This window comes from Arachis ipaensis, chromosome B9, assembly GCF_059453495.1.
Source record: "Arachis ipaensis isolate K30076 ecotype BB chromosome B9, ASM5945349v1, whole genome shotgun sequence".
Classification (NCBI taxonomy): domain Eukaryota; kingdom Viridiplantae; phylum Streptophyta; class Magnoliopsida; order Fabales; family Fabaceae; genus Arachis; species Arachis ipaensis.
In genome coordinates, this window is record NC_142444.1 from 108,108,735 (window position 1) to 108,180,823 (window position 72,089).

The following is a 72,089-nucleotide window of genomic DNA, read 5'->3' on the forward strand; positions in this document are numbered from 1 at the left end:
CTACTCTACCAAACCCTAAAATCCCCAAAACAAAACCCACACTCTCCTAACCCTAATTTTGACCTAACACACTCACATTCACTCCTCCTCACCCTAACCTAGCGACATCACTCACCTCACACACTCGCCCCCATAGTGGAAAGAAAAAGAAAAGAAAAGAGAGAAGGGGGAGCTCGGGGGGAGGAAAAAAGGAAGAAAAGGGGAAAAAGGGGAGACAGCGCCAGTGGGTGTCACTACCACCGTCGCCGCCATCGGGAGATCAAAACTACGAAGAGAGAAGGACGTGAGCCAGTGATGCGAAGGAGAAGAGGAGAAGCCGTTGCCACCGTTGGTTATGTTGTACACCTAACTATCTTTCTAAAATATTTGAGAAAATATTTTAGCTCTTAGCCAAACTCATGTGCATTTTGTTTTTAAAACTCTACATAATCTACTTCAACATGAAATTGTATTAAAGTAAAGCCACGTTTATGCTTTTGTTACTCTCTTGAAGAATGTTTATTGCTTAACTTTTCTTATTGCGAAGTGATTCTTCCGCGAGTTTTCGATCCTTTTATGAACAATGTATTCAGAAGTATTTTTAATCGTGCTCTTGAGCTCTGTGAGCTTTGTCTTGGGTTTGAGATTTTTTTTGTAAACCTCATACTTCTTCGACTCCGCTGGAATTTGTTTCAAACTAATACGTTGATTTTCTTCTTATTGATCCTATCGAATTTCTTTGATCCAAGGGTTATCTTTGAAGTTGTCAATTGATTTATTTCTAGCAAACTTCATTGCTTGAGCATCTTTGTATACCTGGAATGGCATACATTCTTTCAAATCTATGAGTATTATCTTTGACATTTGTCTCTCCTTTCTAATATTTTGTATCCTTCTTAGTAGACTCGAGAATTGTTTTGATGCCACGTACAACCTGTAGACGTAGTAATGCGATGTGTTAGTTCTTTAAGACGTGATATGTGTATATGGAAAGTGAAGCGGTAGGTGTGTAACGTTATGAGGAGTTGTGGTAGCTTCCTCTCCTTGTCGTCCTAGCTTTGTGTCTTCTCCACAAAAATCCTCAACGCCTCCCTTTGTTCTGGATAAGCTTGCTACTTTTTTACATTTTAGGATTTCAAGTGCAAATTATTTCTCTGCTCTTTGCTACTGTGATGAGTCTCTTCTTTTAGGTCATTTGCAAGGATTCATCGCTAGTGGATGAATGAAAAGTCAGTTCTACTATTTGCGCAGTAAGATCAACAGCAAGAACAAGAGTAAGAAGAGGTGTGGTTGAATTTAGTTTATGTATGTAATTGTGGTTTTAGATTGCAATTCATGTGTCTAATTATGATTGAGTTACTTTTATTGATGTGATTATGATCACGACATGATTATAAAAATTGTTATAGATTGTATAGTGATTTTTTATACTGTTAATTTTAATTAGGTTGAATTTTTGAGATGTGTGAAATTGATTGAAATTGGATACGGTGCTAAGGTATTTGTGATATGTAATTAGAGTCGAGTATTTTTTTTTTGTTCCATTTTATCACTGGATTTCACTTTTCTGTTGTAGACAATTTTTTTTAGACTGCACTTTCTTGGAATCACAACATATAATTGACTACATCTTAGAGCTCTGGAGAGAAATTAAAGGCCTTAGCAAAATATTCTAAATCTTTACAACAACAAGATAACTTTTTTTTGGAAAAGGTAATTATTAAATATACTTTCTAATGCCAGATATCTAAAAAGTGTTTTGTTGGTTTAATGGTATAGATTAATCAATAAAACTTAAAAACCAGCTTGTGTCAATAACTTAAAAAAGAACCTGAATTAAAAACCATCTTTTATTTTGTTTGAAAAATTTTAAAACCTGCCTTTCTAACTTACTTAGCTAATTTGTGTTTTTCCTTTTCTTATATATATATATATTAACTAAATATATGATTTGGTTTAGTTGCATCCATGCATATTGAGTTTATTGTGTGATTTTGTTGAAGCTAAATATATACAATAGCATAGGATCTTGATCTTCAAAAGAATAAACAAATAAATAAGAGTATAAATGTGAGAGTTCCTATGTATTATCAGAGAGGAAAAAAGGTGGTTTCAGTTAGCATTTGACCAAGGATGACGTGGGGACGTCGTCGGGACGTCGCTTGAGTCACCAATTCTTGACGAAGTTAATAATTTCACTATAGTGACAAATTCACTTTAGTTGGCTAAGCTAAGAATGCACCTTTAAATCTCAAAGAGTCTAAAAAAAATAAACACACAACTTATTTCATATTCAAATCAACTTCAACTTCATTTCATAAACAAATGATACATGAATTATTTATACTAGTGAAAAAAGTAAGCAATGTAGAACTAATAGATAACACAAAGTTCACTATCCTAAACAATATAAGACTTGTATTCCGTTATTACAAGTAACTAATATAATTAACCTACGAATTCTACTTACTCCCGCGTCATTCTCCTTGGGTTGGAAAGAACTCTTGCGTTAAAAGACTTGTGATGATTTCATTGGTGAATCCACACCAAAAAATCCTATTGGTAACTCCACACCAAAGACACGTGGCAGACGATTTCATTGACAAAATCACACCAAAAGATTCCATTAGCGTATCCACGTGAAAATCATGCACTCACAAATCAAATAAAATTCTATTAAAGCAAGATGAAGGCCGCGAGGACCTCTGATACCAAACTGACGTCAAGACGTCGCTTGAGTCACCAATCTTGGTAAGGTTAGCAATTCCACTATAGTGAAAATAGCGATGAACCCACCTTGGTTGGCCAAGCTAAGGATGTACCTCTTACTCTCAAAAAGCTTAGAGAAAAATAAGCAAACAACTTATTTTATATTGAAATCAACTTCAACAAAAAACGATAAATGAGTTATTTATATTAGTAAGAAAAGGAAAAATTTTCATGACTTAAAGTAATATGTGATTAATAAATAATACAAAGTTCACTATCCTAAATTATATGAAACTTGTATTCTCTTATTACAAGTAATTAATAAAATTAACCTACTAATTTTAGTTGCTCCTACATCAAAGAACCACTGCAAAATTCTGTTGGTTTAACTTAAACAAAATATTATGGTTCGAAGACCTTGTCTACTCTTTGACTTTTGCGTTGGTGTTTTTAAAATGGACTGATTTGCCTTTAATTTCTGATTATGAGTGTTGACGGAATAATATATCATGCACTATTTAAATACCTCCTGCTAGGTTCTAGCAAATCACAATTTTTAGCTGCTTCTATTTTAATATTCAGACTTTAATGAGTAAAGGACAAATAGGTTTCTAACCTTTTTTTTAGCGAATATTTTTGTCCTTGACCATTGAAAAATACTTTTAAGTCCTTGACGTTTTTAAAAGTTGGACGGATTAGTCCCTCCGTCCAAATGCCTCCGTCAGGCCCAACGGAAAAATCTGACATGGCTCCCGTAATGTTTGTCACGCGTGCCTGACAGATTTCTCACTCACACATACGCGTCGCCATGAATTCTCCACTTCACCGTGAATTCTCCACTTTGCATACTTTTTTTTTTCAAGTCATTTTTGCCTTCAAAACTTTAAATCACTCAAATAAATATATCAAGGCATCGAATAGGAGAAAAGTAAATTAAATTTAGCAATTTAGGGTGTGTTTGGCTTAGCGTTTAAAGCATCAAACGTCGGTTTTGTTTTTTTTTTAAGTTTCACTTTTTAGTTTGACTATTTTTTCTTCTTCTGAACGTAAACGTGATTCTGCTCTTCAACCCAAGTTTAGCCAAAGCTAAAAATGATAGTTTTTGCGTTTACATTTTCACATTAGATTGAAATTTATTTTCTATCTCCCAATTTTGTATTTCATTGTTCAAATGATTAATTTTGTTGCTTTTTTTTATAATACTTTTTCTCTAATACTCTCTCATGGATATTATTATTCTTTATAGAATTCTTATTTTTTTTGTTTATATATATTTTTTACCTATTATTTTTTGTATAGAATAATAATAGTAAAATTATAGCATACTAAAAAAGAGTACTAAGAATACTAAAAATATCTATATAAAAATATCATAAAAAACTTTTAGATTTATTTCCATCATTGTCAAGATAAATATTTAATTTTTATTATTTTTAGTACTCTCTTTTATAATTGTAATTCTCGTGTACTATATTTTAGTGTAATTTTTTTATAATATAAATTATGATCTCATTAAAAAGACAAATTAAATAAAAAATTAATCATAGGTAATAATGTAATCATAAACATTGGATTCAAAAATAATATTAATAATAAGAGTATTGGGAGTAGTGAAATAAGAGTACGATGTAAAAGAATACTAAATTAACATTTTGATGTACAACGCAAGGTTATGATGATGCAAAAAAAAATAAAAAGAAAAAAAAAAGCCGACGAAAAATGTTACTAACAGTAACTTTTAACTTTGAGAGTAATTTCATCATTGTAACTTTCTTTAATTATGTAGAGGTTGTATCATTTTTACTTTTCTCCCATTTGATGCCTTCATATGTTTATTTGAATGATTTAAAGTTTTGAAGGCAAGAATGGCTTGATAGAAATGGAAAAAAAGCATGCAAAGTGGAGAATTCAGAAAGGAATGGGGATTTGCTGAATTCATGGCGACGCGTACGCGTGAGTGGGAAATCTGTCAGGCGGTCACGCGTACGCATGAGTGGAAAATCTGTCAGCCGACGCGTACGCGTGACCCACGCGTGCGCGTAACAAGCATTACGGGAGCCATAATAACCAAATGACTATTAAAATTATGGCGGTTTTTCTTAATCGACATTCAAGATAATGATAGGGGTGTAAGTTACTAAACTGGTCCGAAAAATACCGCAAAACCAAACCAAAAATTACAATAACCGAATGAAAAACTGAAAAAACCGATTTTTTTTGTTTTTACCAAATTAAACCGATCAGTTCGGTTCAGTTTTCGGTTGGTTTGGCAGAAACCGAACCGAACTGAACTGAACTGAGGCAGATGTTCTCTAGTGGTTGTTTTTACTGGTTTACCCTTAGTTAACCTAGGTATAAAAGCCTAAATCTGAAACCCCTTCACTCTCTTTCTCTTTCAATCGCGCAGCCTCACTCACACAGACACCCACTTTCCCTTCCAACTTCCATTCTTCCTCCTCCATGCGGCCATGACTAAGAGAATGAGAACTTGAGAGAGCTAGAGAGCCAGAGAGCGTCATCCACCATCAAGGAAGCCCTCCACCGTCGCTCGAAGCCATCGCAAGTCATCCATTCATCTTCGTCGTAGACTCGTAGGTGTAGTAAAGGGCAGCGCCGTTGTGTAGCCAGAAGCCCAGAAGCATCATCCAGTTTACGCCCTCCACCGTCGCTCAAAGCCGCCGTCCAATCATAAGTCATGGCAACAAACCCTAAGTGGAGGAGCACTCTGGTCGCCGAGCAGCACTCCAGTCGCCGAGCCCTCTCCTGCAAAAAGCAACTGAACAATGTCTTCTTCGGAGGTTAGAATTTGTCCTTGGTTATAATTTTTTTTACATTAATTAATGTATATATTGTCAATGAACTCACCAATGAAATAATATAGTCTTTGGTTAGAATTTGTCCTTAGGATTTTTAGTGATATTTGTATTTGATTTAACCTGAATTATGCTGTCCTTTCATTTTGTACCTCCAATAATAATATAGCTTTTATGTCCAATCAGGCAATCACATTATAATGGAACTAGTTAATTGTTTGGGTATTATTATTATTATTATTTATACTCAGAACACATGATCATGGTTTAAGATGTCCCACCAATCTTCAATTTGAAAAAAAGTATCCAATTTCAATCAAAAGATCAGTTTTCCATAAGTCCTTTATTGTTCAGTATATATAATCATGTGAGTGTAGCTGTTTGAATCCAGAATATACATTTAAAGGTCTTGGCTTGCTACTTGTTAATCTTGTTGGATGAGTTTTGAATATTATGTAATTAATCTTGGTGTTTTTTTGCTCTTGTTTTGAATGAATGTGTGTATGTAATTGTAAATCTAAAAATATTGGGAAAAGTTACAACTCACATTGGAATTAAAGGTCATCATCATCATCATCATTGAGAAATTTTCAATTTATATATAGAACATACATGTCCCTCATTTCATTAATTTTATGTTGCTGTCTCTGATTGTTTATAGTCATTTAAATTCTGTTGATTGGCTTTAAAAATGAATTAATTATGATTCTATTTATGATCTGCTTATGAGCTGTTAATCAAATGAATTCTGCTTTGGATCTTCTTATCATTTACTTGCTTGCTCTCTCTGTGTATATATTGATAGATTAATAGATAGATAGATAGATAAATATATTGTAGATGAATAATGAATTGTAATTAACTAATAACTATGAACCTGAGGGAGTTGGATACCTTTTTCTGTCTAAGTATCTTCGTAATATAATTTTTGGTGTTCTTTTTTCTATAAGTTATGGATTTGGAATATTTTGGTTAGCCATAAATTTATCTTTTATGCTTTAACCACTGCATTATAATTAATAATTCTCTACTCTGCACATAATTCTCTCTCTCACACACACACTATTTTAATTTATAAATTTTAACTATTACTTTCAAAGCTACACATATATAAGCTTTGAATGTTGAATTTGTTGCTGGAAACAATACTTTTAGTGATGTTGATGAGTTTGAATGCTGATTTATATGTTGATGAGCTACACATTGTTTATGTTTATAATCTATATTGATTTTTTTTATTTTATTTTTGTAGAAATTGTACCAACTGGGGAAGATGATGATGAGTCTGGTGTGGATTCAGATTAAGCATGGTGGCTGTTTGGTTTTTATTTGTTTTAAAGTGACTGTTTCGGTTTAAAGTGTGTTTATTTTTGTTGTTTTGTTAGACATTTTTAATTGTCTTTGTTTTATGTTTAATTAAGTTGAATTTGTATTGAATTTGGATGTGATATACTCTTGTTATTCTAGTTTATTGACGGTTTTAAATTTTATTTTATGTTAATTTAAATTCTGATTATTACGTGTAAAGAAACTGAAAAAACCGACCGAACCAAATCGCTATTGGTTCGGTTCGGTTCGGTTGTTCAAACAGCAGCCAACCAAATGGTTGGTATCATTGTAGAACCGATCAAGTCGGTTCGGTTGGTTTTTAGACCAAAACCGAACCAAATCGAACCGATTACACTCCTAGATAATGATGACGGTTCAAATCGTCGTAATAATTCTTAAAAATTTTCATTTTAACCAAAATCTTTTGTAGTGTATCCATATTTAAGCTTTCGTTTATTTTATATAAGTGATACAGAAAATATTAAGTACGTAATTTAAACGCTTGAAGTTTGCTTATAAATCCACGAAAAATAAAAGTAAGTAATTGCCTTTATTTGCAAATTTACATTTCTACAATTTAAGTTTCTATCTATATTCAACAAAGTTTTTAATTTATCATTAATAAGTAATTCATCCCTTCTTGATTATATTTCTCTTATGTTTATTCACTAAAACAGTCAAAATTTTTAATGATTTAATTCACTTTACTCTAAATTTAAAAGAATAAAAGAAAAAGTTAAAAGTAAAAGTAAATAAATGATGTGAAAAAAAATTATTTACTCTAAACAAATAAGAAATAAGAATTTTTCTAGTTGAAATATCTACACATCACTATATGCTATAATATATATATTATTAGAGTTAAAGATTTGTATTCTTCCAATGTATTTAATATTTAAAAAATATATTGGATTTAAGTATTTTATTTAAACTACTTTTGTTTATATATTCTTAAAAATTAGGATCGTCAAAATGGATCAAATTTATTGGCTTAACCCAGTTACACATTTAAATAGGCAGATTTCAAGATAAACAGGCTGAGTCCAATTGACAAAAAAAAATGACGGGATAAACAGGCTAGTTCGCAGACTAAATAGGCTGCCCGTTTATTTTTTTTTTTTTGTTTGCTTTTTAAAAAAAAATACTTTTAGTCGATATTTCTCTTTATCCGATCCAAAAATCTGACCCATCAACTAAAAAAATTATATTTATTTAAGGTTTTTGACCAAAAAATAATTTTTTTGTCAAAATATTTTTTTAAAAATAAAATAAAAAAATTAACGAATCAGTCTGTTTAACCCATCGGGCTGACCATAAAACAGTCCAAACTAAAAAATTATGACCCACGAATGAAGTAGGCTTAAACGACCAACCCATTTAACTTACGGCTTAAACGAACTGAGTCTAAATGGGCCAGACCGACTCGTTTAATAGCACTATTAAAAACTACTTACTAACAAATTAAAAACTTTACATATACCGAAAAATAAATTATTATGAGTGCAAAAACAAATGTATCATTTGAAAATCAACCTGAACGCGATCCAGAAATAGGATATAAAACAAGTGTAATAGCCCGTGCCATGCACGTGATAAGATTGAAATTATAATTTTAAATTTTTTTGTTAAGATTAATTTGAATTACAATAATTTGATTAATAAAAATGTAACATATTATGTATTGTTTATTTTTTCTTAATCTAGTATTAAATGTATTAACTCTAAAATAGTTATTAATTAGTTTTAGTAATTTATTTTTTTCAATAAATCAAACATATATACTCAATGTGACTATAAATAATCTAGTAATACTTAGATCTACCAACAAATTCTTATATGTTATTTTACGGTCAAATAAGAACATATCAAAATCAGCTCAAAATAAATAATAAATTATTAGAGAATTCTAATGCACAAAATTCTCTAATAAACAATAAATAATTTAAACCCACTAAAAAATAACTCAACACTTTTCTTTGATACCTGCAAAACATATACCTGAAATAATATTATATCAATGTTAGTATACAGTTTTACAATCATCGACCGTATTTACTATACATGACTCCTTCTTAAAAATTATTCTACATACGTGTGCAGTCGAAAGATAAATTACTGGACTTTATTTTATTTTTCTAAATTACTGTAATTATGCATTAGTCATTAAATGCTACTTGTAATATAATTGTAATATTGTAATATAATTATAATAAAGATATTTTTTCTAAAATAAATTTAGAAGAGAGAATAGTGCTTTCATTTTGGAGGAAAAATGAATTCATGAGAAATTGACACTTCACTTTTATTAGTTGATAATGTATTAAATATTGATTTTATATAATTATAATAAAGATATTTTCCTAAATTAGTATAATCATGCATTATTCGCTAAATGTTAACTGTAATATAATTATAATAAAGATATTTTTCTAAAATAAATTTAGAAGAGAAAATAGTGATTTCATTTTAGAGGAAAAATGAATTCATGAGGAATTGACACCTCACTTTTATTAGTTGGAGGAAAAATCCAGTTTTAGTATATTTCTCGTTATTATATATTTTTCTCTAATCATATATCCATTGTTTTCTTTTCTTCGTTTCAGCATTTTGAACTTGGGTTTAACTTATCGTAATTCTCACTTCTCAGTCATTCTATTAGATGTAGTTGATAACTATTGAAATTCTTTGATTAACATAGATAAAAATATATTATTAGATGATAGAATTAATATGAGTATATTTTGTTATTAAATACACAAAGTTAATATAAAATAAAATTACACATTAAAAAAAGAAAAGAAAATAAAATTAAAATAGCAAAAATGATAAAAAAATATTTTTACAATTTTGTTTTGTTATTTTTATGTATAGAAGATTAGAAAATAATAAACTTTTGACTAAATTAAGTTTGTATTTGTTGTATTCAAATTAAATAAGTAATAAATTATATTATTTTAATTTATTCCTTAAATTTATATATCATAAAAATCAAATCATCAATATACATAATTTTAAATTGTGTGATACTTAAATATCTAATCAAATCAATCAGTTGATATAATTAATGCATCATAATGAATTGTATTTAATGAGTTAAACAAAATAAATTAAGAAATACTCTCAGAAACATGCTACGTTGACTCTATCATTAAATGTAAAAAATTGATTTTTATATAATAGAATCGATAATATAATAGACGGCGAGAAAGAGAAAGATAAACATTTTAGATCCTAGGTTGTTTCATTTGGATGTTGTAATGTGGGTATCACATTATTTTACTTATTCTACCCTATGAAACTTTTTACAACTTTATTTCAGTATCAATAGAATTTTATTACCTTTTAGTAATAAATTAAAATCCAAAATAAAATTGAAAAAAAAAGTAAAGAATATAAAATTATTGATTGAAATTTTATTTTATTTTTTGTTATTATAACAGCTATTTTTATTTAATATACCAACATCGTACAAAATTAATCGTAAAAAAAGTATAAAATATAAATAAATATACTAAATTAAGAGATTAAATTATATTTGTTATCTCATTTTTACTTTTAGCAGCACAATAGAATATCATGTACTCAACATAATTTAAGATGCAAATTATAATTAATTATACTTTTTATTTTAAAATATTTAAAATTAATCTCAATATAAATAAAAATAATTTAATATATTAAATAAATTAATAGAATAATATAAATTAACTATTTTTTTGATTAATTTTGTTTTTTTTTCTGACTACCATTAAAATTATGACTTTTTTTATTTGACCGTGAAATAAAATTAGAGTTGTTGGTCTACACCATTAAAAAAAAATAATACTATACAATTATATTTGTACATATAACATGTTCCTAAATTTTTATATGTAAAACTTAAGATTCTGTATTTCTTTGTTTATGCCATAAATAAGTATTATTTACAATGTTTTGTATTGATTTAAAAGCTTAAAAACTTTTGTACTTATTAATTTTATATTTAATATTAAAACATAAAAATTTACTATGTTATTTTACTATTAATGTATGTAGTATTACATTACAAAATATAAAAATTAAAATGATTATTATATAGCTTAGATGGATTGAACTAATATAAAAATATAAAACATAATTATATTATTAAATTTTATTAATTTTAATTAGTTAATAATATAAAATAAGATAGAAGTGACTATTTATAATTGAATAGTTTTGGTTGATTAGACTAAAAAAATCGAAAAATACTCTAAATAAAAAGTCAAATTAACTTTAATATTAAATTCATTAGTACGATTATAATTTTATATAATAGTTAGATAATAAATTAGTAAAAGCAAATGGAAGGATGGCTTTAATTAGTATTTGATAAAATATTCATTTAGAATAATTAAAAAAAAGTAAAAGTATGATATTATTAAAAATAATACATTTTTATGTTTAAAGTACATTTAAATAAAATATTTGTAAAATATAAAATTTAGAATAATATAGCTTCATGAATATTAATCATTAATCAATTATGAACTAACATAAAATTATAATACAATTTATTGACGAAAAATAATCAATAATTAATATTAATAAATATAAAAATCATCCAAACACTTTGATTAAAAGTATGAGTGGTTAATTATTATTTATTATTAATAATATTTTGTTCATAACTAAAACTAAACATATAATTATTTAGATTTAGATTTTAGAAGAATAAACGTATAAGTAATAAATAATCTATTTTATCATGCATATTATAAATTAATGAATTAAACTAACTGATATAATGAAATTATAATTAATCAATTGGTATAAATTATAATAAATTATATGATATTTAAAAAGAAAGAAAAATAAATAAGAAGAAAATAAAAAGAAATAGAAGAGATAAAAGACTACAATAAAATAAATTGAGTGTGAGAGTTTTATTTTTTTTTTTTACAAATTTTATATCACACCCGTTTCAATAATAATAAATAAAAATACATCAACTTGATATCTAAGAGAAAATGATGAGATAAAATCATAACACAGTTCTAAAACAAAAAGCTTAAATTAAACCATAATATCATTGCACAACACAAATTGAAAGTAATTTCACACTATAATATACCACACAAACAGATAAATGACTTAAGCTTAATTACGATTTTTTTTATTTATACATACATGATAACACCATGGTCTATACATGCTTCATGGATAACATATCATATATTGCTCTGAATGATGAGCACGGGAGTTGAAGAGTGTGTAACACCCTCACTATCAGAAGTCACGCTTCCGGCTGCGCTACTCTGATAGCAAGAAGTATTACGACTATTTTACATACTAAATACTAAAATACGAGCCTGTGACTCGACACTGTCTCGCTGATTTCTTTGAAACCAGAAATAAATACTTTATCTTAAGAAAAATGCAAGCAGACATAGATTCATATACAAGACTCTTTACATAATAACTCAATATAATATACATATAAAACATACAATTCCTAACCCTCTTACAAACTTCTAATAACAAAGACGAGGGAAGAAAATAAACTAATTAATACAACAACATATAAACCAAACGCAGTATAACTCTTTTTAATGCTTCTTCATCCGATTCCTGAAAAGGTAAAGCTGTAGGGGGGTGAGAACCTAACCACACGGTCTCACCACGGAGTTTCAAAGTTGTCATAAAAAGATATTCAATAAGAAAACTGTTTTCAAGCTCAGTGATTATCATTGCCTTGTGAATCTTTTAAAACCAATAGGAAATCGTTCAAAACTCTTTCAAAGAAACAATGTTTAATCTTTCAGAAGTCCAAAATCTTTCCTTTCTTATAAGAAAATCTCAATCAGAAACCAACCATGCAATCAAACAACACAGTCATTAATTCAGCACCAAAGTTCATTCTCAAATGTAGCACGCCAGGACAAACACAGGCAAGACAGACAAGGAAAGCACAAGTAGGTAGCAATTACAGCAAATAGTTCAAGTAGCAGTTAAGAACAGTTTAGCAATTAGGCAAACCAAAACAAGTTCAAAGCCAAGCAAAGTATACAAATGCATATGATGCATGCCTGTCCTATGGTTGATGAGGCTCATCTGTCGGTTATCCAGCCAACCCGACAAGTCTGAATTGTCCTTAGACCGTCCTCCGACGTGGATCCCCAAGAGTCTATGCATAGCTTTTTCTCAAATAATCAATATTGCTCAATGGGGTAACATTCCCGGAAATTTATATAGTGCCCGGTCACACTTACGTCGTAGGGTCAACAGAGTATCGAGTTTTCAACCCGGTACACGTGGTGGCAAGCCACGGCACTTAATCCAGGGAACCTCGTATCTCAGATATTTCAAATTCATAAGCCACATAAATAATTCATTCACATTCATCAATATCATCATCATTTGTCAATCCATATCACATTTCCAAATTCATTCAAAAATCATATTTCAAATCAATCCTCATCATCCTTCTTTCCGTTAATCAACAATCTCAATCCAAAACATAATTCTTTCTTTTCTAAATAAATCAATCTTAAACATATAACGTTTAAGAACTAAATCTTTTTAAATAATTACTTCAAACAAAACTTCCAATTTTATAAAATTTTGGCAGCATCTCCTCTAAAACTCGGATTCTGCCACCCTTTTCGGGTTCCATCCAAACATTTCTCAAACATTTTCTCAACTATTTCCAAATCTCAATCATCTTCCAAAATTCAACCAACTCCAATATCAATTTATTTTCAAAGCGAATCAATGCCAATAATAAATCTCTTTTTAAAATCAAACCAGCTCAAATACTAAATCATTTATAAAGTCAGACTAACTCAAAATTAGACCGTTTCTAAAATTAATTCATTTTCATATTTCAAATCATTTCCAAAGCCGATGCGTTTACATTCTCAAAACAGCTTCAAAACTAAGAAAGCCACTTTTCAATAATAATCAACTAAATAACCTTTCAAACTAATTTCTTTTCAGCAATCACAAACTACTGAAGTAAACAAGCAATCAGTCATTCAGTCTAGCAAACAACCACATTTATAACACAATCATAATCACAGACATATGTTTCTCACATTAACATCTATTTATAACAATTTTGTAAGATAAAATGAATTTTAAGAAAACCCCTACCTCAGTTAGCTGAGTCCGCGTAACTTATCGTGATAATTCCTTTTCCATTTAATTCATAGCAGCAGCGATAGCATTAACCCCACGAAAATAACAACAATTCTAATGCCTCTCATAGCGACCGCATTATTACAAATTGCAATTATAGTAGCTGAAATAACTTCAAGAAACCCAAACAAGGATACATTCAGAAATTGAATCAGAATAAGCATGGCAAAAATAGTAAAACATCTAAATGACCTAAAATCGAAAAAGATATCCGACCAGAATCACTAGGAACAGCTCCGGTGTCGGCTCCTAGCGGTAGAAGAACAGAAATCTGACTCGGACATCCGTCCTAGTGGCAGTAGCATCACTCCGAGTGATTAAGGTAGCGGAAACACCAACAATAATCAAAATAGTGGAACAAAATAGAAGCAGAACAGATTTTAAGTAAGGAAGAAGCAGAGTTACTGGCGGATGTTCCGATTTCGACAGCGACGGAGCACGGTAGTGGCGGGACGTTCCTCCTGCGACGGCGGCTGGGCAGTGGCGGAGCTCCCACGAAGCCCCTTGTTCTCTCTCCTATTCGCGTTTCCTCTCCCTCAGCTCAAACCAGCGGCAGATTTGACTCCATCGATGACGGAAAAGGCAAGGGCTCGGGCTGAGGGCGACGACGGCGAGGCTCGAGGCGACGGCGGTGACTCCGCACAGCACGGCGGCGTGGCGGTAGCGCGACGTCAACAACAGAACACAACTCCTCTCCCTTCTCGCGTTCTATTCGACGTCGCTCTCTCTCCCTCTTCCTTTCGGCGGCGACAACGAGAAGCACGGCAGCTGGGCGAGGCGGCGGCGGCGCCAGTCACGGTCTCCCTCTCCCTTCAGATCTCTCTCTCTCTCTCCCCTGTTCCTCCTCCTCTGCAGATCTGTTTCCCTCTTCCCCTTTTCTCACCCTCTTCGTTCTTCCCTTTCTTCCTTTCTTTCCTTTCTTCTTTCTTTTCTGTTAGGTTTTCTGTGTCTAGTGTGTGTAGGTCTGTGTGAGGAAAAGGGTGGGGGTTTGGGTAGTTTTAGGAAATATTAATAAAATATAGATAATAATGTAATTTAATTTTTTTTAAATAAAGGAAGATAAAATAATAATTAAGAAAATCAAATTAAATACAAAATATTCATCTTTAAAATACCTTTTTATTTACTAATTTATAATTTATTTCAGTTAAACACTAATTTAATAAAAATTGGAGATAAGTAAATTGATTCTCCTTTATTTACAAGATAAGGTTAAAAAAAATATAAATATTTAAAATTAAGGCATATATGAAATATTCGCTATATATTTTTTTTTCAATCATAAGAATTCTAAATAATAAATAGGTATTTACTCAACTTATATATATAAATCTCTAAAAAAAGTTATAATCTTAAATAAATATAATAGATCATAAATAATTTATTAATAAATAAATAAAAATTCAGGGTCTTACAGAGTGTGTGGTGGTTTGTGTCCACGATAGTTGCCTTCTTGCGATGACGCCTCATAGGAAGAAAAAATTGTTGTAAAAGCTACCTAATGAAAGAGTAATTGATAAATGAATGATATTTCTTCTAGCATATATGGTCTTTTATAGTGGTAAAATAAAAATGGAAGAAATAAAATTTTATATTTTTATATTCGGAATAGAACTTGATATTTATCGTAATAAAATTAAATAATTAATCAGTTATAATTCATGTATTTAAATAAATAAAATAAATTAAATAAAAATATTTTTAAGAATTAATCAAATCAGTTAGTTGATACAAATAATTAGTATAATCGATTTTATTTGATTTATTGAATTTAAAAAATAAATTAGGACATAATTGATTGAATTAATTAGTTGATATAATTAATTTATTATAATTGATTGGATTTAATAAATTAAAAAAATAAATAGAAAAACATATGAGTAATAAATCATCTATGCTATTATGTACTTTATAAATTAATGAATTAAAATAATTGATATAATAAATTACAATTATTTGATTGATTTGAATTATAATAAATCGTGTGATATTTAAATATCTAATCAAATCAATTAGTTGATATAATTAATTTACTGTAATAAATTGTATTCAATGAATTATAAAAAATAAAATAAGAAACACGCTCAAAAGTAGTGACGGATCTAGAAATTTTAAATAATGTGGGTAAACATATAGCATATAAAAATAATAAAAAATATTTATAAATATATCAAAATATATAAAAAATAAATAATATAAAAATATTAAATATTAAATAATTTTTATGTAATCATTATCAATATTAATATATTGATAAATAATAATATGGTTATCAATTTATCTTTCTATAAATTAAATATAATAATAATAATAATAATAATAATAATAATAATAATAATAAATAAAATTAATCAAAATATAAATAGATTATCTTCTAATCAATAATAAAAGTAAAATATATTTTTTTATGAATTATATATGTAAACCCCGCTAAAATCGGTATATAATTAGTCAATAAATCGAATTTTCAATAGAAAAATTAAATATGCAAAACTAATATCAAAATAGGATAGAGCTCGGCAAAACGAGAATTTTGATATCACTTTCGAAAAATTTGGCCCAAAATTGAGCCGAATGGGCTGAGCCGGTTGAACCGGGCCCAAACCAGGCCCGCAGGCCCAACCAGCCCAGTATATAAATGAGCTAAAGCTCATTTTCTGCCTTAGAACACAACAGAAGCAGCGTAAATGCATGGAGAAGAAGAGAATGAATTCCAAAACCTAGCTTGATCTTCTTTCTTTGATAACTTTTGATCTGGAGCTTCGATTGACGAGCCGTTTGCGGCCACGCGTCGGGCTCATTGAGTTCTTCAATTCTATTCAAATAAAACAGTAAGTGAATCGCTTTTTCCTAGCTCCATTTCTGATGGTATATGAATTTCGGGTTTAAGGTTTGAGAAACTCAATTCCTTGATGATTTTCATGTTTTAGGGGTGCACTAGACTTGATTTCTTGTGGGTATTGCCCAAGGATTAGTGGGTAAAGGTAAGAGATCTTAAACCCTAATGAAATTTCTGAATTTTGAAATTTGGGTATTGAGTTGTTATGTTTGGATGTGTTAATTGTGGTTTAGGTAGTGTGTATGTGAATGTTGATGCTTGTTGGAGGCTTGTTGGTGATCAAGCTTGGTTTGGGGCTGTTTGATTGAGCTTGGAGGGGCTGTAATTTTGAGTTGTGAGGCTGCCTTGGGTGAATTAAGTGATCGGCCAAGGTATGGTTTAAGTTTCGCACGTTTAATATTTACGGTGTTGTGAAAACTTAGGTTAGAGGAACCATAGAATAAGTTGGATTGTTTGTTGTATTTAATGATTAGCCTTGTAATGTTGTTAGAATAGATTTGTTAGTGAATTTATATATTAGAATTATGAGGTGTGAAAGTTATTAATGGTGTGCTCTTATATTTATTTATGATGGATTAGAATTGGTGTTTGTTAATAAGGATGTAGAGTTGTGTTGTGGTGGTATTGTATATGCTGTAACTAATTATATAATGATCGAAATTGCATGAGACTAAGTTTGGGCTAAACTTGGGAATATAAGGAACTAAACTAGAAAATTTGGGACCTTTTTGTTAAATATACAATTTATGGCAAATTTTTAAAGTTAGGTTGTTAAATCTGTCCAGCAGCAGAAAAGATCAAACAGGGCAGCAACTTGTTTATCTTGCTGCGACTTCTACGAGTTGAGTTTTGGTACGAAACCAATTTTGTTATAAAACTTGATTAACTTGATTTATTTATCTAAAATTTCAGAATTTTAAGAGTTGAGGATTGGAAGCTGTGAATTTTTGAATATTGGTGGTCAAAACTGAAAAGAAACAGATTTCAGCAAGCTATGCATCAACTTCCAATGCTTGTAACTCTTAGAATTAAATAGAAATTGGGTTGCAACCAAAACACACATGTTTCTGGATGAGCTAGGGGTTCTCAAATCAAAATTTAGCTTAATTGGAGTTTTGTAATAAAAGTTATTCCAATTGAAAGGTACTAAGCTTGTTGGTTTTTAAAACAGATTTTATCTCATTTTTACTTAATTTCCAGGTAATGTAACTTTTTCATTAAAAATGGTATTGACTCAGAACTAATTGAAAAAGAAACCTGGATGAGTAAAGTTTAACTACATTAATTTTCAAAGTCATTGGATTTAACTTGGATTTTATATTGAATTTTGAATATCACATGCTGCTGCTATTTTTCTGGTTTTATGCACTGCAGAGCAGTCACGGTTTTTCCTTTATTCCTGAGGCTAGAAAAATCAGAAAATTATGATATTTAGTTTGTTAGAAAGCTTATTTCAATATGAACGCCTGGACATAAAGTTTGTGCAATTCCGAGTTCATTTGCTATATTAGAAACAGAAAAGAAAATAGAGTGTCGAGGATGTCTTAGTGATAGTCATGAGTTCGAGAAGTTAAAGTTCAATCCTCGTGTGATGTGATTGATTTAATGTTAGAGTTGTGTTGATTTTAAGATTATTCGATATTAAGAAGGATGAGAAGAGTTTGATAAAAAGTTTGGTCAGGACCCGGAAAGGGTAATCAAGATGAATTATAAGGGAATGACGATGAAAAATGTGAAAGGGAGGTTGTTAATAAAAGGAGTTAATATGCCATGGCTTGATGAATGATTAAATAATGATTATGACTATGAAATGGCTTATGAATAATGCTATCTGAGATACGAGTTCCCTGGGTAAGAGCCATGGCTCGCCATCACGTGTTCCAGGTTGAATCTCGATACTCTGTTGACCCTACGTCGTAAGGGTGACCGGGCACGTATAAATTCCCGGGTATGGATAGCCCCCATTGAGTGATTTTATGAAATATGAATGTGAACTCTATGCATAGACTCTTGGGGATGCGCGACGGGGGACAGTCTAAGGTTTTCGGACTTGTCGGGTTGGCTGGATAACCGACAGATGGGCCCCATCAGCCATAGGACAGACATGCATCATATGCATTTGTTTGTATTGATTGCTATGCGTTTTCTGGGTATGCCTAATTGATATATATTACCCGCTATTTGTTATACTTGCTATTTGTACTATTTGATCATTACTTGTGCGTGAACTTGTTTGGTTGCTTGTTTCTGTTGCATTCTGAATGATGAAAGGATGGAGGAAACGGAGGAAATGGTTTGGTGTTAGGTTAAGCTTGAACTTGAGTAAGTTAGGAAGATTTAGAATACCTACCCCTGTTTATGGCTTCTGTTTAGTACTTAAGTTGGATAATTGAATAACAGAGTTCTAGGATTGCCTATGGCATTCTCAGGACCGTATTTCTTATGCGCGTGGCACTTTTACCATGCTGAGAACCTCTGGTTCTCATTCCATATTGTATTGTTGTTTTTCAGATGCAGGTCGAGAGGCTCCTCGCTAGACGTCTGGATCTTGGGAAGCGAAGTAGTCCTTAGGTGTATTTTGGTTTTTGGTTGTATATATGTATATATTTGTTTAGCTTACTCTCCAAGTAACTTGTGTATGCTGCTCCTCTTAGAGGTTGAGGGAGAGATAGGAGTTTATTTTGGTATTTTGGTATATTTTGGGGATACCTATGTGTGTTCATATGTATATATATATATATATATATCCTCTGGCCAGCCTTAGCTTCGCAGGCTAAGTCAGGGGCTAGTTATGCTGTTTCCTTGGCTTTCCTTTATTCTTTTGCTTAACTTTATCATGTTCCTATTAGGTTTCTTAGCACGCAAGTAATCCTTTCCTGAGCTTTGCGCTTTTTGTTTTGCGATTTTTGTTTTACCCATTTTTCAAGGCTCCTAGTTAAGTATCTTTTCTCTGTTATTATATATATATATATATTACTATTTTTAGAGGTCGTAATACCTTACTCTCAGTCTTATGACTTAAGCATACGATTAAGTATAGTAGGGTGTTACAATATACAATAAATGATAATTTAGAAAAAAAATCTATACTAAATTTCTCATATCCTCATTATGTATTTTATAGATTATTTAATTATTTAATAAAATAAAGACAAAAAATTAATTTCAAATAATAATAATAATAATAATAATAATAATAATAATAATAATAATAATAATAGAATTAATTACTTAGATAGATAAAAGTACAAAATGCGTCAATATTTTAATTAATTTTTATTTTAATTTATGTTTGAGAACTAATTATCAAAATAGATATCCAATACAAAATTCTTCAATTTACTGGTAAATATTAAAGTGAAATTGAAAAAAAAATAGAGATATAACCGTTAACTAAATAAATTTATTAATTAAATAATATTACAATAATATTTTATTTTTATTAAATTAATTTAATATATAATTTTATCTTATATTTTTAGATACAAATTAGAGTCTAATTTTAATTATTGATAGTATAAAATATTTTATATAATTGTTTAATTATCACTACAAAATTTCTATTTATTTATGGGACTTTTTTTATAAAGGTCTTTTAAAACCTCCTCAATATTTTTTATTTGTGGCATAATATAAAACTTCCATTAATTACTATTAGTTAAAATTTAAAACTCTCTAAGTCCAATCATCTAAACAAATGTTTATACTCTAAATTATTATAATTAAGCCCAAATAAATTTCACTCTAAATAAAAACTTGTTCAAACAAATTTAGAATTGAAAAAAAAATTGAGATCTGAACCCTAGAATCTACTCGCCGCATCTCCGCCATTATCACCATTAAGCTCACTGTAGTGTTCGTGATAAGAGGGAGAGTAAGCTCGCCACTATCGCTGTTTATGTCCTCGTCGTTGCCGCCATAAAGCTTCTATGTCAATGTCGTTGCTCGCCGTCTTTCTCTGATCATTCCGCCGTTGCTCGTCGTCGTGTCATTCTTTTCTCACCATCGCCTCCTCTACTCAGTCCTTTGTCGCAGATCATCACATCGCCGTCCAGATCTATCGTTGCTCATCATCATGTCGTTCTTTTCTCACCGTTGCCTCCTCTGCTTGCCACCTCCTCTGGTCTCACTATTTTCGTTGTTCTTTGCTTTTAGCGCTGTTTATTTTCGTCTAGTAGCCAAACTTGAGAAATTGAATCTATATACTATGTTTGATTCTGCGTATGACTTGGATTGACTAGTAGTGGTAGGTGATATCTTCGTGCTTAAGCTAATTCGGCAGCTCTTCTCATTAGGAAAACCTTTTTATTGATTTATTCATTTATGTATATGGAGGACATGGTTATGTTCTTCCTAACAGTAAATTAAATTATAAATTTTGTTGAGTAAAGTATTGAATCTTATTTGAAGAAAAGTTGGCATATAACACACAGAGTAGGGAATTTAGCATGCAATTCTTTGTAGTTAATTTTGGTCAAGGAGAAAAAAAGGATTGGTCTTCGAATTTAGTATAATTTATTTGAGATATGGTGAACCATGAGTAGAACATATTTGTGAATTTGCCTCAGTGAATGTAGGTACACTGTTATGACTATCATATAATTATGAAGTCAAGTGAGCATGTAATAGTTACTCATCGATTTTAACTGAGAATTCAGATTATTTACTAGTGCGGGAAAGGGAGTATGGTGTCACAAACAGTTGAGCTCCTCAAGAATGAGATTCCTCTGGAGCAGGAGTCAGTGGTATTAACCGAAGCCACTATCAATGGTCTTGTTCTTGTGGACATCATAAATGGATTCTGTACTGTTGGTTCTGAAAATCTGGGACTCTTTATTAACTAGTATTCAGATTTGAGACCCTGCATGTGTATTTGTGATTGATTTACTTGCTTTTCAGGCTCCAAAAGAAGCCAACAGACAGATATCAGGGATGATCAATAAATCAGAAAGGCTAGCAAGATTGTTCTGTGAAAAGAAATTTTCAATAATGGCTTTGCTGGATTCTCACCACCCTAACAAGTCAGAGGACCCTTATCCTCCTTAATGTATTGTTGGAACTGACAAATCAGATCTTGTTCCAGGTTTGCCAATTATCAAATCTTGTTTAGCTTTTTCTCAATAGTTCAAATGATTCAGGTATGACATGACATGGCATGATCTGTATAAATTTGCATTGAATTGCAGCTTTAAGATAGCTAGAGAATGAAAGCAACATTACAATCAGATGAAAGGATTGTTTCGATGGATACTTGGGGTCGATAGAAGAAGACGGTTCCAATGTTTTTGTAGATTGGGTGAAGAAGAATAAGATCAACACAGTGAGTAATTTGTGATTGTTTCTAGCAAAGTAAACTGCTGATTTTTTATCTCATATCATTACAAGTTATAACCACTAATGTAATGCATTTTCTTTTGTCGCTTGGATTGGGAAGCTGGTGGTTGTAGGCGTATGCACAGATATCTGCCTGCTGGATTTCGTGTGCTCGACCATGTCTTCTAAAAACCGCGGCTTTCTGGAGCCTCTAGAGAGCGTGGTGGTGTATAATCGTGCTGCACAACCTTTGATATCCCACTTGAGGTAGCCTATGACACCAAAGGAACTCTAACTCATCCTCAGGTTTACCTTATTTTCACTATTTCCTTTTCATATGCATGGCTTCTACTCGCTGAAGAGGTTTCAATTCCCTTGATTCATTCTTTTCAGGTAGCTCTAATATTGGAAGATCTTTTCAGTTCCCTTGATTCATTCTTTTCTATTATTTCTAGTGCTGACTTTTTTTCAGGTAGCACTCGTAAGTAATCCAGATTTCAGGTAGCACAGATATCTAGCTCTTAGCAATGTTATTGTCAATTCTAGAATTTTGTTTTTTCAAAAAAAAAAAAAGAGTATCACATGGTATTGATTGGCACTTCTAACATGATGAAATTATTCATCATTCATGCCAGTTTTAAAGCACACCAGAGTTCAGATATTCTTATGGTTATAGAAGATGGAAGAACAAATTAAATTAAAGTGGGGAAAAGTGACCCCTACACACATGGAATAATGCACAATGAAATGTAACAGCCACACACACTTCCATCACTCTACTTCACCTTTGCCATAAAATGACATGCATATATATATATATATATATATTACATCATCCACATACATGCACCGTAATATTTCAAGGCCTTCCTAAGTTTTACACAATATTCATATTCTCATTGCTGCATAATCTATATTCTATATTGCAATTTGCAAACCCTCAATTTTTTTAGTTTTATGCATTTCCACTCATTTAAGAGTTATGCATGTACGTCATTCTGACTTTTACTTATTGTAAAATAATAGGTTTAATTTAATCTGAAAATGTTTACATTTGTTAATATTATAAGTCTAAATGATTAACCGATAAAATCCTAAAATAATATTGATTTATCCGATAAAATATTCTTGTTGATTTATGTTGTTATATATTCATATTAAAGGAGATGGCTGTGGTTTTAAGGTATATCTATTAGTGTAGAATTAATAACTTTTCTTTATAGATTCTGAATTCTGTAGCTTATCGATCTTAGTCCATGTTTTCTTGGAACCTGTAAGCTTTGAAATTTAAATATAATTCTTAAAAGAAAATATAAAAAGTAACTGCACATAATTTCTTCAATTAATTGTTCGTGTTGGTTGGTCAAATGTCCATTATTTTGGCTTTTAGCTGTTAAAGTTCTGCTTTTTGGTACAGGGATGGATCTCAGCTAATTTGGATTGCCCCAAGTGGTGGTAGGGATCGAACAGATCCAAAAACTGGAGAATTTGTACCAGTAAGTTAATTATCCTGTTAAAATGAGATTACAAAAAAGAACATTACAATCCTAGTTATTTGAAGTTATCATATCATAGATATAATGTAACTTAATCATATTGACCAATAGAATAGATCAACAGAAATCTATTTGTCTTGATACTGAGAGTTAGAACCTTTAATGCTTCTTGGAAGGGTCTTCAAACTCATGTTTTCTTGTAGTTATTCTTTTTTATGCTGACTTTTAGGTTGTTTTATGCTTCTATTAGTTTCTATAAATTCTCGTTAGATTGTGTCAGATAAATCTAAACCTAAGAAAAACATTGAGGGTGATTTTCAAGGTTAAAAGGGTATTAAGTTGGTGACAGTGATAGACAAAATTCCTCTGCCTATTATAAATCTAAATCTATTATCTTCAATAAGGCATTTAGGCACCCTTTGATCCTGCTTCAGTAGACAATATGCAAAGACTTGTTGAGAATTCCGGTTATAAATTTGAACTGCAATTCATCCCTGCTTCAGTAGGCAACTACCGAACTATGTTATAAATTTGAACTGCAACTCATCCCTGCTTGCCACTGCAGACCATCAGAACTATGTGTGCTGAGGTAACACTATTTCTCTTCTCCTATTTATTTACTTGATCGATCTCTTTCTTATCTTAGTTTCATTTTTATCTTTTCTTCTGTAAAGATAATCTCTCTTTTTCAATTCTCAGGCCAGTTTGGGCATAATGCCCCGCTTTTGCTTTAACACCCTTTTTTTTTTGGAATATATATATTTTCAAGATGAGTTCTTTCTGTCTCTCTCATTTGTTCCAAATTTAATGAATAAGCTAACTTAGTTGATAATGCTGTATGTGAGTGATAGGCATGCAGCATGTTTGAAACCTGAAAATATAAATAGTTTGGTTAAAAAGACAATTTTGATCATGAAAAATAGAACTTGAACTGAATTAAAAAAGAAAAAAAATTAAATCTTATGTTCTGGAGGTCACTGAGAATGGAATATTTTTACTCATGATTAAATAGGCTTTTCTGTAACCAAGTTTGATAGTAGTTGTAAAAGCAAGAGCAATAAAATTCACAATCAAACCATTTCTTATTTATGATTCCAAATTTAAATGCAATATGCTAGATATTTTTAGCAATAAAACCTGATGCCTAGAGCCTGATTAAATCATGTTCAAATGCTACGAGGTATCTCTTAGTCACTAAGATTTTAATTTTTATTATGGAGTTTCATAATGGGTTTTACTCCTCTAGATGAATGCCATGATTGCTTTTGTTTATTATATGTATTTCACTTATTAGACCAAGATATTTCTATACATTTAACCATGCTGGATTCTCCATCCTGTTTAGCATTTGGCATTATTATCCTTTTAATCATTTTTCAAAGTTTATTCAGCTTACACAATTTTAATGGTTGATGAGCCTCTTATATACTTTCTTTATGTTTCTTTCTTCAGGGCTATCTTTTTGAATCTGAAAGCAAGGTCTACACTAGCAACAATTAAGAAGGCCTAGGAGGCAATAAAGCCTTCACTTTCTCTCACATTTGGGTTGAATTTTCACTTTTTCCTTCCTATATGAAGTGGGTAGTTATGTAGAATAATACTATATGCAATCATGTTTAGAATTATTCATATTGAGAATTTTTTTATATTTAGAATTATGTCTTATATTGAGGAATTGTGTTATAAAAGATTTAGTTTTTAAATTTTGATATTAAAAAATAAATTTTTCATTTGAGAATATGTAAATGAGATGAGATTAATAAATGATTTGAAATTAAAAATAAATAATTACAGGATTTGTGAAGGTTTGAAAATCTCACAAAATAGTTAATTTGTGTTAAATTAAAAAATCAATTTGTGGGGGTTTTAAACTGCCACAAAAGTGATTTAAAACTGCCACAAAAATGATTTAAAACTGTCACAAAAGTTCAATATAAAACTCCACTAAACACTCACAAAACCCCCCACTGAATAGATTGTGGAGGTTTTTAAAAACCTCCACAAAAGACCTCGTGGCACCTCAAATTTTGGGGGTTTTAGAAACTCTCACAAATCATTTGGTAGGGGTTATAAACCTCCACAAATAAGAAAAAAAACTGCCACAAATCAACAAAAACCTTGTAGTGTATGTCTATTTTTTTGGATTATCATTTAGGTGAATGCAATCAATATAAAAGATAGTTATTTTTTATGATATGATATTACGTCATTTAATATTTGTGTAAAACTACTTTACACTAATAATGTATCAAAATTATAAATTGTACCTTAAAAGGATCAACTTCGATGAAAAACGAAGAATACATTCTTATTCTATGAAGTAGTAAAAGAAAAATAATAAATATAAAATTATAAGTTGACTCTTAAATTTAGATTCATGTACCACAAAAAAACACTATATATAGACTTTAGTAAAACAAAAATAAATATGTAAATTATTTATTATTAAAGTAATTTTTTATTATATACAGTAATTACACATCATATATTAATTTTGTTAAAATTATATAATTTTTTATAATATAATTAGAATAATTATCTTCTATCATAATTAGAGAAATCCCGGATAATGAATAAAAATATTATACCTGATATACACAGATTGAAATAGAAATATATGTCTTGAAATTTAAAAATATAAATTCTATTATATCTTCCTAAACAAACCTAAACAACTCTACATTAATAGCCTGTGCCATGTCGTGTTTTTCAAGACTTATATTTAGGAACATATAGAATTTTAATAATAATACACGGGTAATTGAAATAGTTTATATACGGATTTTTCAATTATTGGATAATAAATAAGAATTAGAATTATATTAATATTTTTAAAATTAATATAATTAAAATGACTAAAAATATTTAAAATTAATGTGCGTTATTAATATCATAAAATTTGATCATTTTATGATTAGAGTGAAATATTCTTATCATGATTACTACGACCGGTGCAATTATCATATCATTATTATTATTATTATTATTATTATTATTATTATTATTATTATTATTATTATCAATTAATAATTGATAAGTAGTTTAATAATGCATTAAATATTGATTTGATATAATTATAATAAAGATATGTTTCTAAATTAGTATAATTATGTATTATTCATTAAATATTAATTATAATATAATTATAATAAAGATAATTTTTATAAAATAATTTAAAATAGAAAATAGAAAAGTTCATTTTGGAGGAAAAACGGAATCACGAGAAATCGACACCTCACCTACATTAGTTGGGAGAAAATCCAGTTTTAGTATATTAAGTAGATAGATTGTTTAAAGTGATCGTATTTTATTTTTTTAATTACTGTAAAATAATTGAATATAATCTTGAATATAATAAATGAATATTTAAATAATTATATGTATAAAATTATAAATATTAAGTTAAATAAAATACTTTTGAATTATTATATTACTAACATTATGTTATGGAATTAAGTAAGCATGTTAACTATTTATTAAATCCATTATTGTTACCAAATTAGCTAGACAACCATTTAATTTGTTTTTTATAAAATAATTAATCAAAGTGTGAAAAACAACACAAATAAACACAAACAATGTATGTTGATTCTAAAGGAAGCAATTTTATTTAAGATTATTTTCCATACATGAAAACAAAGTCTAAAGATGACTTTGCCTCATCATCCGAGGATTACATATGCAAGTCACACTGCATATGCAATTAACATGGGAACACATAATTGCTTCAAGCACATGGTGTTAAAGGGCAACGGCCTTGAGTTCTATCAGTGCAACGGCACTGTGGAGGAATAGACCTGGTGCAGACGCATTGGTTGCAAGCTGCAGGACAATGATCAAAAGTGTCACCACAAGTGCACTGGAAAAATGGTGGTGCCCTACGGTCACAAATGCAGGCACTGCAGCAATCACTGGCTGCTGACCCTGCTGATGATTCGCCAATATTGTTTATCACCTGTTTGTGAAGACACTTCGCTTAGAAATATATGAATTTCAATTTTGCATATTTTACCTTTCGGTGATACACAAGTTATTTTTATAATTAAATTTAATTAAATTAGTCTAATAATATCTTGACACAATAAAAATTAATTTAAAAAATACACTTAGAAAAAAGAAAAAATTAATTAAATTTAATTAAAAATAATTTATTCACTTCTTTTTTTTATTGTTAACAATTATGTTAAATTTCTTATCATATATGTTTCTGTTACTAAAATTTTAAAGTATGTCACCTGTGAGATAATCAAACTTGGGTCAAGCCGGACGGCTTCAACGGTGGCGGAAAGTCCCACAAGAAAAAGCAACAGAGCTACCTTCACAACCATCTTCTGATTCTTCAACTCCATTACACTCTTTTTCTTTCTATGACTCTCTTAAATCTCTTTTGTGGGACTCTTTGGTGAAGAAGAATGAAGGAGTACTGGAGACTATTTATGGTCAAAGCCTCACAGGTTTAAACCAATATTAAAGAGATTTTTCAAAAGGCAATCACGTGTACACAGTACAAGAGAAATGGACATCGGCTTTAATTATGCTCGGTCTCGAAAGTCTCAACATACTTGTATGCTGTGTGGTCGGTCACGTGACTTCATTCACCTAAGGTGATTAATTAATAAAAATATTATTTTTAAAGTAAAATTTTAGTTTTTTTTTTTATTAAAAATAGAGAGACTCAAACTACGACTTCTTAAGTGACGGAAATACTATGCTATTTGAGTTATAATTCATTAGCTAAATTAAAATTAGTTAATATATACTTTCATATAAATATATATGTAATTTAATTTATTTATAATATATATTTTATATTTTAATATATTTAATACTAATAATTAATTTTAATAGTTAATTTTAATATATATTTAATGTAATTATTAACTAATGTTTAAAAAGAATTTAATATTAATCTTTCTTGGAAATTTAATATATTAAAAAATTAATTTCCAAAGAATTTTTTTGTTGTTACGCTATCGATAACTATCCTAGCCTCCTAGGGCCTACGTCGTATAATTAAATACCACACTCAAATTGAATAACATTATTATTTCACCGACTTTTCAGCTAACTCGTATATCCGTACAATTTCTCGTGCAACACGGATAAAATGCATTTCGCATGATGATATGTGTCGCTTTTTTTTTATTCAAATAAAAAATATAGTTTTTATTATTTTAAAATGAAATAAAAAATTTACTAATTTAAATATTACATTATATTTTCGCAATTATTAAATGTAAAAATGAATTTTTAAAAGGTTTATGTAGGGAAAAATATATATTTTTCTAATTTTCGCACATTCTGTCCATGAAAATGAAGAAAAAAAAAAAGAAGTTAAGTTGGGTATTGATCGCCAAAATTACTTGATAAGATTAGAAGCCAAGAGTTACCTTGATAAGATCATAAAGATTGTCACAAGTTAAATAAACTCGTGGAATTATCCTAAACTTGACTCACGAGTTAACTTACAGACTCGTACGAGTTTATCTGTTATAATTTTTTTAAATATATATCATATACATTATATATTTATGTACACACACGTACACATACATACTCAAATTTAGCCATTTAAAATTAATAATATCCACTTTAAAGTATATAATAAACTAAAATAATAGCACACAATATAATTTACTAATATGTCCCTAAATCAATAATATCAAATAAGTAAATTGTCAAAAGTTGTCTCTAAATAAATATTTTATCCATAGACCCTAACAAGCATGAACATTGAACCACAATCGAAATTCAAAGCACATATACTAACTCTATAATTTACTAAATCTTCAATACTAAAGGCAATAAAATTTATAAATTGAATATTGAACATTATAAATTGAACATTCTGTAACAACTAACAACCATGAACATTAAACCTCAAATAAATGCAACAAATATATATGAGTGGAGCGAACCTATGGTGGTCAGCTATAACGGAGAACCAGCATAAAATAAAAAAAAATACACATCGCAGTAGGGCAGCACCGAGATGGAGTCATGAAGCAGAACATAACAGAGAGTCAGAGAGTGAGAAACAGAAAGCGACGACGAAGCAGAAAAGACGTAGGAGAAGCAAGCAAATGGCGGTGAACAGTGGCAGCAGGGCAAACGGTAAAGACGCGAAGCAAGGAAAACCAATGGGCAAGAGCATCAGATTCAAAGACAATTAGAATAGATGAAGGCATGAAGCATAGTAGAGGTAAGAAATGCCAGCAACAGAGCTGATAACTGCGACAAACGATGACAATCCGGTGGTCAGCTGTAACGATCCAATTTTCGGTATGTCATGATCATACTAAAAGCCGAGCGCTACCAATTTGCTTTCCTCAAATTTAACTATTATTTAATTATATGAGCCTGATTCGTCGTTAAAACATTTTTATCTTGCGAGGTACTTTTTATTTTGAAAACATTTGTGTTAGTATACAAAATCATTTATAATCATTTCATATATAACAACAGATACAACAGTTATAAACAACCACAGTTATATACATCTCATGTAGTTAACAACATTTAGATATCCAGCCTTTATTAGAGTATATATCTTAGTTAGAAGTTAGAACACCCCTATATATATGCATATACATATACATATACATACATATACATACCACATTCCAGGCCCTAACCTGTTTAAAAAGTTCCTAAGCTGGTGTCCAAGCTAGCCTAGACTCTATATCACCTAAATCCCTCTAAACTATACAAAGCAAGAGAAAGCACATTCTAGGTCTTCAAAACTCAACTCAGGTGGAATATCATCAAAAAGCGGAACATCATCTACTACTTCTCTGCACGATCATACATCGTCATATGGCATCTCACTGGTACTCCATCAAGTAGCCACATAACAGGAACCTCGTACAAAAGATTTAGGTTAAAATTTGTATTCAAAAAGGGTACAAACGCGGCCGGTCTCACATTATTTACATATAAACAGAGAACAGAGTTTGTCTTAGACTCAGAAGACTACCTAGAGCAGAATTTCTTTTGCGGAATAATCACTAGCGGATTATGAAAGAGTATTCATGCCTCCATCTGAAGGGGGAGAGAAGGGGGGTAAGAACTGGAAAGTTCTTAGTAGAGTCAGGCTAATTAGTCATGTTAATCCTTTGTGTTGTGCTTATTAGTCAATGATATATTTTATAGTAAACAAAAGGAAACATAGAGAATATATAAATAGAGATAACTGAGAAACATAATACAAATAGAAAAACACATGATAATAGCACACAGTAAACACAGAGTATAGAATACAAAAAAAGAAAACATACATTCATACAACAATCATAACAAAGAGAATGTGCAACCAAGTATGATGCATATCTATCCTATCCAGGCCATGAGCTCACGTGTCGGTTTACACCCTACAACCTGACATTACTTAGGAACTAGTCTTGGATATGGTTTCCCATTACATCCTTTGTGTATACATGTTGGTGGTTAAGAATACCACTCCTTCCTAACTACCAGTAGTCGACACAAAGGTCGACGCCATAATATACGCACAAGGGAAACAACAATCCTCAATTCATAGGCGTCCCTAAGATCAACACACAACAGAACAGCGATCCTCAGTTCGTGGATTTTTTTCGAGACCAACATATAACAGTTCGTGGGTTATTCCCGTAATCAATAATTATCAATTCATGGATTTTTCCCACATATAAAACAATAATAATTCATAGGTTTTCCCCAAACTGATGATCATTCAGTTCATGGGTACTTGATGAGTCCATATTTGATGATAATTTTTGCCTTGAATTAGACAAATTTTATCACATAAACTCACACTTAAGCACTAAAATAGCATACTTTTGTGATTTCTCTCTAATTTGAACTTAAATGTGAAAACATGTGTTTTTATGCTTAAATTGATAATTTTAATTCCATTTTTATTCCATTCGATGCCATGATAGGTTTTGTTAAGTGATTTCAGGTCAATTAGGCAAGAATGATTTGGTAGAAGTGGAAGGAAGCATGCAAAATGGGAGATTTCATGAAGAAAACAAAGGAGAAGCACACAGTCAAGTGTGCGTACGCACAAGTGCAAAAATCAGCAAGTGTGCGTACTCACAAGTCCCAACGCGTGACTTCATTAATGAAGCACGTGGCTTGCAAATTTGGGGCTCTTTTGGCCCAATTTTTGGAGTTATTGAAGCCATTTAAAGTGCTATATCAAGGGAACATCATTCCATATGAAGAGAGCTCACCATTAAATAGAATACAACATTATTAGGAGTAGGAGTAGTGTAGAGTAGTGTTCTTTCATTTCTCTCTTAGGGTTTACTTAAATTTCATTGTAGAATTTTATAGTTTTAGTTTTGATCTTAGATTTTGCTCATCTTTATTGTAAGTACTCTTTAATTTCCTCTTTAATTACACTACTCTTGCTACTTTGTCTTATGGTTCAAGTTATTTTGTTAATTGATTTCTTGAATCTTTTGGTTAATGAATTTAATGTTTTATGCTTTATATGTGCTTGATCGAGTTTCTATTGTTGATATTGTGAATAGTTTAGTTATAGTTTTCATTTTCATTTGAAATTTCCTATGTTTTGCTTTATTGCTCACCAAGTGTTTGTGAAAATGTCACTTGGAGATTTTGAGTAGATTTTCATACCTTGGTTTGGGAAATGAGTTCCTAGGATACTAGAGTCATGATGTCCGACATTTAGTGATAATTCTTGTGTTGTTAATTGGCTCTTGTTTCCATTGACGCTAGCTTTTTACTAAGTAATTAGTAAGTTAGCTAGGACTTATGGATTAAGGTCAATTATGCTTGCTTGACTTACTTCTCGATATTAGAGGTTGACGAAGTGAGATTAACTCATCATATTTGTGATAGTTGTGGTTATGACGATGATAGGATTCCTTAATTCTCATTCCCAAGTCAAGGCTCTTTTATACAATTATCGTATTTTCACTAAGTTTTGATCTTGTTTCCTTTTTAATTGCATTAATTTCCTTTTTGATCATTTGTTAGTTCTTTTATTTCTTAGTTCTTTTAATCTTCTGTTCCTTGATTGAAGAAACCCCTTTCTTCACAACCAAGAGTGTGACATCTAATTTGCATAGTTTGAGGGAGATGACCTGAGACTTCAAACTCCTGGTTTATATTTGTTTCAGATTGTGACAATCTTTTATTGAAACTTTGATTGAGAGTTAATTGTTAGTTTAGACTCTACTTGTAACAAAGAAATTCTTTTTTGTGAAATTCCAAACCCTCTGACCTGGCAGAAATTGGCCGATTAAGAAACTAATATAAGAAATACGTTGCAAGTACAGTTCTTAACCAGCAAAAATTCGCTTATCAATTTAGAAAGGTTGTCACAAATTTAGAATAAAAATACTGGGAGTAGGAATCGTAGGTCGTCTCCCAATGAGTTGATAAAAGAGTGCTATCTTATTAATCAGGAATTTTTCGAAAAGTTTTAAGAGTTGGAGAACAGAAAAGTAAATGATTGTAAATTAAAGCAATGAAAATTAGCAAGAGAATTTATATAATCAAATAAAAGCCTTGACCGCGGGTAGATTAATTGGAAGTTCTATCCTTGTTGGATTTTCTCAAGTGTAGCATCAAGAGGTTGTTGTTTTCTGTTAGTTAACCCATACTAAATAAAGCAAAGTCAAGTGATTGAGCTAACTCTTATTCGCAAGTCCTAATCCTCTCCTTTGGAAAGTATTAGCGTTAGTAAATAGAGAATTAGCCAATAACTTCCAATTTAACTAATCACTTGAGCATTCCAACTCAAGGGTCTCCTCTTAATCAACCGCCAAGTCAAGTTGGGAGTCTACTCCATTGACATGAATATGACTTGCACAGATTTAAAAAAGGAATATAAGGAAGACATGATAAACAATAACTGAAAATTAATTAAAGGTAAAAATAGTTCTTTGCATTAATAAATCCCAAAATCATAAACATACTTATCCAAACAGGGTTAATGGGCAATAAAAGAGTAAAGGAATAGGAAAACAAACTAGAATAATGAAACTTCAACGGAGGTAGTAATTCTTCTCAATATCCAAAGCAAAAGCATCAAAAGCATAAAAACTAAAAATCTATGAATGTAAAGGAAACCTAGAGGAAGTAGTAATTTCTCTCTCAGATTCAAAACTAAAACTAAAACTATGCTAATGAGAATGTGTGTTGAGTCTCTGCTTGTCCCCTGGCTCTAGTATGTGTTTCTGGGCCGAAAACTGGGTCCAAACTCAGCCCAAAATTGCCCCCAGCGTTTTCTGCGATTTTTGCAGGTCGGGCATGTCACGCGTACGCGTCAATCACGCGTACGCATCAGGTACGCGTACACGTCACTGTGAAAATCTCCAAATCACGCGCACGCGTGAGCTATGCGTGCGCGTCGATGCTCGCTGGTCATCTCCTTAGTTTCTTGTGTTCCTTCTATTTTTGCAAGCTTCCTTTCCATCCTCTAAGTCATTCCTACCCTATAAAGCCTGAAAATAATGAACACGTAGATCACGGCATTGAATGGTATGAAAGGATATTAAAAATACACAATTTAAAGTCTTAGGAAGCAAGTTTTCAATTATCAAACAAAATTAGGAAGGGATTGTAAAATCATGCAAATAGTATGAATAAGTGTGCAAAGACTTGATAAAAACCACTCAATTGAGCACAAGATAAACCATAAAATAATGGTTTATCAAACTCCCCACACTTAAACATTAGCATGTCCTCATGCTAAGCTCAAGGAGACAAAAAAGAATGAATAGGGGAAGGTAAGACTCATGCAATGTAATGCAATGTAACCTATGTATATGAATGCAACTATATGCTAAGATGTTTCTATCTACTTGGTCAAAAGTAAACAAGTTCTCCAAGACAAACATAAATCAAATTCCACTAATTCAAATCATACAATAAGAAGTAATTAAACTTGTAAGGAGATAGCTCATGAAAGCAGGGAACATAGAGTCAAGCATTGAACCCTCACTGGTAGTGTCTATACACTCTAATCTCTCAAGTGTCTAGGGTTGATCACTCTAATCTTCTCTAGTCATGCTTTCTAAAACTTTATTCTTCATCTAACCAATCAACAAATATTTAATGTACCAATGCAAACATCATGAAGTCTTTTCAAGGTTGTAATGGGGCTAAGGTAAGGGTGAGGATATATGTATGGCCAAGTGAGCTATGATATGAATCTTTGACTAACCTAAGCTTTCACCTAACACACATACACACACACTCTATATAACTCTAAAGTCATGCCTATCTACCCAAAATTTCCACTTTTGCATTATATACTCATGTACCAAGTTTTCTTTAATTTTATCACATATGCATTGAACTTTTATTAAACTTAACATTGTGGTAATTTTGTCCCCTTATTCACTTATTCACTTAATTATTTGAATATTTTTTTGTTTTTTTGTTTTGTTTTATTTTTTTATGAAAGCAAACATAATATATCAATGCACATGAGTTATTTATTTTTCTGGTCTCACATGAGTAGGTACCCAAATTCTCAATATTTTGTCAATGAAACACTGTATACTTTCATCAACCCAAGTTCCCACAGTTCCCCATACTTAATTGACACACAATCTCTATCTTAAGCTAACCAAAGATTCAATTGGGGTAATTAGTTGTTTTTCCGCTTAAGGCTAGTGATGTGGTAAAATATAGAACAGAAGGGGATTAAAGGCTCAAGGTGGCTAACAAAGGTGATTGAAAGGGTAGGCCATTTGGCACAAGTGAGCTAACAACAAATGATGGCCTCAATCATATGTATGCATGTAAATACACTAAACAATGGACATATAGAATGGAACGAAGTAAAGATTGCAATCATAGGGAAGAAAACACACAAGAATAAAATATTATGGTTAAATAATGTAACCATATAAATAAGCTCAAAACTCACGGGTTGTGTGTTCTTAGCTATGATTCATGTTCCAAATTACAATCTTCAAACAAGTTTAACACGAATTTTCAATTTAAATTAGTGAAATGCTATAAAAAAAGGGTCTTGAAAAGGAACTCATTATTTTAACCAAACAAAACATACATGCAAACAATTATTAACATGCAATCTATCCTATCTAACAAAAAAAAAAAAAAACTACAGATGTTGGTGTTAAGAGCGAGAGAAGTTACCTCCAGAAGTCTAGGACTGACCTCCCCACACTTAAAGCTCGGCACGGTCCTCCGTGCCATCAGTAAAGAGCAAGGGAGGGCTGGAAGCGTTGTCTCCAGTGTCTGGTTCGCCTTTACTGCCTGTGCTACTGGATGAAGGGGAGTCTGGGGTGTCCTTTGGTTCAGAAGGTGGGTGTGTACCAAGTATGAGTTCCTTCAGGTAGTCGTATCGGCGCTTGTTACGGTGCTCCATTTGCTCCATTCGCCGGTCTTGCCGGTCGAGCCTCTCAAGGATCTGAAAGAACATCTGATGGGTAGATGGTGCTTGTGGTGTAGATGATGGTGTAGATGATGGCTTCTCGCGGTTGCCTTATCAAAAATCCCCATTGTCTCCTCTCTATGCGGGGCTCCACAAAATTAACGTGTGTTGGAACAACGAGCAGATGCTCATTGTTGTAGTTCCTCTCAGCTAGGATAGGGAACATCTGTTCGTAATAACGGTTAGCAAAGTGGAGTCTCGGGCGGGAAAGGCTTTCTCTGATTCATCAACCTTAATGATCCTCTTCACCCGCTTTGTTGGTGGCTTGACACTAGTAGATGGAAGTGCCTTTGCCAGTGTTCGCTTGGTTCCTCTCTTTGCTGGTGTCTTGTCAGTGGCCTTCTCTTTTCCTTTTTTGGTACCCATGCCTAAGGAAGAAGAAAAAGAAAGAGTGTGAAATATAGATAACTAAGACTGGAAAGGAGAAAATTCCAAGTGATAATGAATGCCAAAGGAAAGATGCTAGCCCAACTACATGGTAGCTACAACATGTATGTAAGACATCAATAAGGATCAAAAAGGCAATTCATGAAATTAGATGCAAGATGGTAAAAGCATGCAAGTAATAGGCATGAGGATCATAATTCAAGCATCAATTATTAAATGTGCCAAATTAAAGAGCATTTGTAATGATGACAATTGTGAATGACAATCCCAAATATATTTGGAGCACAAGTGTTGTGAAAAAGAGGCATACAAGTAAAAGAGTAGAAGAAAATAGGATTCAAAGTGGCATAAAAGCCTTTTTTACAAACACATGGTGTGCAAGGTATAATAAGAATGAAAATAATGTAATCCAAATGTATAGGAGAGCCAAATTAAAATATCAACTGTCAAATCACTCCTCATAATATTCACAAGCTTTATTGTAGGAAGGTAATACCCAAATAAAAGTCCAACACAAACATGAGAATGCAAGAAGAAGAAAATAGAAAGAAACCACAAAGAATTAATCCTAAAAGAAGAAATTTAGAAGAAGGAAAAGTAATTAAATGCAATAATTAAAAGAAGAACGAGGGAAGGAAAGAAAAGAACCTGATGTGGAAGATGAGAGAGGGAAGAAGAAAGTAGTAGAAAGTAAGAAGGAATAAAGAAGAAAGAAAGGAGAAGAAAGAAGAAAGAATGATAATAGAAAGATAATTAGGATTGGGGGATGGAAGATTTGAAATCACGCGCTGAGGTGTTTTAGTTGTGCGTCGCATGCGACGCGTATGCGTCAGGGACGCGTACGCGTGATATGGGTTGTGCGATTGGCACGAAGACAGCCTCGTGCATGCACAACTCTTTGTTTGATACGCACATGTGCCTTTATTGTATACGAAGTGTGCGCGTCAGGGACGCGCACGCGTGGATGGCCTAGGTGGGAAAATGACGCGTACGCGTCAGGGACGCATACGCGTGATAGTACTTGTGCTCCCAGCACAGTTCCAGTCCCACACCATCATAACTCTCTGGCCATACACCCATTTACGCCGATTTGCAGGGTCACGCGTACGCGTGAGTGACACGTACACGTGGAGGGCTAAACTTGCAAGCTACGCGTACGCGTCAGGGACTCACACGCGTGGATGTGTTTGTGTCTAAAGTGCGCCTCCAGCCCTGCTCCCGCGCAACTCTCTGTTCAATTCTTCTTTGTCTCATACGCACATATGAAGTGTACGCATCAGCGACGCTTGCGCGTCGTGTGCTCCCCCTTTTTATGCAAAATGCAAAATGCAACATGCAGATGAATATGCAGAAATTATGAATGACTACTGCAAAAATTAAAATAAATCAAACTAGGAATGTGAAGAAACGATCATACCATGGTGGGTTGTCTCCCACCTAGCACTTTGCTTTTACGTCCTTAAGTTGGACGATCCATAAGCTCAATCTGCTTCTGTTGGTGGATCTTCCAAGAGGAAGACCTCTAGCTCCTTGTTGTCCTTCATCTTCTTACCATGATATAGCTTTAAGCGATGTCCATTGACCTTGATAAAATTGGAACTTGAAGGATGACTTAGGTGAAAATCTCCGTATGGCTTTGCTTTTTCTACTCTATAGGGGCCTTCCCATCTTGAGCATAGCTTGCCTGGCATGAGCCTCAGCGTTGAGTTGTAGAGGAGGATTAGCTCCCCAGGTCTGAACTCTCTTCTCTTGATATGCTTGTCATGCACAGCCTTCACCTTGTCTTTATATAGTCTGGAGTTGTCATATGCTTCAAGGCGAAGGGTCTCCAGTTCTGCCAGTTGCAGCTTCCTCTCAGTGCCAGCCTTCTCGAATCCCATGTTTCACTCCCTCACAGCCCAGAATGCCTTGTGTTCCACCTTCACTGGGAGGTGGCAAGCCTTTCCGTATACTAGGCAGAAGGGGCTCATCCTAATGGGTGTCTTGTACGCTGTCCGATATGCCCAGAGCGCATGAACAAGTCTGGTGCTCCAGTCCTTCCTATGAGGCTTGACTATCTTCTCCAGAATGTGCTTTATTTTTCTGTTAGACACCTTCGCTTGGCCATTGGTCTGGGGATGATAAGATGTTGCTACCTTGTGAACAATGCCATACTTCTTCAGTAGTCCTGCTAATCTCCTGTTACAAAAGTGAGTGCCTTGATCACTCACGATTGCTCGTGGTGATCCAAAGCGATAGATAATATGATTTCTAACAAAAGAGACAATAGTGTTAGCATCATCAGTACCGGTAGGAATTGCTTCCACCCATTTAGAAACATAATCTACAGCTAACAATATGTATAAGAAACCACTATAGTTTGGGAATGGACCCATGAAGTCAATACCCCAAACATAAAAATTTCACAGAACAGCATAAGCTGTTGGGGCATCTCATCCTTCTTGGATATATTACCAAATCTTTGGCATGGGGACAGGATTTACAGAAGGCAGTAGCATCTTTAAAAAGAGTAGGCCACCAGAATCCACAGTCTAAAATTTTTCTAGCTGTCCTTTGAAGACCAAAATGTCCACCACTCTCGGAAGAGTGGCAGACCTCTAAAATGGACTGGAATTCTGATTGAGGCACACACCTTCTAATTATCTGGTCAGCACCATACCTTCATAAATATGGGTCATCCCATATATAATATTTGGACTCGCTTTTCAGCTTGTCCCTTTGATACTTAGTAAAATTGGGAGGGAAGGTATGACTAACTAGATAATTAGCTACAGGTGCATACCAAGAAATTACTTCAGATACTGCATGCAAACTATCAAATGGAAAAACATCATTGATAAGAGCGGAGTCACTCTTAATGTGCTCAAGGTGACTCAAGTGGTCTGCTACTAAATTCTGGGAATCATTCCTATCCTTAATTTCTAAATCAAATTCTTGTAGCAGCAGTATCCAACGTATTAGCCTTGGTCTGGACTCTTTTTTAGCTAATAGATATTTTAGAGCTGCATGGTTTGAGTACACTACCACCTTAATACCAAGAAAATAGGCTCAGAATTTATCCAGGGCAAAAAAAATAGCCAAAAGTTCTTTTTCAGTGGTAGTGTAATTAGACTGAGCAGCGTCTAAGGTTTTTGAAGCATATGCAATTACAAAAGGATCCTTACCTGTGTGCTGAGCCAGCGCCACTCCTACTGCATGGTTGGAGGCATCACACATAATCTCAAAGGGCTGGCTCCAGTCTGGTCCTCTCACAATTGGGGTTTGAGTCAAGGCGATCTTCAGCTTATCAAACGCTTTTATACAGGCCTCACTCAGCTCGAACTCAACATCCTTCTGCAGCAGTCTGGATAAAGGTAGTGCTACCTTACTGAAGTCTTTGATGAATCTCCGGTAAAAACCTGCATGACCAAGGAACGAACGGACTTCCCTCACAGTGGAGGGGTAAGGTAAACTAGAAATGACATCTACCTTTGCTAGATCTACAGAAACACCAGTATTAGAAACAACGTGTCGTAGAACAATACCTTGTTTGACCATAAAATGACACTTTTCAAAATTCAAAACAAGGTTTAAACTAACACACCTGTCTAATAATCTAGATAGACTGTCCAAGCAAAGACTAAAGGAATCACCATATACGCTAAAATCATCCATGAAAACTTTCATACAGCTCTCAATAAGATCAGAGAAAAGACTCATCATGCACCTTTGGAAAGTAGCTGGTGCATTGCATAAGCCAAAAGGCATCCTCTTGTAAGCATATGTTCCAAAGGGACATGTAAAAGTAGTCTTTTCCTGATATTCAGGAGCTATATGAATCTGAAAATAGCCTGTGTAACCATCTAAAAAGTAGTAATGTAATTTACCTGACAGGTGATCCAGTATTTGATCAATGAATGGAAGGGGGTAGTAATCTTTACGAGTAGCCTGGTTGAGGCGCCTGTAATCAATGCAAACCCTCCAGGAATTCTGCACTCTAGTTGCTATGAGCTCTCCTTGCTCATTCTTCACTGTAGTGACTCTAGACTTCTTGGGCACCCCTTGTACTGGGCTGACCCATTCACTATCTGAGATTGGATAGATGATATCCGCTTCCAGCAGTCTGGTCACTTCCTTCTTGACAACCTCCATGATGGTGGGTTCAGCCGCCTCTGAGGTTAACGGATAGGTCTTGCTCCCTCTTCTAAAAATATCCTGTGCTCACAAACTTGAGGACTGATGCCTACTATATCCGCCAAGCTCCACCCAATAGCCTTCTTGTATCTTCTCAGCACACTAAGCAGCTGCTCCTCTTGTTGGGAAGTGAGTTCTCTTGCAATGATAACTGGGAGCTTCTGATTATCCTCAAGGTAAGCATACTTGAGGTGGGGTGGAAGGGGCTTTAACTCTAATTTCTGCTCATGGCTAGGTACTTGATCATCTGGAGCTAGTGATGATGGCAAGGTGTCCTCATTGTGTTCAGGGGGTTTCTCCACACTTGTATCTTGCTCCATGTGCAGCTCCTCTACTTCTTCTTGGTGGACCTCAGCCACGGTCTCATCAATGATATCGAACTAGAAGATGGAATGATCTTTCAGAGGTTGCTTCATGGCTTCATTCAGATTGAAGCTCACTGCTTGGCCGTCTATCTCCAAAGAATAAGTCCCTGAGAAGGCATCCAACTTGAACTTTGAAGTCTTCAGGAATGGTCTTCCAAGCAGGATGGATGACGGTCTTCCTAAGTCATTTGGGGGCATTTCCAAGATATAGAAGTCAATGGAAAATGTGAGCCCCTTAATGCTCACCAGCACGTCCTCAGCAATTCCAACCACTGTGATTATGCTTTTATCTGCTGAAACAAAATGAGCTGTTGACCTTTTTAAGGGAGGGAGCCTCAAAGCATCATATACAGACAATGGCATAATACTCACGCACGTGCCTAAATCACACATGCAGTCAGAAAATAATACACCACCAATGGTACAGTTAACCATGCAAGGACCTGGATCACTACATTTTTCAGGTATATCGCCCATTAAAGCAGATATGGAACTACCTAAAGGGATAGTTTCTAACTCATTAATCTTATCCTTATGCATGCACAAATCCTTTAGAAACCTCACATATTTAGGTACTTACTGAATAACATCAAAAAGGGGAACAATTACCTCAACATTTTTGAAGATTTATACCATTTTGGGATCGAGTTCCATCTGCTTTCTGGACTTCCTTGCAAGGTGCAGAAAGGGGATAGGAATGGTGTTTCCTACAGGTTCTGCGTCCCTTGGTGCTCTATTCCTGGGGTGAGCTTCTTCTTCCTCAACTAAGTCTTGTATTACATCTTCTTCTTTAGCATCCTCTACCTCCACAGTGCTTTTAACTGGCGTGTTTTCTTTTAAGCTTGGCTCCTCATGACTCTTCTCTGGTAGTTTAGTCCAGGACCTCAAAGTGATGACGTTGATTCCACCTTTGGGGTTGGGTAGAGGTTGAGAAAGAATTCTACTAGAGCTTGCAGGTTGAGTGTTAGAGGTACTCGATGATCCCATCTGGGAGACGAGAGCTTGTATAGCAGAAGTTAGACCGGTAAGTGTGCTTTCAATGGTCTTTTGTCCTTGCGCAAGGGAGTGAAGCAACTCGTCATTAGAAGAAGAGGGGTAAGTGATTTGAGGAGCTTGTTGTTGGTTGTTCTGAGGTGGTTGGGACTGCCTTAGGTGAGGTGCTCTGTAAGGCTGGTTCTGGTTCTGTTGTCTGTTTTTGTTGTTGTTCCACCTCTGATTTCTATTGTTGTCTCTGCCTCCTCTGTTCTCCCTCCAGCCTTGGTTGGAATTATCCCTCCAGCCTTGGTTGGAATTATCTCTCCACCCCTAGTTGGAGTTGTCCTGCCAACCTTGGTTATAGTTTCCACCTTGGTTATTATTGCCGCCTTGTTGATAGTATCCTTGATTCGGGCGGTCATAGAAGTTGTGAGTAGCTGCCAAGGTGTTGTCTTCTTGTTGGAGCTGTGGACACTCATCAGTGTAATGACTATAATCAGCACATATTCCACATACTCTTTGAGGAACCAACTGTTGACTCTGTTGTGATGGGGGAGGCTGAGGTTGTTGTTGATTCAGATGTATCTGCTTCAGTAGGTTGGTCATCTCACACACAGCCTGTGTGAAAGCAGTAGTCTCACTGCCAAAGGAGACCTCTGCAACAGCTTTGGGATGGTTGTTCCTGTGTCTAGCATTCTGAGTAGACTCAGCTAGATCGGCAATCAGCTGCCATGCCTCTGTTGTCGTCTTGTACTTCTTCAGAGAGCCATTACTTGCAGCATCTAATGTGGTCTTGTCCTGAGGCTTCATGCCTTGTGTGAAGTAGCTGATCAATACCATCTTATCAATCTTGTTGTGGAGACATGAATCTAAGAGGTTCCTGAAGCATTCCCAGTACTCATAAAGGGTTTCTGACTCTCCTTGGATAATGCAGGAGATCTCTTTTCTCAGTTTGTCTGTAACTTCAGCCGAAAAGTATTTGTCCAGGAACTCTCTCCTGAGCGTATCCCAGTTAGTAACAACTGCCTCAGGTTGAGTGTAGTACCACTCCCTCGTCTTTCCCTCAAGAGAAAACGGGAAGGCGATCAGCAAAATAGTAGTCTCATCTGCACCATGACGCCTAACAGTAGAACAGGCTGTCTGAAAATCCTTGAGGTGCTTTATAGGCTCCTGAGCAGGTAGGCCATGAAACTTAGGTATCAAGTTGATTAGCGCAATCTTCAGTTCAAAATCTGCAGCCAGATTTGGGTGACGCGCTTGATACGGTTGCAGGGTAAAGTCTGGGTCTCCAGCTTCCTGGAGAGTAATCCTCCTGGGCTCTGCCATATTACCTGCACATAAATCAATTAAATTAGTAGTAGAGGAGCTTGTTTCTTCCTCAAATGGCGGTTCAAATTCGCCCTCAGATGAGATTGGTGAATTGATAGTAATCACTTCACCACCCTTAGAGGCTAACCGACGCCGAGCTCACCTAATACGCAAAAGAGTTCTTTCAATCTCAGGATCAAATGTGGCTAAGCTCGGATTAGGTAGTGAACGCATCATTCAATGAAAGAAACATACAGCTCATGGTAATAAAATAAAATAAAATATGCAAAAATTAAAAATATATACACCAACTAATAATTTAGCACGCTATTGCAACTCCCCGGCAACGGCGCCAAAAATTGACGTGGCAGAAATTGGCCGATTAAGAAATTAATATAAGAAATACGTTGCAAGTACAGTTCTTAACCAACAAAAATCCACTTATCAATTTAGAAAGGTTGTCACAAATTTAGAATAAAAATACTGGTAGTAGGAATCCATGGTCGTCTCCCAACGTGTTGACAAAAGAGTGCTATCTTATTAATCAGGAATTTTTCGAAAAGTTTTAAGAGTTGGAGAACAGAAAAGTAAATGATTGTAAATTAAAGCAATGAAAATTAGCAAGAGAATTTATATAATCAAATAAAAGCCTTGACCGCGGGTAGATTAATTGGAAGTTCTATCCTTGTTGGATTTTCTCAAGTGTAGCATCAAGAGGTTGTTGTTTTCAGTTAGTTAACCCATACTAAATAAAGCAAAGTCAAGTGATTGAGCTAACTCTTATTCGCAAGTCCTAATCCTCTCCTTTGGAAAGTATTAGCGTTAGTAAATAGAGAATTAGCCAACAACTTCCAATTTAACTAATCACTTGAGCATTCCAACTCAAGGGTCTCCTCTTAATCAACCCCCAAGTCAAGTTGGGAGTCTACTCCATTGACATGAATATGACTTGCACAGAATTAAAAAGGGAATAGAAGGAAGACATAATAAACAATAACTGAAAATTAATTAAAAGTAAAAATAGTTCTTTGCATTAATAAATCCCAAAATCATAAACATACTTATCCAAATAGGGTTAATGGGCAATAAAAGAGTAAAAGAATAGGAAAACAAACTAGAATAATGAAACTTCAACGGAGGTAGTAATTCTTCTCAATATCCAAAGCAAAAGCATCAAAAGCAAAAAAACTAAAAATCTATGAACGTAAAGGAAACCTGGAGGAAGTAGTAATTTCTCTCTCAGATTCAAAACTAAAACTAAAACTATGCTAATGAGAATGTGTGTTGAGTCTCTGCTTGTCCCCTGGTTCTAGTCTGTGTTCCTGGGCCGAAAACTGGGTCCAAACTCAGCCCAAAATAGCCCCCAGCATTTTCTGTGATTTTTGCAGGTCGCGCATGTCACGCGTACGCGTCAATCACGCGTACACGTCAGGTACGCGTACGTGTCGCTGTGCAAACTCGGTTCCACGCGTACGCGTCAGGTACGCGCACACGTCACTGTGAAAATCTCCAGATCACGCACACGCGTGAGCCATGCATGCGCGTCGATGCTCGTTGGTCATTCCTTAGTTTCTTGTGTTCCTTCTATTTTGCAAGCTTCCTTTTCATCCTCTAAGCCATTCCTGCCCTGTAAAGCCTGAAAATAATGAACACGCAGATCACGGCATCGAATGGTATGAAAGGATATTAAAAATACACAATTTAAAGGCTTAGGAAGCAAGTTTTCAATTATAGAACAAAATTAGGAAGGAATTGTAAAATCATGCAAATAGTATGAATAAGTGTGCAAAGACTTGATAAAAACCACTCAATTGAGCATAAGATAAACCATAAAATAATGGTTTATCACCTTCTTTCAGCCCTCCATCAGGTTTTTTCCGCCGTTGCTGAGGACAATGCAATTGGTGTCATATTTTTTGTTCTAAATATGTGAATAGTATAAATAGCTTACTTTTTGGTTGTTTGGTATGAGCAACACTCATGGAAACCACCTCCCCCATGTCACAATGAGCCATACCCTCCCCAATGTGCATGCCCAAACCAAGGATATGTTGGATTTTACCTTGATTATGCACCTCTACCACCATATACCTATGACTCATACTCCCAACATAATCCTCAATCACCATATCTTCAAACACCACACTAATACCACCACCCTTCTCCTTACACATCAATTCAAGATACTTATCAACATGAATCATCTTCCATATATACAACCTTCCTCCCAAACAATAAACCTCCTTTTTCACACAAATGTCAAGTTCTCCAACCTTTGACCCAAGAACAACAAGACCTTCAAGCTTTTCTCCAAGAGTAAGAAGAATTTTGAAGGACACAACGACAATTAATGGCTATCATAACCGAAGCAGTGAACCGCTTGGTTCTACTATGCTCATCCGATCAAGGCACTCTTCTTGAAGAATGTGGAGGATCAACTAAAGAGTGTAGTGAAGAGGAGAACATGGAGTCTGAAGTGGACAAAGAGGAGCTAAGGTTTGAACCACAACAAGAGAAGGAGGAAGGTGAGATGAGTACGCCAGAAGAGATAAAGGGAGAATTGAAGGAGATTGATCAAGATGTGGATTCCATCATTGATGATTTTTTGTCTACATTGGTCAATTCCCTCAATGATCTTGATAAACTTTCCCCCATTGGATATGGAGAAGATGTTGATGTGGATTTCACAGAACCTCCAAAATATGACTTAAGTGATGGGGAAGAGTTGAATGAGGTTGGTGAGGAAGGAGTTGACAACCAAGAGGCAAAGGTCTTCATGCAAGAATCCAAGAGAGTGACATCGCTCCAAGTACAATTTGAGTGGGTAACCATATCACCCATGAAATTCATCGGCCCACATCAATGCGCTATTTTGGAGACGGATCACCAACTTAAGGTCCTACTTGGAGTGTTATATGGTGAAGAATTGGAGGTTGGTTGCCAAAGAAGTTCAAGGCCTATAAAAAGTGCTAATTTAAGTTTTGGGATTCAAGCGTGATATAAAGCACAATTGAGTGAATTCCGGAAAGTGTTGGGGTGCTTTAAGGGTACTTTGGGAGTTTGTCCATCCGATTTGAAGCATAGAAATCAACAAGAAAGGGAATGGAAAACTAGAATATGGGATCCCAGAGGAGCTTTAGAGACCAAGCACGGATGGAGATTCAAGGAAGAATGGAAGCATAACCCACCTTAATAAGAGTCTCCTCAAAAGGTCCAACTTAAGGGCTTTAAATAAAAGTGCTAAGTGGGAGACACCCCACCATGGTAACACCTTTCTAACCCTCTCCTTGTTTATAGTCTTGGTTTATTGCATTTTTACTTATCTTAGCTAGATTAGGATTAGTTTAATTTTGAGTTTAGTTAGGTTGATTTTTGGGTGGATCATGAATTTGTGAAGTTCTGGATGTTTTGGGGTTGAAACCCTTGGTTGAGCTCAAGTTTGGAACTTTAGAATTTGAAGAAATTTTTTTTGGAGAAACAGAGCAATGTGCGTACGCACAACCCTGTGCGTATGTACACCAACCCCAAATTCTCCATTTTGTGCGTATGCACCCCCCCTTTGCGTGCACACACTCGTTTACATCCCCTCTGCTGGGAGAGCTCAAATACTCATGTGCATTCTCATCGTCCATTTGTGCGTACGCACGCCAGCATCTGCGTATGCATGCCAACATGTGCATACGACACATGATCCTATTCTTAAAAAAAAAACATCAAGAGAAAGAGAGAGTTTTTCTTTCTGTGCATATGCACCACCATGTGCATACGCATACTCGCTATCACCATTCCTGCCAGGAGCAGTCGCACACCCTTGTACGTCCACATCCCCTGCGCTTTCTCCTTTTGTGCGTATGCACAGGCGTCGAACTGGGCAGCAATTAGAAAGAAACCCAGGCGCCCCAGAACCCTCCCCCCAAACCCCTTTTCTTTTTCGTATGATGCCACAACCCCACCCTCCCTTCTTCCCGCGACACCACCACCGGCGGTGCCACCAATGCCACGCCGCCCTACCCCACTCTTCTTCCTTCTCTTTTCTTCTTCCTTTTTTTCTTCTTCTTCTCTCTTTCTTCTTCACCGGCGTGCATCCTGTGTTTCCCCTGCACTGCCGGCATCTTCTCTGACGAAGCTTAGCCACCTTGAGCTCGCAGTGGCTGTCATTAGTGCCACTGCTACATCTTCTTCTCCTTTATTCTTCAAATCTCCAATTTTGAGGTTTTTATCTTCTTCGTTTTGTTTATTTGCTTGCTTAATTTTCATTTTCTTTATTTAATTTTAGTAATCTAGGTTACGTTTAGATGACTTAATTGGTTGTTGTTGGATTGCAAGTGTTTAATTTCTGATTTATGGGTTGTTGATGCTTGAATTGTGGCTTGAAATTGTGAATATATGCACCGCATACTATGTGTTTGATATAATGCTTGAATGAACTTTTGGATTAATGCATGTGTTGTAGCTACCATATGTGTTGGCCTATATTCTTATTTGGAATTCAATTCAAGAATGGTACACTTTTGAATGATTATGATGTTATTTTGGATTGAAATTTCAATAATGTACTTGTTTATTGCTTTAAGTTGCTAGCACCAAATTAATATGAAAATTGACATTTGATTTCTTATTTGGTGAAATTTTTAACAAGTGCATATTGAATTTGGTGAATTGAATTGAGTTGCTTGTTCATCATGTTTCCAAAATCAATATAATCATATAACAAGGTCCTTGTTTCTTTTTAATGCTTTACATTTGTTTGAGTTGACTTGACTTGATTCTTATCGAGCTTATCACTTTTTGCAACAAACACCCTGTCTATGTGATTATTTTATTATTTTTTTCGGATGAATAAGTATATTTCTTTTCATTATTGAATTAGTTATTGTGTGTTGTGCTAACTTTTATTAATCTTGCGCTTTCACTTGCACAATTTCAATATCCAATATTTCATAAATTCAATTCACTCTTGTTGTAATTGCCTAGGCTTGCTTGTGCTTTAATCCTTGCTTATTCATTGCTTGCAACTTAGGCTACTTAATTGAGGAAATCATGCTAAATCTTTCTTTGTGGGGCCATTTTAGCTGGCTGTTGTGTGTGTTCTAACCGCGCGCATAATTGGAATGCACACACAGCTTATTTTTTTATCATACCACACCACTATGCACTCTTCCTCAATTAAGTTCTTATTTGTTTTCTATTGGCTCTAAGTATATGTTGTATGTACTTCCGCCTTTGCCTTTTTGTGCCACTTGCCCTATGATTCTTAATTATACTCTATTCATTCTTTTTGAGGATGAGACATAAAGTCAAGGATCTGATAGAGGAGGAGGACGTCGAGGATGGAGATGCCGTGCCTGCATTGGACTTGGTAATTTTTCAGCAGCCGAGCCCCTGCATCCACCAGCTGAAGGTGGAGTGCTTTAGAGCCATTCCTCCCGGATTGTATTCATGCACGGAGGACTGTGCAACGCTTAAGTGTGAGGGAGGATTCACGATTTTGGAGTGTAAATTTTCTTTTTCGAACACTTTGTCCTCTATATTACTTTTAGTTATTATGTTTTGTGGATATTTACTAGTATTTTTTACTTTCGCACCGTACTTCTCTCATTTTGGTTGGTGTATATATCTTAGGTTATCTCTAGTTTTATTTCTAGAAATGCATCTTTACTTTAGTTGATATACATATATTGCATTTGCATTTTTGATGCGTATATATTCTATAGACAGAAATTATGATTAGATTTTGTGAATAGTATAGTGCCTAGTTCAATTTTATCCTAATTGTTCATAATAATTTTTGGATAGTGAAAATTAGGAAAAGAACTAGGAGATTTTTGAAATTACATCCATCATATCATACATACATATATAGGAAATAATTTTAGTAAAAATAACAAAATATTTCCAAGAAATCTCTTTTAGGGCATTCCATTATTTTGATTCGAAAAATTATTTTTAAAAATGCTTGAATGATGTTTGTGGAACATAGAAAGGAGATAAAACAAAATACCTTTTGAGTTTTTGAGCTTATTGATGATATGTCATCATGTCATATTTTTCTATGCTTTTTCATACAAGAAATTGATGATTAGTGCTTAAATATTGAATGCTTTTGTGCTTAAATGGTATATTTCTTTGATCTTTTGATTTTATAAACTTTGTAGGAAATAATAGAAGAAGAAGCAATAAAAGAACTAAAAGAAGAATCATACTCCCAAGGTGGCAAAAGAATTGGAAACAGACTCAAGGAGGAGCAAAGAGGATTTGCAACCCTGACCTCTTTACACTCCAACAAGAATAACTCGAGCTACAAAATTTCAAATGAGGTGATTCAAGTGGCATTGGAAAATAGGAATCTAGAGCTTTCCAAGAATATATGGTACTACATGGTGGATACTAAATCTGAGGGAGAAAACTTACCCCAAAAGTGCAAAGAAGAACATAGTATTAACCTGTAGTAAGGCAAGCTGACCTCTTCACCTTCCAAGGAGGATAAATCGAGCTGTAGAGCTTTGAATGATGCGCTCTCAAAAGCATTGGAAAGTAGACATCCATAGCTTTTCAACGATATATAATAGTATGGGTGAACATTAAGCTTGGGCCTCAGAAGCTGGCGCTAACTTTGGCCTCCAATCAGCGCTCATTTGCCAAGTGAGCGCCACGCTCACTAATTGAGCATTTTCGTGAATTTTTAGCTTGGAAGCAAGATTTTTGCTGTCCGAGCGCTCACTCAGTTAACTGAGCACTCCACTGGAACTAAACACCCAAGACCCATTTCATTGAAAGCCCCAAAGTAAGCAAAGCTCATTGACATGACTCAAAGGCACAAGAAAAAGTTAGATTAGGAATTTCATTTAAATTGTAATTTATTTTCAATTTCAATTTCATTTTTTCATTTTGTAAAGCCTATATAAAGGCATCAGATTCATTCCATTAGAGAGAGCTCGGTTAGGCTACTAGGCAGCAGTAGGAGTAGGAGTAGGAGTAGAATAGAAGGCTCTCTTTGATACACTTTTATTTTCTGCACTCTCTACATTTCAGAATTCAATTCAGCTTTATGAAATTTCCATTTCTTACACTTCTCTGCTATAATTTTCTTCTCTGCTACAATTTCCTTTTCTGCTATAATTTCCTTTTCTGAAATTTTACTTTCTGCAACTTTACATTTGAGTTTGTTGTGATCTGAATTTACTTTTCCTGCAATTAAATTCCTCTGTAATTGTTCTGAGCTTTGATCTACTGCTTCATTTAATTTTCAGCACCCAATTCCCTTTACATTTGATGCAATTTACATTCCTTGTTCTTTAAGTTTCTGCCAATTTATCTTCTGCAATTTTAATTCTTGCAATTTACTTTCTGTTGCTTCACTTTCATTCAATTCACCACTGTTAGCTTAACTAAACTAATCGCCTCACTAAAGTTGCTTGATCCATCAATCCCTGTGGGATCGACCTCACTCTTGTGAGTTATTACTACTTGATGCGACCCGGTACACTTGCCGGTGAGTTTGTGTGGAATCATTTTTCCCTCATCAAGTTTTTGGCGCCGTTGCCGGGGATTGATTTAGATTGACAATGATTAAGTGGGTGAGAAGTCTAGATTAAGCATTTTCTTTGTTTTTGTTCTCTTAATTTCTTGATTTGAGCTGATACCAAGGTGTTTGAGTTATTGCCTCACTAAGAAATTCTTCTCTGTGACATGAATTTCAATTTACATTGGTGTTGTGTTTTACAAAATTCAAATGGAGTTCAACTCATCTTGTGATCAAACAAATTTTATGGGATATTACCCACCATCACCAATTGACTATTCTAATGGTGGCTGGGAATATCACCAAGAATTAACAGATTCTGAGTAACCCAATCAATGGGGATATGCTCCAGAATCACAAATTGATGAAGCAAATCACATAAGATATTGTCCAGAACCACAAAATGATTTATGTCATTATCCTCATGGTGCATATCAACAAGAATGTGAACAATCAAGTGAAAGGAATCTCCTCTCAGAGCTACAAAGTGAATCATACTATTATGACACTAACACAAACTATGGCTGGGAACGGAATTCTAATACTCCATATGCTATTCATCAAGAGACTTATAACTGGAGTATGCTTTCAATAAATTCATGCAAAATTGTCCCCCCAATGCCACAAGATGATCCATACTGTGATAAATTCAACAATTCTTCAAGTTGTGCTTAGGAGGATTAAAACCAGAAAGCATTTGACAGTTCATACTCCACTTATCAAGAGCTATCATCACTTGAGCAAACTTTCAATTCATTCATGGAAAGCTGTCAAACCTCACCTCCCAGTTTTTCATCTGAAAATCCTTCATTACTTAAATATCCCTTGACACAAAATCTCTTCCAAAACTCACAGTCTACACAAACTTCCATGAACCAAAACCTCTCAAAGCTTGAGACCATGCTTGAAAGATATGAGGGGGAGGCACAGATATCCTGGAACAAACAAGAAAACTCCTTCAAAAACATGGAAGTGCTGGTAAACCAAATGTTAAGTGCAAGGGAGGAGGTGGAAGAGCAAAATGAAGAGGCTCCTAAACTAAGTAAAACCCCACCTCTTGATTTCTCATGTCAGAATTTTCTATCACTTGAATATACCTCAACACAAAACTCCTTCCATATCCCTCAAAACAACTTCACCATAACACATCCATGTCCACAAAACACTCTCAGCCTTCATCTCTTGAGCTAGCAGTTGAAGATCCCCTTCAAAAGTCCAGAGAATTATTGGAAAGATAAGAACAACTCCTGGAAGAACAAAAACAATTCTGGACAGAGCAAGAATCCCTCTGCAAGAAGATAGAAGGGTATTTAGAGCAAAGGAGGACACATTCAGGATTGCAAATGGTAAGGGTGAAGAACAAACTGTGAGTGAAGAAGAGGAAGAAGAGGTCCCTATATCGAGTGAAACTTCAAGGGAGAATGAGGTGGTGAAGGTATATGAGCCAATGATTCCATATCCACAGAGGCTAATTGAAGTGGCAATGGAACATGAAGATTCCCTTCCAAAGGACTTAATGGAAAATCATGAAGAAGAAATGGAGGAAGATAATCCAGGAGGTCCACACTTAATTGAAGCAGGAAGTTGCATAGAAGAAGGGCTCATGGAACTACCAATGCAAAAAGCTTTTGCTGAAGATAAAACTCCAATAATTACACAGCAACCATGTCTTGAGATCAAAGAAGTGAAGGCAACCAACAACAATACCGAAGAGAGGATTGTGACCAAGCTACCATTAAGCATATCAAGGAAGAAGGAGAGGTCAACCACAAACAATTCTCCCTCTGATCCAACAAGCAAGTTAAATTCAGCAAATAACAAAAGGAAGCTTGCTGAGGAGAGGCCAAGACAGGGGACACTAGCTGGTTCATCTCTCCCCTTGAGGTCATTCCTCTTAACAAATTGGAAGAAGAGTAAGAAAGTGAAGAACAAAATGTCAAGCTAATGACACTAAAAGAGTACTTGTTGGGAGGCAACCTAACCTTAGGTAACATTTCATTCCTTTGCTTTGTTTATTTTCTCTGTCTGCTTTGTTTAAATTTCAATAAATTGGCATATGATTACATTCTAAGTTTGGTGTTGCCCTGCAACAATTTGTTTTAATCTTTCTGGATGATTGCATCAAATCAAAAATGAAAGTGTCACACTGAGATTCTAAGTTTGGTGTGCCACTTATTTTCTATGCAATTTATTCCATAACACCACTTGTTTGCATAATTATAATGCCTGTGCAAGGTTATTTTTCTTTTGGTTTAACAAGTTTATTATTGTCTTAGTCATTTCTTTGTTTTTATTGCTTTCATTTATTTTGCTCCTTAACTGTTTTTGTTAAATACCTTACCAAAAAATCCTTATTCATGACAGATTCTTTCCTTGGTGATTGTATTTAACATATAACAGTTCCTTGTGTTTAGTTTTAGTTCAAATAAATTGACATGTGATTGCATTCTAAGTTTGGTGTTGCTATGCAACAAAAATTGCTTCCAATATTTACTGGATACTTGCATCAATTCCAAGTGAAAGTGTCACACTAAGTTTGGTGTGTGATAAACCACTATTTTATGATTTATCTTATGCTCAATTGAGTGTTTTTATCAATTCTTCACCCAATTATTCATAAGAATTGCATGGTTACAATTCCTTCCTTATTCTATGATATATGTGAAAACATGTTTCCTATGCCTTAAAAATATTAATTTTAATTATCCTTTATTACCATTCGATGCCGTGATCTGTGTGTTAAGTATTTTCAGGCTTCATAGGGCAGGAATGGCTTAGAGGACAGAAAGGAAACATGCAAAAATGGAAGGAATGCACAAAATAGAGTTTTGGAGAAAATGCCAGTGACGCGCACGCATGGACAACACGGATGCGTGCCTAGCGCAAAACGCAAACAATGTGCACGCATGAACGACGTGGACGCATGCCTGGCGCAGAGCACAAACGACGCGTATGCATGGCAAAGAAAATCTCCAATGACGCGCACGCGTGACCCACGCGCACGCGTGACGGACGCCACGTGCAGGAAATTGCAGAAAATGCTCCCAGCGATTTTTGTGCCCTTTTTCGGCCCAAATCCAAGCCCAAAAATACAGTATAGATGCTGGAGAATAGGGGAATCAAAAAAAGAAGAATACATCATTCATAATTCACAATTTTAGGTTTTAGATGTAGTTTTAGAGAGAGAGAGAGGTTCTCTCCTCTCTCTTAGGTTTTAGAATTAGGATTTCTCTTAGAGTATGTTTATTTTCTTCAATTCAGGTTCATTGTTCCTTTAATTATGTTTCTCTTCTACTTTTATTTATTCTAATGCTTTTACTTGTTAATTAGTTATGTTGCCAAATTGGCTTATGAACCATCTCATGTTAGATTTGAATTTATGTTTAAATGCAATTTGAGGTATTTTAGATTTATAATTGCTTTCTTCTATTTATAATATAAATAATTTATATTTTCTCCCTTTTGGATTTGGTTGAGTAATTGGTGACAATTGAGTTATCAAACTCAGCAGTTGATTGAAAATTGAAAATTGCTGATTGATTTGGATCCCTCTAAAGCTAGTCTTTCCACAGGAGTTGACTAGGACTTGAGGAATCAAGTTGATTAGTCCACTTGACTTTCCTTTATTTAGTAAGGGTTAACTAAGTGGGAGCAATAAACAATTCTCATCTCACCTGATAAGGATAACTAGGATGGGATTTCCAGTTCTCATACCTTGCCAAGAGTTTTTCTAATTTTTAATTTAATTTTTCTTGCCATTTAAATTACTTGTTCCTTATTTCAAAAATCCAACGATAATTTTCCATAACCAATAATAAATCATACTTCCCTGCAATTACTTGAGAGACAAACCGAGGTTTAAATACTTCGGTTATAAATTTTTATTGGGTTTTGTTACTTGTGACAACCAAACTTTTGTACGAAAGGAATTCTTATCGGTCTAGAAACTATACTTGCAACGGGAATTTATTTGCGAAAATTCTAGATCGCGTGAGAGTTTCGTTCGTCAAAATGGGAACGTTGCCAGGGAGTTGCAATTGTGTGCCTTATTATTGGTTATTGTAAATATTTTATTTTGCTTGTTTATTTGTTTCTGTTTTTATTTTTGTTTTTAATTTTTATTAGCTACTATGAGCTCTCACCCCCGTCGCTTTGAGTTTGGTTCTAATGTTATTGAAAGGAATGAGAGCTATAACAGGAACATGCATCAAGGTCGAAACAATCACGGATGGAAGGAGCCACGAGGATCTGATCAACCCTTTCGGCAACAACACTTTCCAAGATACCATGAACAACGACCATTCTACAATGCATGCCAAGACAATAGTTATGGTGGACCCCCTCGTGAAAAACCACCTCCACCAAATTACTATGGTAAAGAGCCATTCCGAGGTGCATACCAAGATGATAGATATGGTGGACCCCCTTGTAGTTACCAACAAGCCCTATCATATGCCAATGAACCACCTCTTCAACATAGCTTCGAACCACCATACTTACAAGCCCTTTTACACTATTCACCTCCATATTACCCCAACCCTTACCCACCCCAATTCCAATCGAATTACCCCCAAGAACCACCACTTCCATATGCACCATGTCCATATCCATCGACCCAAGAATCACAGGATTGTCTTAAGGAAACCGTGGATAAATTTCATGCAACCCTTCATCAATTGGAGCAAGCGATAAATCGACTAGCCCCTAGTACGAAGGAGATACTAGAAGCTCCGGTGAACAGTAAAGAGCATGTCTTTGTACTGGAATAAGTAGAGGAAGTTGAAATTATCAAGGAAGAAGAATTCGTTGAAGACTTAGAAGACGCTGAACTTCCATGGGAATCAAGAGTTGTGGAGAATTCCGCTCAGAAATTTGCATTTGATGCTAAGGAGGATAGTGCACAACCCCTAAGGCATGTATCTTATGAAGAAATGGACAGGACAAATCAAGAAGCAAGTTTCCTTGGTAATGATGACCATGAATCAAGCTCTCCTAGTGATGAACTTGCATCCGTAAATGAATTCTTTAAGACTGAAGATTTTACCCTGAGTGAATATGAGGATGATGTGGAGGTAGACTTTTCTCAACCTCCAACTTATGACTTGAGTGATGAGGAAGAAATTGAAGACTTTGATCAGGACAAGGTTACAATTGAAGAGGTTTGTCAGGAAATGAAAGAATTCACAGAGGAGTACAAGGAAGTGGAGCTTGCAGAACCACTGGAAACACCTCTCCCAAGGCCATTACCACCTAATGCAAACTTCAAGTGGGTAAAATCCTTAGCCTTTATTTTTACCTTTCCACTTGAATATAGTTTGCGTGAAACTGATGGCTAGCTTAGAGCTCTTTGCGGCTTTAAGAGTAAGCGGGAGATGGTTAATAATAGAAGTTGGAATCCAAAGTTCAATATGGTTCCACGCTCCAAATGGAAGTGCAAGGATTGGTATAGAGCTCGATTGAATGAATTTCGGAAGAAGTTTGGGTATTTCAGTGAAAATTCAGGTTGTGTACCGCCCAGTTGGAATAATGAAGATAGAAGTGAAGACGAGTTCAAAAGCAAGGTTTAGGATCCTGGAATTTATCCTGACAATCAATACTCCTGGGGCCTGAAAACCTGCATTAACTTGCTCAAAGGCTTTACGTGCCTAGTTTGGGACCCCGGAGGCTATTAGAATTGCAAACATTGGTGGAGATTTCTGGATGAGTTCAAGCAATGAAGCGCACCATAGCTATTGACCCTGCTGTCCTATGGGTTATGGGTAAGTCAACAGTGACCCCAAAAGGCATCAAAATCATCTACCTGAATGATGAGGCTCGGCTATGGCATCAAATTCTGAGCAACTATGTGATGCCGAGCACTCACGAGACTAAAGTGCCAGCTGCCATGATTACCCTTATCTGGTGCGTGATGGAGGGCAAAGACCTGTACCTTCCCTGATTTATCTAGTACTACATGGCCAGGGTCCATGTCCGAGGCACTCTACCCTTCCCCTATTTGATTACTCAGCTGGGCCACCAAGCTGAGGTACCCTGGGAGCTTGCGGATGAGAAGCCACCAGTCGCCAATTGCAAGAAGATCATCCTACATGACAGGAAGTTTATGGCGCTGGGCTACAGACCGCCCTTTCTCACTGCCTCTGCTGATGCAGCTACATCTTCTGCTGCCCCTTCAGCATCTGCTTCCCCAGCTACCACCACAGCACCATCACCTTCATCAGAACCCATTTACCACCTTGTGCACCGCCTCTTTGAGTGGCTCGATCAGATGGAGTGCCGCAACCAGCGGCGATATGAGAGATCTGAACGTCACAGCAAGTGACGCTATGAGCATTTAAAGTTGATGATCCGATCGGGCCACCATGACATCCCCTCCGAGCCTGACACACCATCAGAGGCATCTGAGGAGGAGGCGGATGACCAGGAGGAGGATGCACGAGCCAAGGCTGAGCAGGCAGTACCCGAGCAGGCTGCGCCACATCATGAGGAGCCCCAGCAGATACAGCCAGCCGATCCACAGGTCCCTTTACAGACAGAGCCCCCGCTTCAGTAGGTAGATCCTCAGGCACCCATACAGACTGCAGCACCTCAGGCCACCATAGAGACACTAGCAGAGCATACTTCTGGAGATGCCACTTCTTCACACCCAGCTTAATTGAGCATCGGGGATGATGCTATTATTTAAGTGTTGGGAGGTTGCCACCTCCGGCGAACTTTATTTTGGTGAACCACTTTCAGACTCTTTATCCTATATTACTTCCTTTTCTGTATTTTATTTTATTTTATTTTATTTTCTCTTATTTTCCCTTCAGTACTTGCACATTTTCTTTTGCTGTATTTCTGTTTATCTCGACTTTATTATATTTTACATTTTTCACTTTGCATATATATCTTAGATATTTAGCTTAAATTGCACTTTTGGCTTATTAGTTGTGATATAGAAACATATAGATTATTTAGTTTAATTTACCCTTTTAGCATATAATAATTTGGTTTAATTGAAAATAAAAGAGTAGACTAGAAATTTTAGTTTTTCAGAATCACAACAATCCACCCACCATATATATATATATATATATATATATATATATATATATATATATATATATATATATATATATATATATAGTAATAAGTGTTGGTAAATTGACAACATTTTTCAAGGAAAATACACATTTTTATAAGAGCCATTCAAAGATTCACATTGAGTTAAATGGAAACTCTTAATTCCTAGTTGCATGATATACATAACTGATATATGGTTTTTGAGCCAAAGAACACACAACCTGTGAGTTTTTGAGCTTAATTGCGTGGTTACATTATTTAATCATAGTTTTCATTCCTGTGTGTTTCGCCCTTCCTCACTATAATTGCAGAGTTTACTTTGTTTCATTCTATATGTCCAATATTCAATGTATTTACATTCTTGCATATGATTGAGGCCATTACTTATTTTTGCTCACTTATCCCAAATAGGCCTACCCTTTTTTGTCACCCTTGTTAGCCCCCTTGAGCCTTTTAATCCCCTTCTGTTCTATAACCACATCACTAGCCTTAAGTAGAAAAACAAATTAAAAATCCCAAATTGAATCTTTGGTTAGCTTAAGATAGAGATTATGTATCAACTAAGTGTGGGAAAACTATGGGAACTTGGGTTGATAGGAAGATATCAAATTGATAAAATTATTTGAAATTTGGGTGCATGCTCATGTGAAACCAAAATAATAAAAATACCATGTGCATTGATATGTTGTGTTTATGTTTCAAAAAATAATAATAATAATAATAAAAATAATAAAGCCCTTTTAGTAAATAAATAAATAAGGGGACAAAATTACCCCAATAATAAGTTTAGTAAAAAGATCAATGCACATAGGATAAATTAAAAATAATTTGATGCATGAGTATGTGACAAGAAAGTGGGAAAATCATGGAAAGCTAGGCATAATTTTAAAATTGTATAAAGTATGCATATGTTAGGTGAGATCTTAGACTAATCAAGGATTCAATTTATAGCTCACTTAGCCTTATGTGTATGCCCTCACCTTTACCTTAGCCCCATTACAACCTTGAAAAAGACCTCATGGTGTTTGCATGTATACATTGAATATTTGTTGATTGGTTAGATGAAGAACAAAGTTTTAGAAAGCATGACTAGAGAAGAATAGAGTGATTAAACCCAAACACTGAGTGACTAGAATGTATACACAAATCCAGTGAGGGTTCAATAGCTAAATTCCATATATCCATGTTTAATCATTGATTGTCTTGCAAGTTTGTGAAATCTTTTGATTAACTCAACTCAATTGTGAATGTGTTTTAATATGATTTGGCCTTGGTTGTACATATATGATTCCTTGAAAATATGAATCAATTTAACCACATGTAAGCTCTATATATATAGGTGGATAATAATTAAAATTGCATGATTCATTTAGGTAGCTTGCATTTAGAATAGATTGCATTGCATAAGATTCCACCATTCTACATTCACTCTTTTCTCTTGAAATTAGCATGAGGACATGCTATTGTTTAAGTGTGGGGAGGTTGATAAACCACTATTTTATGATTTATCTTGTGCTCAATTGAGTGTTTTTATCAATTCTTCACCCACTTATTCATAAGAATTGCATGGTTTTACAATTCCTTCCTTATTCTATGATATATGTGAAAACATGTTTCCTATGCCTTAAAAATATTAATTTTAATTATCCTTTATTACCATTCGATGCCGTGATCTATGTGTTAAGTATTTTCAGGCTTCATAGGGCAGGAATGGCTTAGAGGACAGAAAGGAAACATGCAAAAATGGAAGGAACGCATAAAATAGAGTTTTGGAGAAAATGGCAGTGACGCGCATGCATGGATAACGCGGACGCATGCCTAGCGCAAAACGCAAACGATGCGCATGCATGAACGATGTGGACACGTGCCTGGCGCAGAGCACAAACGACGCGTACGCGTGACTGACGCATACGCGTGGCAAAGAAAATCTCCAATGACGCGCACGCGTGACCCACGCGCACGCGTGATGGACGCCACATGCAGGAAATTGCAGAAAACGCTCCCAGCGATTTCTTGGCCCTTTTTTGGCCCAAATTCAAGCCCAAAAATAGAGTATAGAGGCTGCAGAATGGGGGAATAAAAAAAAGAAGAAATACAACATTCATAATTCACAATTTTAGGTTTTAGATGTTGTTTTAGAGAGAGAGAGAGGTTCTCTTCTCTCTCTTAGGTTTTAGAATTAGGATTTCTCTTAGAGTATGTTTATTTTCTTCAATCCAGGTTCAATATTCCTTTAATTTATGTTTCTTTTCTACTTTTATTTATTCTAATGCTTTTACTTGTTAATTACTTATGTTGCCAAATTGGCTTATGAACCTTCTCATGTTAGATTTGAATTTATGTTTAAATGCAATTTGAGGTATTTCAGATTTATAATTGCTTTCTTCTATTTATAATATAAATAAATTAGATTTTCCCCCCTTTGGCTTTGGTTGAGTAATTGGTGACACTTGAGTTATCAAACTCAGCAGTTGATTGAAAATTGGAAATTGCTGATTGATTTGGATCCCTCTAAAGCTAGTCTTTCCACAGGAGTTGACTAGGACTTGAGGAATCAAGTTGATTAGTCCACTTGACTTTCCTTTATTTAGTAAGGGTTAACAATGTGGGAGCAATAAAGAATTCTCATCACACCTAATAAGGATAACTAGGATGGGATTTCCAGTTCTCATACCTTGCCAAGAGTTTTTCTAATTATTAATTTAATTTTTCTTGCCATTTAAATTACTTGTTCCTTATTTCAAAAACCCAACGATACTTTTCCATAACCAATAATAAATCATACTTCCCTGCAATTCCTTGAGAGATGACCTGAGGTTTAAATACTTTAGTTATAAATTTTTATTGGGTTTTGTTACTTGTGACAACCAAACTTTTGTACGAATGGAAATCTTGTCGGTCTAGAAACTATACTTGCAACGAGAATTTATTTGTGAAAATTCTAGATCGCGCGAGAGTTTCGTTCGCCAGTGTGCCACTCATTCTTTATGCAATGTATCATGCACACCCTCTTATTTTTGCAATCACAATGTCTCTGTCCTCTGTGCCTTCATTGTTATTATTCATTCTGTTTGCTTAAACACATGTACTACTAACATTTTATTGTGTAAGACACTCATAGTCCATGCTAGACCCCATCACCATTGTTCTAATTGTTGCTTGAGGATGAGCAAGCATTCTGAGTTTGGTATGGGAAGGGGGAAAAACAGGAGGAAAAGGAAAACAGTAGAGAAGATGAATCACAAGGTTGTAAAGTTCTTTTTCCTCTCATTTGTTTCCAGCACTTTAAATTGCACGATTGTCTTCTATCTTCTATGTATACATGTGTGTATGAATAAGCATAGCTTTATTTATAAATTGTAACATGTTGCTATGACATTATGACTACTATCTTGAATTTTGTAAACAAGGCATTAAAGAAGAACTTAGCATGAGCTTATGAGTATTGGAAGGCTAGAATGATTAACTATTGTTCATTGCTTTAGATTTTATTTAATTGAAGTTTTCATCTAGGACATTTTATGAAATTTTTGAAATCATGAAAACCTTGAAGAAGCAAATGCAATTAAGGCAAGAAAAGCAAAAGGGAAAGAATGAAAAAGCTGAAGGCTCTGAGTACCAATGGTAGTTCAATTGTTAAGTACTTGTGGTGTTTATGTATCAGGAAAAAAGCTTGAAAACAAAACACTTAGAGTCAAGGCTAGGCTCAAGTGCAAAAGCACTCCCTCAAAGCTCAAGGCTCTGAGCATCAATGATTAGAGAGTCAAGAAAAGAAACAAATAAGCTTAAAGAAGTCCTCTAATTAAATGCTTGTGGTGCTTATGTATCAAGTGGTAATACTTGAAAACAAAGCATTTAGAGTCATAGCTTTGTTATTAACTCATGGGGCAAAGCACCCAAAAGGAGAAGCTAATAAGAGAATGAAAAGCTTGTTTCAAGGAAGAAATATAAGGAAAAGATTTCATAAAATGAGCTACATAGAAGCATTAATCATTTACATTTCTTTTGTGATTGTGGCATGCATAGAAAACTAGCCAACCATGAAAATTGAGTTGCTATTCTTCTTACCTTGGATTGTCAATCTCTATTGCATGATTCTTTTCTTGCTTGGGGACAAGCAAGATTTAAGTTTGGTGTTGTGATGATATGTCATCATGTCATATTTTTCTATGCTTTTTCATACAAGAAATTGATGATTAGTGCTTAAATATTGAATGCTTTTGTGCTTAAATGGTATATTTCTTTGATCTTTTGATTTTATAAACTTTATAGGAAATAATAGAAGAAGAAGCAATAAAAGCACTAAAAGAAGAATCATACTCCCAAGGTGCAAAAGAATTGGAAACAGACTCAAGGAGGAGTGAAGAGGATTTGCAACACTGACCTCTTTACACTCCAACAAGAATAACTCGAGCTACAAAACTCCAAATGAGGTGATTCAAGTGGCATTGGAAAATAGGAATCTAGAGCTTTCCAAGCATATATGGTACTACATGATGGATACTAAATCTGAGGGAGAAAACTTACCCCGAAAGTGCAAAGATGAACATAGTATCAACCTGCAGTAAGGCCAGCTGACCTCTTCACCTTCCAAGGGGGATAAATCGAGCTGTAGATCTTTGAATGATGCGATCTTAAATGCATTGAAAAGTAGACATCCAGATCTTTCCAACGATATATAATAGTGAGGGGTGAACATTAAGCTTGGGCCTCAGAAGCTGGCGCTAACTTTGGCCTCCAATCAGCGCTCACTTGCCAAGTGAGCGCCACACTCACTAATTGAGCATTTTTGTGAATTTTCAGCTTGGAAGCAAGCTTTTTACTGTCCGAGCACTCACTAAGTCAACTGTGCACTCCACTGGAACCAAACACCCAAGACCCATTTCATTTAAAGCCCGAAAGTAAGCAAATCCCATTGACATGACTCAAAGGCACATGAAAAAGTTAGATTAGGAATTTCATTTAAATTGTAATTTATTTTCAATTTCAATTTCATTTTTTCATTTTGTAAAGCCTATATAAAGGCATCAGATTCATTCCATTAGGGAGAGCTCGGTTAGGCTGCTAGGCAGCAGTAGGAGTAGGAGTAGGAGTAGAATTGAAGGCTCTTTTTGATACACTTTTATTTTCTGCACTCTCTACATTTTAGAATTCAATTTAGCTTTATGAAATTTCCATTTTTTACACTTTTCTGCTACAATTTCCTTCTCTGCTACAATTTTCTTTTCTGCTACAATTTCCTTTTCTAAAATTTTACTTTCTGCAACTTTACTTTTGAGTTTGTTGTGATCTGAATTTACTTTTCCTGCAATTAAATTCCTCTGCAATTATTCTGAGCTTTGATCTACTGCTTCATTTAATTTTCAGCACCCAATTCCCTTTACATTTGATGCAATTTACATTCCTTGTTCTTTAAGTTTCTGCCAATTTATCTTCTGCACTTTTAATTCTTGCAATTTACTTTCTGTTGCTTCACTTTCATTCAATTCACCACTGTTAGCTTAACTAAACTAATCACCTCACTAAAGTTGCTTGATCCATCAATCCCTATGGGATCGACCTCACTCTTGTGAGTTATTACTACTTGATGCGACCCGGTACACTTGCCGGTGAGTTTGTGTGGAATCGTTTTTCCCTCATCACCTATATTGAGTGGTTACGCATTCTAACCACAATTTTTGTTCATTGTGTGCTATACTCTTCTATGATTGTGATATTGATTTTGCTTGATTTTCTATTTTTGACGTTTGATATTTGAATGCATTTAGCATGATTGAGGCCATCTTTGAAATTAAGCTCACTAAACCATAAGGACATACCCTTGCATCTACCATTGTTAACCCCTTTAAGCCTTATTTACCCCATTGTTTTAAACATTGCCACATCACAACCTTAAGCGAAAAACCATCCATTACGTTGATTTGCATCCTTGATAAGCTTAGGTTGAGAAGTGTGTTGCATTTAAGTGTGGGAGAATTTTGGAGAAACTTTGGTTGAGAGAATAAAAGTACATTGGGGTAAGAAATGTTGATTTGAATAAATACATATGTAGATTTGAATGAAAATTAGTGCATGAATGTGTGGGAAAGAAAATAATGGAAGGTTAGGTTGCATTGTTGTTATTAGAATTGATATAGGTTGAGTTGGATACTTAAACTAATTAAGGATTCAATTTTTTAGTCCAATTTCCCATATTTATCCCACCTTAACCTTAACCCCATTATAACCCGAAGAAGTCCTCATGATATTTTCATTCATGCATCATATTGATATGCAAAAAATTAGTTTCCGCGCAATAACTACCGGCAAGTGCACTGGGTTGTATCAAGTAATAAATCTCACTAAAGAGTGAGGTCGATCCCATGAGGATTACCAGATTAAGCAATCAATGGTTAATTGATTAGCCTATTTAGAAGATTCAGTTTGGAGTGATAAGCAGCAGGAACGTAAATTGCATCAAAGTAAATAAAAGCAGTAAAGTGCAGAAAAGTAAATTGGCATAAATGTAAAGTGCAGAAAGTAAATGACAGAAAGTTAAAGAAGAAAAATAAAATGAACATTGGGATCAAGAGATATTGCAATTCTCCGAATCAAGTTCATCCTCATCTCTTCCTCAATCATTGTATTCATTGATCTTCTTGGCAATCTTAAGTGATCGGATCCCAATGTCTTGGCTCACCAATCTCTCTAAGCTTGAACAATTTCCCAATGTCTTGGTTTAATTGTTCATGGGAAGAGATGAAGCTTGGTCACTGATTATACCACACACATTCATAGATCAAAGTATTGGTAGGATTAAATGTCACAATATCCATCCAACCCTCAACCTAATCCATTGTGAGAAAGCAATTCTAGCATGATTTCCTCATTCCTCTGTCAAGGTTCCGAGGAAATCCAATTATGAACAATTTCTCCATCGAGACAATTGTTCAATTGAATTAGCATCGAAAACTTTCTAGTAAGACCAAGAGAAAAGACAAAGAAAGGATGATGAAAATTACAATTGATCCATTAAAGAACAATAGAGCTCTCTAACCCAATAAAAAGAGTTAGTTTAGTTCATTGCTCTATTCTAACAGAGAAGAAATAAAACACAGAAAATTGAAGAAGAAGAATTAGAATTCAAACAGAAATGGAAACTTTAAATTCATAATGGAAATTACAAACTAGAATTAAACTTCAAGAAAAACAGAAAAGAAAAGAAAAGAAAGAAAAGTGCATGAAAGGTATGTGTCAGGGGATGTGGATACATGATTCTGGACTCCCTTCCAATCCAAATGATTTCTCCAATCCAGCTACTGTCTATATATAGGCTTACAAAAAATAGAAGAGAAAATTACAATTGAATTAAAATTCCTAATCTAGATCCTTCTTGTGCCTTGGATGAGTGATAATTGATGGGCTCATCTTGCTTGCATGAAATAGGGGTGCATTGGGGCCTTAAGTGATGTTACAGCTTTAAAATTTTGCTCCCAGACCCTATCTTCAGCGTTTGCATCAATGTTGGCATGCGAACGTTCTCACCAATGTTTTCCAATCCACGCGTACGCCTCTCCCGCGGGTAGGCATGCATGCTGCTTTTTGCCAATCGATGCGTACGCGTAACCTACACGTACGCATCATATCAAATTTTTCCCAGGGATGTCATCGCAGACGTTGGACCCAGCATTTGATCACCAACGTTACCTCCAACGTTGGCCTTTTCACGCGTGTGCGCATGTGATGCGCACGCGTGGCTTGTCATTTTTCAGTACTCACGCCTACGCGTGGGTTACGCGTATGCGTAGTTTGCCACTTCTTCATCATTCACAAGTACGCGTGCGGGACGTGTACGCGTGGCTGCAAATTTTTCCAGGCTCCTTTGTCGCGCACATTGGGGATAACGTTGCCACACCAACGTTCCCTCCAACGTTGTTTCTTCAAATTTTTCCTTACAGCGTTGGTTCTTTGCCAACGTTTACCCAGACTTTGACACCAACGTTGGCTCTCCAACTCTGCTTTTCTCTACTTCTCTGCTTCTCTTTAGCCTATCATCAAACAAACAAGTGTATCAAAGTAACCTACAGGATAATCTTTACTATACTAAGTGTGTAAGTAATGCTCAAAGTTATAATTTCACTTAGTGTGATCTATTTCATCTTATTTACCCTATATATTAACTAAGATTTACATATGTTTGAGATTTTGTTTCATGCAGAGATTATTCATGCTTTTGCTCCTTTATCAATAAAATTTATATGAAAACTAAACCAAGATCTAGTGAAAAAGCATAGAAAAATAGGCAATGATGCCTTGGCATCACAACACCAAACTTAAATCTTGCTTGTCCCCAAGCAAGGAGAGAATCATGCAATAAGGTTTGACAAACCAAGGTGAGAAGAGTAGTAGTGTAATGTTCATGGTTGGCTAGCTTTCTATGCATGCAACAATTACAGAAGAAATTCAAATGTTTGATGCTTCTATTTAGCTCATTTTATGAAATCTTTTCTTTTAAGTTTCTTCCTTGAACAAGCTTTTCATTCCATTTATCGCTTATTCTTTTTTGGGTGCCTTGCACCTTGAGTTACAAGCAAAGCTACGACTCTAAATGCTTTGTTTTCAAGTATTACCACTTGATACATAAGCACCACAAGCATTTAATCAGAGGACTCTTTTAGCTCATTTTGTTTCTTATCCTCTTGACTCTCTAATCATTGATGCTCAGAGCCTTGAGCTTTGAGGGAGTGCTTTTGCACTTGAGCCTAACCATGAGTCTAAGTGTTTTGTTTTCAAGATTTTTCTTGATACATAAATACCACAAGTACTTAACAATTGAATTGTCATAGGTACTTAGAGCCTTCAACTTTCTCATTCTTCCCCTTTTCTTTTTATTGCCTTAATTGCATTTGCTTCTTCAAGGTTTTCATGATTTCAAAAATTTCATAAAATGTCCTAGATGAAAACTTCAATTAAATAAATTCAAATGCAATTGAACAACGAAATAATCATGCTAGCCTTCCAACACTTATATGCCCATGCTAAGTTCTTCTTTAATAACTTTGTTTGTTTATGATCATGAAACTAAAGTGATTTGGACTCACAAAACTCAAGATGGAAATCATAATGTCACAACAACAATTTTCCGTTCATACATCAAACTATGCTTACTCACAAGGAGCAATCACACATACATACAAAGAAAATGGAAGACAATCATGCAGTTGAAAATACTGGAAATAAATAAGAGGAAAAGGAACTTTACAACCTTGTAGTTCATCTTCATTGTTGTTGTCCTTCACCTCCTATTCTTCCCCTTCCCACACCAATTTAGGATGATTGCTTGTCTTCAAGCAACGAATAAAGCAGTGGTGATGGGGTCTATGATAAGCCATAACTGTCTTACACAATAAAATGTGAGTGATGCATGTGGTTAAGCAAGCAAAAGTTAAAGGTAACTGATAAAACACTATTTTATGGTTTATCTTGTGTTTAATTGAGTGTTTTTTATCAACTCTTTACTCACTTATTCATATGATTTCCATGGTTTTACATTTTCCTTCCTAATTCTGTGCTTTGATTGAAAACATGCTTCTTCGCCCTTAAATTTCCTATGTTTAATCCTCTCTTATTACCATTCGATGCCTTGATATGTGCGTTAAGTATTTTCAGAGATTACAGGGTAGGAATGACTTAGAGGATGGAAAGGAAGCATGCAAAAGTGGAAGGAATACAAGAAACTGAAGGAACTGCTAAAGCTGTCTAGCCTGACCTCTTTACACTCAAACGGTCATAACTTGAGCTACAGAGGTCCAAATGACGCGGTTCTAGTTGCGTTGGAAAGCTAATGTCCGGGGCTTCGAAATGATATATATATATATATATATATGCTATAGTGGCCGTACAGCTAGCCGACGTGAACGGGTGCTCCACGTGGACGCGTCGCAGTGACGAAAATCAGCGTGACAGAATTCGCAATCAGCGATTTTTGGACTGTTTCTGGCCCAGTTTTTAGCGCAGAAAACACAGATTAGAGGCTATAAATTGGAGGAATGTATCCATTCATTCATGGAACATTCAATATACATAATTTTAGGTTTTAGATGTAGTTTTTAGAGAGAGAGGCTCTCTCCTCTCTCTTAGGTTTTAGGATTAGGATTTCAACTTCTTCTCAGGTTCAATGTTCCTTTAATTTACTTTCTAGTTTTATTTATTCTATTCCTTTAATTGTTATTTATCTTTTCAATTTGACTTATGATTTTTCCTGTGTTAAGATTGAATATTCTATTTAATATTATTTGAGGTATTTCAGATTTATGATTGTTTTATTCTATTTATAATGCTTTCAATTTAATTTATGATTTATTTTCTCCTTTTGCTTTGGTTAAGTAATTGGTAACAATTGAGTTATCAAACTCAGCAGTTGATTGGAAATTAGGATTACTGATTGATTTGGATCCCTCTAAATCTAGTCTTTCCATAGGAGTTGACTAGGACTGAGGAATCAAGTTAATTAATCGACTTGACTTACCTTTATTTAGTAAGGGTTAACTAAGTGGGAGAAAAATCTAATTCTCATCACACTTGATAAGGATAACTAGGATAGGTGATGACATGTCACCATGTCATGTTTTTCTATGCTTATTTATATAAGAAATTGATGATTTGTGCTTGAATAATGAATGCTTTTGTACTTAATTGGTATATTTCCTTGATCTTTTGATTTTATAAATTTTGTAGGAAATAAGAAGAAAAAGAAGCAAAAAGCACAAAATAAGCTAAAAAGGAGAAAAAAAGAGGTTTGGGACACACTTTGAAGTTGGAGCACACTTTGGAGGCTTAGGTCACGCTTTTAAAAGCGTGACCCATGACCAAATTAAAGAAGATTGGCAATCAGCACACAAAGCTCCGCTCTTGCCAAGAGCAGAGCATTATCATGATGCAAAAATGAGCTTGGAAGCAAAATTTTCGCTAAGTTAAAATCTGGGAGCTCACAACATGACTATGCCTCCTTCAAAGGGCTATAACTTGAGCTACAGATGTCCGATTGATGTGCTTCTAGTTGCGTTGGAAAGCTGACATTTAGAGCTTTCCAACAATATATAGCAATCCATATTTGGCATGAAATTAAGGCATGAGTGAAATGCATCTTTAAGGACAAAAAATAAGTAAAAATGGGCACAAATGCATTCACTAGGATTCGAAGAGGGAGACCAAGGGAAGCCCATCAAAGTAGCGCTCACTTGGAGAGCGCTGCACTCTTGGAGAGAGCATTGTCGTGCTCTCTTCATGAAAATTCAAGGAAAATTGCTCCCCAAATACTTTCACCAAGGCTTGAACCTGGAGCCTCACCAAGGAAGCAAGGATGCTGCGCTCTTGGGGAGAGCGGAGCGCTACATTGATCTAGCCAGGGAGCATAGTTGCGTGCAACAAAGCAAGGCCAAGGAAACAAGCACCAATGCTGCGCTCTTGGTGAGAGCCGAGCATTGCCCTGGGAGGTGTCCCACACCAAACCAACTTGAACCAAGCTTGACCCATGCTCTAAACCAATTAAACCAAGGCCAACCAGATCCACTCTTCCTCAAATCCAAAGCAAGCAAAGCCCAATTAACATCACTCAAAGGCACAAGGATCAATTAGATGAAGGATTTCATTTAAATTGTAATTTGTTTTTAATTTCATTTTTATTTTCATTTTCATTTTTTAAAGCCTATATAAGGTATCATTTTCATCTTTGTTGGGGAGGTCAGCTCCATTAGAGAGCATAGAAGGTTGGCTCTAATAGAGAGCATTAGGAGGCCAGCTCTACTAGAGAGCACTAGGGGGAATTGGGAAGGAGAATTGATCTCTCTTCTTCCTTGTTCTTGCTTCTACACTTTTTACTCTTTGTTTTGGATCTTGGGTGGAGAATTGAAGAAATTCTGTTTCAATCTCACCTTGAGATCTCTTTCTGTTTATTTGTCTGCATAATTCAAGAAATTGTGGTTTGGAATTAAATTTTCTCTACTATTTTCATCTTCACTTCTTCTGCAATTTGTTCTTCTACTTCTTTTGCACTTGTTCTTGGTTGGATCAAGGAAGGACTTGAGATCTAGACTTGTTTTCTAGTCTCATCCAACCCCTGAGATCTTCAACTTTCCTTTAGCTATTACAATTGAGCTGCATTTTACTTTCTGTTTCATTCCTCTTCAATTTCTTTTCTGTTTTGATCTTGAGAGCAAGTGAGTTCTTGGCTTCCTTTCTGTTTGTACTATTTCATTGAAATTGTTAGTCTCTCTTTGAGAATTAAAAAATTGAACTAAGTCTTCTTGCTAATTTCCTCTTCTACTACGTTTACTTTTCTGCAATTTCCTTTCCTGCATTCTGCACTTTCACATTTCTGTTCACATTGAGCTTGATTTAATTTCCTGCACATTTACATTTCCTGAAATTTAAATTTCCAGTTGCTTGATCTATTGCTTTCTTTAATTTCCAGCACCCAATCCTCTTTACATTTCATGCAATTTACATTTCTTGTCATTTAAGTTTCTGCAATTTACATTTCTTACTCTTGAAGTTTTAATTAAATTTACTTTCTACACTTTATAATTCCTGCAATTTACTTTCTGTTGGCTACCTCTCATCCAATTTCACTTCAATGTTAGCTTGACTAAACTAATCACCCACTAAAGTTGCTTGATCCATCAATCCCTGTGGGATCGACCTCACTCTAAGTGAGTTTTACTACTTGATGCGACCCGGTATACTTGCCGGTGAGTTTAAGGTGATTGGAATTCATTTTCCAAAATATCCATCAATAGGATTCCCAGTTCTTATACCTTGCCAAGAGTTTTCTTTATAATTATTAAATTATTTTTCTTGCCATTTAAATTACTTGTTCCCTATTTCAAAAACCCAAAAACATACCTTTTTTCCATAACCAATAATAAATCATACTTTCCTGCAAATCCTTGAGAAGACAACCCGAGGTTTAAATACTTCAGTTATAAATTTTATTGGGTTTTGTTACTTGTGACAACCAAACTTTTGTACGAAAGGATTTTCTATTGGTTTAGAAACTATACTTACAACGCGATTATTTTTAATAAAGTTCTTTACCAGTAGAAAGTCCGTTCGTCAAAATGGCACCGTTGCCGGGGAATTGCAAACATGTGCCTTATTATTGGTTATTGTAAATATTTTATTTTGCTTGTTTATTTGTTTTTATTTTTTGTTTTTAATTTTTATTAGTTACTATGAGTTCTCACCCCCGTCGCTTTGAGTTTGGTTCTAATGTTGTTGAAAAGAATGTACAGGAACATGCATCAAGGTCAGAACAATCAAAGTTGGAAGGAGCCACAAAGATCTGATAAACCCTTTCGGCAACAACACCTTCCAAGATACCATGGACAATGACCATCCTACAATGCATGCCCAAACATTAGATATTGTGGACCTCTTCGTGACAACCAACCTCCACCAAATTACTATGGTCAAGAGCCATTCCAGGGAGTGTACCAAGATGATGAATATAGTGGACTCCCTTACCAACAAGTCCCACTATATGCTTATGAATCACCTCCTCAACACAACTCTGGACCACCATACTCATAAGCCCCCTACTACCAAACACCATCACATGATTCTAACCCTTATCCACCATATCAACCACCCTATGAGCCATATGAGCCATACATAGATCCACCCCAATTCCAACCCAGTTACTCCCAAGGATCACCACCTCCATATACACCATATCCATATCCATCAATCCAAGATCCTTATGATCCTACTTATGATATCTGAGCAGAACAAGAGTCAAGGGATCGTCTCTAGGAAACAATGGATCAATTCCAAGCAACCCTACGTTAATTAGACCGAGCGGTAAACCGAATAGCACCCGAAGCTTTCATTGCTAAAGAATCTCAACTTGAGAACAAGGAATTGAAGTGTGCTGTGCAACAAGTGGAAAAGATGGAGAGTGATGAACCACCCTCTTATCATGAACCTTTTCTCCCAAGTAATGAGCCCTCATATCCACCTCAACCTTCAATGCATGACACTCTTGGTGTTCTTCTTCAAGGGAAAAGAGAGACGAAACATGGAGTACTAGAATTCGCGACTGCCTTGACCGAGGTAGTAAATCAATTAGCTTCCTAACATCTGAGCACTCAAAGTACTCCCATGGCTACATGTGGAGAATCAAAAGAAGAACGTAGCATGAAGGAGACACTAGAAACTCCAGTGGACAATGAGGAACATGGCTTTGTATTGGAACAAGT

General features: G+C 34.5%; 1 protein-coding gene and 1 pseudogene across 2 annotated transcripts; one reads left to right on the top strand and one right to left on the bottom strand.

Annotated features, from left to right (window-relative positions):
- Positions 1 to 14,399: 14,399 nt before the first annotated feature.
- LOC107615713 (uncharacterized) lies at positions 14,400 to 25,304 on the top strand (annotated as a pseudogene). The gene is made up of 10 exons (XR_015899734.1): positions 14,400 to 14,847; positions 17,061 to 17,115; positions 20,752 to 20,950; positions 21,727 to 21,910; positions 22,014 to 22,147; positions 22,262 to 22,446; positions 22,534 to 22,621; positions 23,558 to 23,636; positions 24,140 to 24,225; positions 25,089 to 25,304. The product of XR_015899734.1 is annotated as an uncharacterized LOC107615713 (transcript).
- Positions 25,305 to 27,221: 1,917 nt separating this feature from the next.
- Positions 27,222 to 28,092, bottom strand: LOC107619383 (Bowman-Birk type proteinase inhibitor B-II). Its single transcript, XM_016321657.3, has 2 exons — positions 27,872 to 28,092; positions 27,222 to 27,591 (listed from the first exon to the last, which is right to left on the bottom strand). Exons 1-2 carry the CDS (start codon positions 27,983 to 27,985, stop codon positions 27,364 to 27,366), a joined length of 342 nt encoding a protein of 113 aa, XP_016177143.1. The 5' UTR covers positions 27,986 to 28,092; the 3' UTR covers positions 27,222 to 27,363.
- Between the last annotated feature and the right edge of the window lie 43,997 nt (positions 28,093 to 72,089).

Bases quoted from the DNA above. Each gene is read 5' to 3' on its own strand.
- LOC107619383 (XM_016321657.3), bottom strand. From the start codon at position 27,985: ATGGAGTTGAAGAATCAGAAGATGGTTGTGAAGGTAGCTCTGTTGCTT. The intron at 27,592-27,871 runs GTGACATACTTT...CTTCACAAACAG, and splicing joins CAAGTTTGATTATCTCACAG to GTGATAAACAATATTGGCGA.